General features: G+C 30.4%; 4 protein-coding genes across 5 annotated transcripts; 2 read left to right on the forward strand and 2 right to left on the reverse strand.

Annotated features, from left to right (window-relative positions):
• Positions 1–9,894: 9,894 nt before the first annotated feature.
• LOC137835468 (ethylene-responsive transcription factor ERF053) lies at positions 9,895–11,992 on the reverse strand. The gene has a single exon (XM_068643992.1). It carries the CDS (start codon positions 11,579–11,581, stop codon positions 10,358–10,360), a length of 1,224 nt encoding a protein of 407 aa, XP_068500093.1. The 5' UTR covers positions 11,582–11,992; the 3' UTR covers positions 9,895–10,357.
• Positions 11,993–24,305: 12,313 nt separating this feature from the next.
• On the forward strand, positions 24,306–25,052 carry LOC137834335 (uncharacterized). Its single transcript, XM_068642393.1, has one exon. It carries the CDS (start codon positions 24,306–24,308, stop codon positions 25,050–25,052), a length of 747 nt encoding a protein of 248 aa, XP_068498494.1.
• An 8,165-nt stretch (positions 25,053–33,217) lies between these two features.
• On the reverse strand, positions 33,218–37,254 carry LOC137835469 (uncharacterized). Of its 2 annotated transcripts, XM_068643994.1 has the most exons (7): positions 36,637–37,254; positions 36,324–36,373; positions 36,083–36,215; positions 35,369–35,472; positions 35,099–35,270; positions 34,882–35,016; positions 33,218–34,789 (listed from the first exon to the last, which is right to left on the reverse strand). In XM_068643994.1, exons 2-7 carry the CDS (start codon positions 36,362–36,364, stop codon positions 33,371–33,373), a joined length of 2,004 nt encoding a protein of 667 aa, XP_068500095.1. In that variant the 5' UTR covers positions 36,365–36,373; positions 36,637–37,254; the 3' UTR covers positions 33,218–33,370. The 2 variants fall into 2 exon arrangements, with proteins under 2 accessions (XP_068500095.1, XP_068500094.1); XM_068643993.1 differs by lacking the exon at positions 36,637–37,254 and having other exon boundaries at positions 36,324–36,602.
• Positions 37,255–64,703: 27,449 nt separating this feature from the next.
• On the forward strand, positions 64,704–65,514 carry LOC137834496 (protein EPIDERMAL PATTERNING FACTOR 2). Its single transcript, XM_068642529.1, has 2 exons — positions 64,704–64,877; positions 65,037–65,514. The coding sequence occupies exons 1-2, from the start codon at positions 64,778–64,780 to the stop codon at positions 65,300–65,302; spliced, it is 366 nt and encodes a 121-aa protein (XP_068498630.1). The 5' UTR covers positions 64,704–64,777; the 3' UTR covers positions 65,303–65,514.
• Positions 65,515–72,089: the final 6,575 nt, after the last annotated feature.

The following is a 72,089-nucleotide window of genomic DNA, read 5'->3' on the forward strand; positions in this document are numbered from 1 at the left end:
ATAACTCTAACCACTTTAAGTTAGAGTTATTGTAATAGCATTAGGGTTAGGATTAAGATTATGATTAGGGTTATGTGAAGAATGCTAATAGGGATAAGATGTACTTTAATCCTTATAATTATATCTATACACAACTAATACCACTACTAATAATAAAAAGAAGTAAACACATAATAATAAAAAATGTAAAAAATAAACATATAATAATAAAAAATATAAAAACAGTAAACATAACAAACACATAATAACAAAAGAATATAAATATAATTGTAAAAATTAAAAAACAGTAAATACATAAAATAAAAAATTAAACAGTAAAGACATAATAATAAAAAATATAAAAACATTAAACAAATAATAAAATATATAAAAGCAGTAAACACATAATATAAAAGAATATAAATACATTTCTAAAAATTAAAAAAACTGTAAACACATAATAAAAAAATGTAAATAAATTTCTAAAAATTAAAAAAAGTAAACACATAATTAAAAAGTAAAAAAATGAAAATATATTTATAAAAATTAGAAACAACTATCACATAAAAAATTAAACAAAAACTATAAACTTAAGAAAAAAATTTAAATACAATTACTAAAATTAAAAACACAAAAAAAATTAAACAATTTCTTGTTTTTAAAAAAATTAAAAAACAATAAACACATAATAACAATATATATATATATACCGTCTCGTCTTCGGACGTTGACCAAAGTCAAAGTCAAAGTCAAAGTCAAACATATGGTGGGACCCATCCAGGGAGCCCAGGGAGGAAAGTCAACAGGTTGACCGCTTAAGGCGTCGCCAAGATGAGGCGTCGCCCGGTTGAGGCGTCGCCAGGTTAAGGCGTCGCCAGGTTAAGGCGTCGATGGTGTCGACCCCCGATACCCACGGGTAGGAAAGACCGTGGAGGGGGCGACACCCCGAGGGGCCCGGTACCTCAGAACAGTAGGAGAAAGGTGGCTCTAAGGCCATGGTTTTAGTACAGTAGGGGTAACCTGACTCGTGAAGTACCCATGCCACCTCTGGGAGACCCCTGGGACAGATACGACCCATGAGAGGGCCACGCCCAGGGGCGAACCATGTGCGTGGTACGAGAGGAAGGTAGATACACTCCCAAGGCGAGAGTGACTAAAGGCTGGTGCGCACGAGTTGGCACCCAGAAAGTCACCCCTTGCGCCAGATGCACTTCGAGGAAGGAGGACTTACACGATGAAATATCCCTAAGTTGGGTTACGGCGTTGTAAGGCCCTCCACGTAGAATAGCGATCAAGTCAGAAGAACACATGGCAGTAAGTACTGAAACATCAAGGTGTATAAGTTTCCCTGAAAGTTTGCTAAGGTACATTTTTATTCGGTTTACGTTTTGAACGGTTTAAAGCACTTTAAACGCTTTAAATGCTTTGAACGTTTTTAAACGCTTTAAATGCGCTTTAAGACGCTTTCAATGCTTTGGACATTTGAAAGGGGCTTAGATGTTTAAGACAAGGCACCAGACTCAGTTTTACATACACACACTCTAGTTGCTTGGGAGCGCACCCACTATACGCATAGGCAATTAGAGAGAAATTAGTTACTCAATCATTCAACCACCTTCAGAGCATCCGTTCACGGTGCTCCGATATGGAGGTGTGTTCTTTGATGTTTCTCGCTAGCTGACTTGATCGTCGGAGTGCAAACGGCCGCGAGGGTACTCACGGTGGCACAGGGAGGAGATTTGGAACAAAGACGAAGGAATCCTTGATATGCGGGTCTTAGCTACGCACGAAGCACAATCTGGTCAACCGGCGGGAACAAAAAAAAAAAATAAAAAATATATATATATATATATATATATATAAAGAAATAGTAAATATATAAAATAAAACAAAAAGAAAGTGTAGATCCATTTATAAAAATTAAATACAGTAAACACATAATAAAAAACAAATAAAAGTCTAAATATATTTATAAAAATTGAAAACAGTACATACGTAAAAAAATAAACAACAGAGTAAAAATCTAAAAAAATGCAAATACAATTATTAAGATTAAAAACAGTAAACATATAAAAAAATTAAACAGTATCTTGTTAATAAAAAAAATAAAAAACAATAAAGACATAATATATATATATATATTTATAAAATTAAAAACAATAAAAATAAAAAACTAAGCAGTAAACACAAAATAATAAAAAATATAAAAACAGTAAAAAAAATAAGAAGAAGAAAATATAAATAAATTTTTAAAATTTAAAAGCAATAAAAAAATAAAAATAAATAAATACATTTATAAAAATTAAAAATGATAAATACATAAAAAATAAACAAAACAGTAAATACCTAAAAAAAAATTGTAAACAAAAATTATTAAAATTAAAAATAATAAACACCTAAAAAAACACATAACATAAAAAGACGTAATAATAAAAAAAATTAAAATAATTAAACACCTAATAATATAAAAAAATAAAAACAGTAAATTCATAAAATAAAAAACTACAAAGTAAACATAATAATAAAAATTGTACCGACCAGTCCTCGTTGACCACTAGTGATGTTGGGGCCACGTAAGCGGGGTACCACAACCGGCGTGGATCAGTATCTCGCGAGACACGTGCGCTAAGGAACCAAAAGAGTGGTCAGACATCAGTCACCGACGTGCCACTAGGCAGTGTGGAGAGGTCGGACATCGGGACTCGAACAACAGAGCTAGGCCATGAGAGGTGGATCCCAAACCACACACCAGTTATCAGTAAGGGAGAAGCCTAGGTCACGAGAGTCCATGCGTGTGGAGTGGATGACGCGATTAGGCGTAACACAAGTATAGGGCCACTGGAAAGGATACGACCTGTGAGGGTCACGTCCAGCGGTGAGCTGCATGCATGGCACGTGAACAGCTAGGACGCTCCCAAAATGGCCGACCACAGGTGCACAAGGAGGCATCCAGGTGGTCATCCTGTCAGAGGTTGCACTCCAGTTAGGGAACCCCACGCGCTAGGTTATCCTAAGAGTGGGTAACTGTGGCGCTGGAGCTCACCCCCGCAAGAAACCCATTTTGGGTAATGGAAACAGTGGAAACCCTAGTTTCAGTCTATATAAAGGGAAGTCACAAACTTAGCAAGGTACGCTATTCATTTGTGCCGCTTAACACACACAGTTACAGTCTTATGTTAAACAATTTTGGTGTTTCCTAGTCCTAAGATTGACTTGAGCGTCAGAGTGCAAACGACCTCTAGGACGCCCTTTGTCTTTGTGTTTTCAGGAGGAAAAGCACGTGCAAGCACCACAGGGATCTGGACGTGAGAGTGACGTAGACGCGCGAAGATGTTTTAGGTCAACCGACATGAACAAAAACTGTAAAATCAATAAACACATAATAATAAAGAAAAATAAATACCTTCAGAAAAATCAAAAACCATAACCACATAATAATGAAAAATAACTACATTCATAACAATCTGCAAACAAAAACTGTAAACAAGAAAATAAACTAAACAATAAACACATACAAAACAATATAAATATATTTATTAAAAATAATAACAGTAAATATATAGAAAATAAATGTGAATATATTTTTAAAAATTAAAAACAGTAACAGCACATCATAAAAAAAAACTGTAAATATATTTAGAAAAAAAAATTAAAAACTTACTTGAAGGTGAAGAGCACAAGAAGAAGCATTGCAAAGAAGAAGAAGAAGCAATGTGATGAAGAGAATGTGGAAAAAAAAAAAAAAATACATAACAGAATCCAACATTTTTCTCACACAAGGGAAAATCGATTCTCCTTCTACCTTCAAAAGCCACAGAATCGATTCTCCCAAATTACTTCTATAGAAAATCGATTCTGCATCTTTTGGAAAAAATGTAAAATCGATTATGCACCATCCAACCATATGGAAAATCGATTCTACAGCATATACAAAGATAGGAAAATCGATTCTACAGCATGCACAGAGATAAGAAAATCGATTCTACAACATCTACAATGATAGAAAAATCGATTTTGGAAAAAGATGAAGACAAACCAGTGCGCAAACCAGTGAGTTTTTTCTTGCTCAAACCAATTCTCTCTTGTTTTCTTGTTCTGGGCACAACACAACAATCAAACCTAATCTCATTTATAGCAAACACAACTTCAGTTTCACATTCACGGGTCTACCATTTTGGTCAAGATTCTTCTGCAAGGTAGCACTAGAGAGTCTAATGAAAAGAAAAGTCATTGGCTCAGAACTGCACCACAGGAAACTCATTCACATGTGCACAAAGGATAGGAAAGTAAAATGAAATGTGAATGGTTTTTGTCACGTGGAATCCTCTTAAATCTTCTCACTTTTGTGAGGAGGAGAAAAACTTCCCACTCTGCTCTCTCATCCGTGCCCACGCTTTCAAATAAACCGATCCAAACATGAATTCCACCCGTTCACCCCTCCCTCCTCTTGGTCATACCCGAAAACAAACCGTGCCTTAAGGTCATAAATTTCCATTTTGAATTTCGCCAACTAACCAACTGCAATAGTATCCTTGTTAGTTAGTGTTTATTTTCATAATCTGGCGTCAAATCCTTATATATTATAATATATTATAATTGTATATAACAAAAGTATATTATATATAAAATAGTTTTTTAATTATTGTATGTGTAGTAGTTAACTTAATTGCATGATGGTAAAATGGTTCCATGGGTTCCAAACTTGAGTTGGTGTCTTTAACTTATGAGTTCGTTTTAGTCCGTTTTACCTGTCTCGTTAAACTAATATTTTTTAACATTAAAATTAAAATAAAAATTATTTTAAAAAATTATTATTTTTTGCATTATATTGTCTCTAGGATGCAAATATATAATATAGTATTATAATTTCAATAATTAACACTTATAAATTAATTTTTAATTATTATTTATAATAAAGTAATTTAATAAGATAATAATTATTTTTATTTATTTGATTATAAATATTAATTAATCAATTAAAAACTTAGAAAATATTTATATAATTAAATATATAAAAATTTTAAAATTACAAAATTTTAAGAGAAATTTAAAAAACAAAATTAAAAAAGTTAGTAGGTTGACATGTTAGCTCATCAACTTATTCTTTAGTGGACCGAGTCAATATTTCTAGTTCACTTTGTTATGGTGGGTTAACCCACCACATTTTTTACGTTAATAGTCCTTTGAATAAAAAAAAATGGTTAGACTAATCTTGTTTACCACCTCCTACTTGATTAGTTATTAAAAAGGAACATAACTCATCTAATAGGTCAATTATAAGACTTATTAAAAAGCATGAATTAACTACTCATCAATAGTATTTGAAATCAAGTTAAAGAATAAATAAGATCCTCTAAGAATCCGTGGTAAATTAATAAATTGACCAAACTTAATAGGAAATTGAGTAATTTCTAGTCAATGGGGATGTCCAATACACATCCTTCTTGACGAGACTTGTCCACTCATACATTGAATTATATATTTATGGGTGATCCGATAGTAGGTAACCTGATAAAAGTAACAAACTCTTATTAGGATAGAGTCGGAATTGGACTTAAGTCTAGTTCAACTTTACAAAACCAACTTATAAGATAATGTTTAGATCCATTATGAAATATTTTTATATCTAGATGTGAAATTTTCAAAAAAAATCCAATCAAATGCATATAGTCACTCAACTTTAAATACTCGACTTAGAAGATCTAAACAATTATTTTTAAATTCCAAAGAACCATTCCTCTTTGTACTTATCTTCACTTTTAATTAACCTTCTTCAAAGATATCTATAATAGCATCTATTCAAAGATATCTATAATAGCATCTATTATTTTGAGTGTTTAGAAATGACTATGTCAATAGTTTAATGAAATCTTTAATATTTTTTTTTATATAATAAGCAATTCAACATAAATGCGCTTGAAAAAACTCGTAAGGTATTATGCTTATATTTTGTGTGGTTTTGAGTTTGTGGTGATAAAGGACCATGTAAGCTTCATTCTTGGTAGATATAGATGTAATTGCTAGTTAGCATTGAACATGACGTTGCTTGTTACTTGAAGTTTGGGTTATGATGAGGATAAGGTATTATTAATGTAGAATCCAAACAAAAATAGGTGATGGATACAGTTCAAAAAGTGGGAAGCAATTATGATTTTTCCTATATGTTTGTAGGGAAGGCAACTTGGAGAAAAAACAAGGAAATTTGAACCTTACCTCTCAACTTGCTCAAGTTGTTTTCTTTGCTTTTTACCTACTCACTTTTGCATTGCACTTCATCAAACAATTGGTTGATTTGAATTCTTTGTGTGATCAAAACAGGCTTATACAACTATAATGTATGCAACAATGATTTAATTAGCTCATGGAAACACTACAAATAACTAACCTTATCTCACTTTTTATAAGTTATTTTGAGCATGGATGAGGTTTTGCAAACTTCATCTACTTTTGATATCCTTACAAACTATGCAGCAGCAATAGATGATGTAACATCTCAAATTGCTACAAAAAAAAAACATATGAAACTAGATAGATACAAAAGATACTTTAACTATACATGAGGGGAAGTTTATCTAATATAATGCCAACATCATTTTCAAGAGTACCTTCCTTAGAACCCTACCTAATATGTCTTTGTTAAACTCTTTGTCAATAGAATTTGGATCTGCCTATAGGCTAACTCATTCTTCCATTTTATTGGTTTTTATAGTTTTTTTAACTTTTATAAAAAAATGTAAATTATACAAAAACTCATAGTTGTTGATCAGTGATAGAATATTTGTATATTATATAAAGATTTATATTCAAACGATTCTCTTTATCATAGCTCTATAAAAAAATTATACAACATTTCTTCAGATTAAACATCCCTCTTCACATATAATACCTACTTCATTTTGTTTTCTATGTTAATCTTTACTTTCAGATTCCTCTCCATAATTTGTTGCTGCTATGTATAGCACACCAAAATTTGGTAAACACCTGTATAAAATCCAAATTGAAAATCATCACACCATATAATGGACTAATATGCATGTAAGAAATCTCAAATTACATCGGATAACATTTACTAAATATTATATTATTTAATATTTTTTAAATTTTATTACATAAATAAATATACACTAAATTTTATATTAATGTGTTCTGATATGGATAATAGTCTTACATCGTTTAAAAGTTGAGGTCAAGAACAATTTAAGTATACATTCATAACATTTTAATACGTCTTTTAAGGATAAAACTATGATAGAGCTCTATACTCTAAAGCGGACATTAATATTTTGTTATTGACTCTAATAATGTTATTTCAATAGACCAACGATCGGAATAATATCTCAAATGTGACGATTGATGTTGATGATATTATCTCAATGACTTGAGATATAAAATTTATTTTTATTAAAAAATAAATTAAAAGCTAGTGACAGTTGTGTATATAAAAAATTGAATTTCAACCTAACTTATTTTTAAAAAATAGATTTATAAAATAAAAAATATTCTTATAAATTTACCTATCTTTAATCCATATAAAATTTTCAAGAATAGATACGAAACAAAATGTTATACTAGGTAAAATTTTATTTTTTTCGAAAGGTTTTGTTAGTTATATAATTTATTTTCAAGGGGCAAATGTTGATGAAAGTTCCCTTCCATCAGAAGAGCATTAAAAGATTAGGTTTGGTTTAGATGAGGATGAACAGTAACCTTAATTAACTATGGCTACGTCACTAGCATAGCTTCCTGCTCCAAGATATTTTGTTTATCGTTTAGTATCATTACCTTGTACATGAAGATGATCGTGATTATGGTGTATAATTAACCACATGATTTGGATTAAAATCATTATTAATCAATGTTAAAGCTCATCGTTATCGTGCCGTCGCAAGTAAGAAATATGATGATCTCATGGGCCGGTGATTGGGCCCACTTCTGCTAACCATACTTAATTATCCTTTGAAAATAAAATATTAGTTGCAATAATTAACGTGGAAAGTCTGCGTTTACTTTTGTCCTCTTTTGCATCTTGTTTGTTCCAAGATACAAGAGACAATTTTGGATTCTATAGTTGGTGGGATTCACAGTCCATACAATTAAAGACCATTTTTTCTTTTATTAAAAACTTTTTATAATTAGGGGAAATATATCAAGAGAAGGAAACAAATATTATAAATACAAAATATTAAAAAGTGACATATAAAAAGAAAAATATTAAATAAATAAATAAGGTAGTGTATCTATAGTAAATATTAATATTCTTAAATTAGTTTGTAACATTGATGTCTTTTAACAATATTTTTTTTCGCTTTATTTCTTTTAAAATATTGGACTTATAATATCTAGTTCTTGTTCTATAAGAGAGCGCATGCTCAATGATGAACGAGTTTGATATTTTCAGACTTTGTAGTTAATCATTCGTATTATTATATTTACCCAAAAAAGTTATTTAAATTTTCTACGAAACTTCTTAGTTGTTTTTATAGCAGATGGAGTGAGAAGAAGAAAACGATGGGACTTAAATTCATATTTGCTAGAATACAATATGTTATTTAAGAAAATTTTACTATATATTAATGAGAATTTCAAAATTTTAATTAGAAAAAAAAAGAGAAAAGGGGTTAATTTTACTATATATTAATGAGATATTTTATTTTAGAATTACAATTTTATGTGCGGTGTCTAAATTTATCTCACTCGAGAAGGAAAAAATACGCGAAAATATAAGATAAAAATATCAAAAAAATTAAATAAAAGTGTTTAGTGTAAAAAACTAAAAATAGTATGAGTCTTATATTTGTTTTTTTTTCTCTTGTTACTTCATCAAACACGTCCCTTTTAAATTGCATCTTTTTTTTTTCTTTATCTTATTTTATATTCTAGATAACTATAACTGCCCAGATTGATATTAAAATATAGATTAAATTATTAATTTGATCTTTAAAATATCTTATGTTTTGATAATTTAGCTCTTAAAAAAACGTCCTATTTATTTTATTATTTATTCAATGTGTAAAATGCTCTCTAATATATAGTTAAGTCCTGTTGGACTACTTTATTATCAAAATATACTTTTTACGAGAAAAAAATATTTCATTATTAAGCTATAATATTTAGGATTAAGTATGGCTAAATTAACCTTACTTCACGCATTTAGTCTTTATTTAAATTAGATGACAGAAAACGAGAAAGTAAAAAAAAAAGAAATAAAGAAAAAGAAAATAGAAATGAAAGAAAAAACTATTTAAATTAAATAAAAATAGTGAAAAATAATAATAAAATAGTTAAATTTATTTTTTATTAGGAATTTAATTTAATTTTTAATTATAAAAATAGAAAATATAAACATTAATAAAATATCTACTGCATATTTAATTATATAAAAAAATATTTCATTATGCAGAAAAATACCACATAATTGATTGCAGGTGTTTCTCTTATATGGAAAACGTAACTCCTCTCTTTTTCTCTTAAATCAATCACACTTTTCATATCTTTGAAAATAAATAAATAATCACATCTTACTCTTTTCTGCAACTTTCTCTACCTATCTATTAAGGAAGAAGTTGTTAATTCACTGAATTCCTGCTATATCATAACAAACAAGTTGCCAATTTACCAAAAATCAAATAAATGTGCTTATTAGAAAATCATTAGACGGTCAAAGTTATGGGAACAAGAAATCCTAGTGTTTGCCCCCAGAAGGTGGTGTGCCCTTGCTTCATAGATTGATTGATGTTAGTCAACATTATCTGCTTTCATTATTAGGGTAGGGACCCAGGTCTCTTCATACTTCCAACTTCCATCACAAGCCAACTGCATATTTAAGATCTTCATCTTTTTCTTCTTACTTTCTCTTTTTACATCTCTTAAAATTAACCATATCCAAAAAATAATATTGATACATACACACTGCAATACTGCAAAATGGTGCTGGATATTTAATATAACAAGAAAAAAGTGCATAGCATGATGGCATACAAACTACAAATGAAGTAATAATAGTATAAATCCATCCTTGGAGCTGAAAAACATAGCTCATAACGGATGGAACAACCGAGAAGGAAATCACAAAACCGTCTCCTTCTCTCGTGAATACCAACTACCTTTGCTACATTCAATACTAAATAATTATAGTGCAGAAAGAGTGAAGTAAAAACCTTAAAAGAAGGTTGAAAAACAGAACACAGTGAGGATGCTGAAAGGCCCGGAAATACAATGAGCCTTAGTACAGCAGAGATATCCTGAGAATGAATATTGTATTGGTTCACAGGTTGTGGTAAAAATATCAGCAACCAGTGAGAAGAAGTAAGTGAGAAATCATCAAAGTGTCCTATGCTGTATAATGGATAACTTGGAGAAGAAAATTAAGTTGAATCAATCAATCCTGATCCTTCCATAAGTAACCTGGTCCCATGTTATGTTCATGTCTCTGAGCATCATTGATCTCCTGCTGATTGGAATTTGAAAAAGGAACGTGAGATTGGTAAAGAAGATTATTGGTGGAATCCAAATCATCCCACACAGGGCTACCAGGTCCCCAAGCTGCAGGAATAGCATTGAACCATGCAGACATTTCTCCCCAAACAAGCTCCTGAGAAACCCCTTCACCTCCTTCTGCAGCAGCAGCATGAACCTCATCAGTGGCGTCACTCGATCCAATTCCCGAGTCATTCTCATTAGACTCTTCTCTTGGCATGTCACGACCTACAGGAACAGGTTCAAGTTCAGGCTGGTTTTGAGCAGGTGAAGAAGGTTCTTCTTCAACTTGTTTGTTTTTGTCCTTGTTGAGGAACAGTTCGGGGAAATTGAGCCTGGCATTTTCTCCTCGGAGTTTGAAGGCTTCGCGGTCGTAGGCCATGGCGGCGTCCTCCGCCGTGTCGAATGTACCTAGCCAGAGACGCGTTCTGTTTCGAGGAAGACGAATTTCAGCGACCCATTTTCCCCAATGGCGTTGCCTCACTCCTCTGTAGAGCTTGGTGGCGTTTAGGGGCTGCGTTGGAGGCCTAAACAACGGCCTTCCATCTGGCCCCAAGTGGGTTAACATTCCTCTGGGACTTAGATGCAGAGCGTCGCTCCAATACTGAAGAAGTTGCTGCGGATGCTGTTGATGATGGTGGTAGTGTGGAAGAGAAGAATCTCTGGCCATGATTGGTGGAAAGGGAAGGTTTTGTTGTTGGGAATCGAATGATATCATCTGTTGTTGCTGGTTTTGGAAAGAGGGGTGAGGGAAAGGTGAATTTGTGGCGCCGAATTGGTGAGGGAATTGCATTGGGTGTTGGGAACCGTTGAAGGCGAAAGGGAACACGATTCTCGAAGAGGATGAAGGAGGGGTAGAGAGAGGAGAAGGTTGAAAAGGGGCAGAAGAAGAAGAAGAGGAGGAAGATTGGTTTGTGTTATGGCGATCGGGGCTGCGGATTTTCTTCAGAGGTCTATTGTGTGAAATGGAAGTATCATCAAAAACTGGCTTCCATTGACGCCTCTGAGTGGTTGAACCCATGCCCTTTCCCTTTTCAACCTCCCAATCTTTGCCTTCACTTCCCTTCTGGGAACAATTGTTAGTTTCATCTCCCATATCGAATTTCCCAGTGTTCGCTGCAGCCATGAGTGTTTATAAATACACAACACTGCTCGCTCTCTCAAAACTAAAGCTTGTTTTGAGGAAGTTAATACGAGATGGGCGCTGTCAGAAAAGAAAGATTCGAATCAGACTGATCAAAGTTCAGGTGTTAGAAAAGAAAGACCGAGTTTCAGAATCTGGGTTTGTTCTGTTCTAACACTGATAAAATAAAAAACAGAATCGGATGCGAAAGTTATTTCCTTTAGAGCTACCCATATGCAATCTGGAGTGTGTAAAGAACAAAATCAAAGAAGAGAGAGCGAGCAGGGATGAACGGTGTGTAGATGAGTTTTTTATGTGGCAATTTGGGAGATGAGAAAGAGAAAGTGGGATGTTGAAAGCAGGGGAGATTGTGTTGTGAGGGAAAAAAGAGTGTTGGGAGAGAGGTTTATATGAGAGGCAGAAAGAGGTTTAAATTGAACTTTTATTTTAAGAAAAAATGATAGTAGATGGGTTGGCTAGAGTGGAGCCCACACGCTTGTGTCTTTGCTTCAACACCAATCTCTTTCTTTAGTTTCATTCTCGACCACCTTCGGTCACCTTTCACTCACGCACTCTAAGATTAATGTATGTAAGTTCAGCTTTCCACATGTTGCAACAAACCACCTTCGAACCCAAACAGTTACATAACTGTGCTGTTGTCCATGTGTTCGGATTCGATTGGTGGGATCATCATTGCTGAGATATTTCTTCTATACAAATTCCATTCCTAATCTACTTTTATTATATCTATTTTTTCACTACAAAGATGAAAAATAAAATAAATTTGTGAGACAAGATTCATGACTTGATTAAAAAAGCTCTTGCAGATTGTTCTGTTGTGAAGGTGATGATGATTCATGCACTTAGAGGAAAAAGATAAAAAAGCTAAAAGATATTTTGGGCAGGAGATATTTATGCTTTCAAATAAAGTATACTATGTGCTGAAGTATTTTTCAATTTCAGCAGCCCAAGGCTCGTCTAGCACACCAACAAAAAACTTATTCTGGACTCATGGTTTGTTCCAAGACCAAATATAGAATAACTAATAGCTCTTACCCAATTCTATTAAACTAATTCATGCCTTGTTTTAAAATAGAATAATATATTATCACACTACCAATTTTTTTTTTATAAAAAGCTTTCATGTTAGGCATCACTATGCTACTTGACATCTCAACTAGGCTGACACCTCAAGTAACAACAATCATTTGTCATCACATGAAAAAATATTACTAAAAAAAAATACAAAAATATGGGGGACTAGACAAAAACTCATATGTTAACAAAAACGATACATAGTAGACTATACCTATTAATAAAGAATTCTAAGAACAGACTACATGGAAGTCTATTATACTAATGAAAGGATTCTCTATGAATAAATCATAAATTAGCCAACTTATCAGCACACGCATTCCCTTCACGAAAAATATGAATAATCCTAAACTTGATTTTTCCACAGTAATTAAGACAAGTATTCAATCAATTACGAAGCATCCAAGGAGCATTTGTCCTAGCAGTAAACGCAGCACAAACCAAGACAAAGTCACATTCCAGCCAAACATTAGTAAGACCCAACTTTTGAGTTTCCTCCAAAGCACAAACCAGTTTTTCATATCTCACTTTTTTTTAACCTTAAGCGTTGAGATAATATCATTATAGTTAATCACCATCACTAATATATTGTTTGTTTTAAAACTTGAAAATATCTCAATCAAATTTTACTATAAATCATTAGAATTTCATTTTGAGACGACTGATTTTAAATTCGTTGAGATAACATTATTAGAATCATCACAAACTTAGAACTCCTCGAACTTCGATTCGTAAAATCTCCATTCAATTTTTTCACAAAATGATTATAATGTTCCGACCTCCTTAAATCTATTGAGATATTATTCTTAGGATCATCACATCTGAAATAGTGTTCATTTTGAATCTTAGAACTTCATCACAATTTTATTCCTAAAAATCATCTCAAAAAATTAAGAGAAAAATATATATTTACATGTTTCTTTTGCTTCAACTTCTAAAAGTGTCAGGATAATAGTAAGTTATATCAAGAGATGAGTTCGTAAGTTATCTCAAGGGATGTGTTGCAATGACAGTCTCTTCTTATATAGTGTTTAGCACGTGAAAGTGGGGTGTTAGAAATTTCATTTAGCTTGGTTTTTATATATATATATATATATATATATATATATATAATATTTTGTTTGTCGAAAAATTGGGTCGGATAAAGGTCTAAATTATTTTTATTAGGTCGGATTGTGCTTGATTACTTTGGAACATGTGCAGGCAGTGGTCAGTTTTGTGTTGTGCCTTTTAACAAAAATGATCAACCATGAACTTTTGTTACACTCATTGAAGCCTGTGATCGAGGTTGCTCTAACCTTGAACAACCGTGGGCGGTTATACATCATAGTGTTATGTTTCTAATGTGAAACAAAAATATTATTTACGTGCTCCATTCATCTTTGTAAAGAACAAAAAGTAAACATCTTCTTTTTCTCATAAATCAAAACTATGTAGATGACAATGCAAGAAAAGAAATATTATACATATACGAAAAGCTTGCTAGATTTTGAAACTAGTTCCTTTTTAAAGTTTAATTAAGTCACAGATTCAGCTTGCTTCAACTATGTTTATTACCATTAATTATCTCCATCCATTTTTGTCCCTTTTTTCTAATTATATTTGTTTTTTACAAATTTAAAGTATTGTTCATTAGTTTTTTTTCTACCCCCACTCATATTTAACAATTATGACTGCAGTAACTTCTCACAAGAACTAAAATAAATATTTTAATCCAAATACAATAATAATTTGTATTTATTAAATACTCTTTAATGTGTATATTAATCTTAAACATTAGTAGATGTAAAAAGCGATAATTTACTAATGGAATTGGTACGATGATGGAAATTATCGTAACGATTCTTTTGACCTGTGACGAATTTCTTAATTTGTAAAAAATATTTCACATATTTTTAAAACAATTGTTTTTAATTTGTACATAAATTAATTTTAATTTATATAGATTTTTTTTTATATTTTAGAATAATGCATAGTAATACTTAATCATTATGCTAACCAAATTGTTAATATTAAAAATGCTTAAAATGGATTGCACAATTATACAATTTAAATTTGGAATGAGGTAGATTTAACATTCAAACTTTTCTTTCATCAAACTTTATTGAATAGATACAAACCTCAAAGGATACCAAGAACATGGTGAGTAATGCATATTTGTATTTTAGTTAAACATAAATGAATTTTTTTCAAAAACAACAATGTTATTATTTTTTTAAAAATATTAAGTTATGTGAAATGTCGGTCCGATAATTTCATAAATCCAATAATTTTTTATTATAATAAACTTTAAATAATTCTAATACTATATTGAAAAGTTAATTTTAAACTACATTCAATTTTACAAAAACTAACTTATAAAATATTATAATTTTTTTATAACTTATTTATTAATGTTATATATTTATCTCTAACATCTTCAACCTAAAATGATTTTAGTTATTTTTTAAAAAAAATGGAGATACATTTTATGTGAAGGGAAATACAAATATGGTCATAGTTATTACGTGAAATTCTTATAGGTAAAACTCCTCACCATCACCGTTATTGGAAATCTCTCCACAACGAGAATGCTCATGAACTCCTCTTAATTTCACTACATTTTTTATATTGTAAAGTATATGGGTTCACTCTAAACATGTTCAGACAATCTTCAAAAAGAAATTAAGAATGTGTGTACTGAGAAGGTAAGAAAAAGGAGAAAGCAAAACCTATATTTAACTCTTTATTCTTATCCTTCATTGCCATTAGAAATTTTCACATTTTTGTACAATTTTTAATGTGATTTTTCTATAAAATGCACAAGAAATGAGTTCTTTTACAAAATATTTATAAAAAAATATCATAAAATATGAAGAATTTTAATGATCAACCTGTTTTACTAACATTTTTTATTATTACTCTGGTAATAACATCACAAAGTTAAGCTATTAAAGAGTAATACTAATTTAAAATCCTTAAACTATTGAGTGTGAAGTCATGACCAATTAAATTAGGCTAATTATACATCATGTTTTAGTAAGTGAGCTTAATTATTATGTTTCATTTATAATTTCTATTTTAGAGATTTTTGTATTTGTAATAAAATTTTAACAAATAAAATGAAAACCTAATTAATTACCCGAATCACGTTAAATCTTATGTTGTTTATTTTTTACAGTTGATTCGTGATTATGTGTGTTGTTTATGTGTGTTGTTTGTGCGTACAATTTTTTCTATCATAAACTATCATGTACTATCATGTTTTAAAACCAAAATTGGTTTAGAAGCAATTGGTACTAACCCGCGTGCGTTTTGTGTGAAAAAGAATTGAATTAAAGTGAGGTGTTCTTGACATGCAGCTATAGGGTGAGATGAATATGTTGCATAAATTTAGTGAAGAGAGTAACGTTGCGTTGCATGTGGGTAAAGAAAACCAAAGGTGAGTGAAGCAGAGGAAATTTGTGTGAGGTACAGGATCCACGTATTGCTCCCCTCACTTTCACTTTCACTTTCGGTGGAACATTGCAAAGGATTCAAACATTGAAACCACTCCTTCATATGCTTGTCGTTACAAAGTCAACACCATAACATTATTTTTTTTCATAGGTCGGTGAGATCGGCACGTGTCGGTGGTCCATTATAATCTTCCATCATTTTGTTCTCCTACTATAATACTATTTCTCACCTGTTTTCATTCTTTTAATATTATTATTACTATTATTATTCTTTTTCTTTTCGCTCAATCTCATATCACACCAAAATATCAAACCCAACACCTTTTCCTAACATACATCACAAACGATGAGATGAATATTTTAATAATGTTTTATTTATTTAGCTTCTAACATTGTTTTATTTATTAGAATAATGTTTTATTAAGGTCAAACTAATCAGTTGCTTCTTAAATTATTTCAGAATAATTAAAAATAAATTTATGAGTACCCGTCATTAGCCAACCGAACTCAATTTAAAACAAAAACTTCAAAGCTTACATTTCTTCTAAAATAAATTTCATTAACAGTTAAGCAATTTAGGTATCCAACTTTGGAAGCAAATGTGTTGCATTAGCTACATGATTTCATTATTTTCAACTAAAATGTTGAAATAGATTTGACTTTATCTCAAATCTTCCATTGTTTTCTACACAGATTCATAATTTCATATATACAAAAGTTCAATCACATAACTGCTAGTTTTTTTTTCAGATTTAAATGAAAACTAAGGAAATTTTGAAAAGGCAACGTATCAGAGATTCCAATATATGAAACAAAGGTTGATGGAAATATCAACATCATGCAGCAATATAAGAAAATTTCTTTGGATTTTAACACGTGGCTCCATTTCCTGTGGGATGAATTCAAGAAAATATCTATGTGGAAACATGAAAGATGCCTTTTCCATCCTTTTTTATATCAGTACCACTGAAGGAATAATGAGAACATTTTTTGGGGTCTTCTTCTTTGACCAGTAACACAGAATAATTCAAAATTCACCCACTTCTCTGTCTTGGTACGATGAATGTTTTGAGAATTTAGGCACTTTTGTTTTTATATGTTTAACACTCGCAAATGGGAAATGTGAAGTGTCTTCTCATACATTATACTCATACATTATATATCAAATATTATAGTTACTCAAAATTTTGAATTTGTAATATATTATCAGTATATATACTTTTAAAATATATTGTAAAAATAAATAACTTAACAGTTTTAATTTTAATCATATGGATTCCACCTGAACAAAATCTACTTAAAGATATTGTTCGCATCTTCATTAAAATAAAATATAATGATTAACGGATTAAAAATGTTTATTGATAAACTTTAATTGAAATACATAAAGGAAGACTGATTTATTGCTTTTCAACAATAATTTTGTTTGTTGTTTAAAACTTTAAATATGAATTAGTTAGGTAGCCAAAGCAAGACTACAACTTATTTCGATATATAATTAATAAGTTTCAGAAGCTTCCAAAATATGAGACACGTGTGATATGGGTTTAATTCAACAAACAATCATAAATAAATAAAAATATGAAAAAAATAAAATACTTTTTCTGTTAATTAATTTATAAATAAAAATTCATTTAAACTTTTTAAATTCTTATTTATATATATAAGTTAATTTTATTTTATGAAGAAATTTCTTTATTTTTTTTCTTTATCAACTTTTCTAAATACTCTCTCCTTCATATCTTATTTAATATATATATATATATATATATATATATATATATATATATATATATTTTTTTTTCCATATTATGAATCATTTATGGTAAGAAGTTTTTGGGACTCCAGTATAATTGAAAATTTTACATTGACTAAAAATAAAAAATATTTCATAACATATAAAATATATAAATTTTATGGATCAATTTTATAAGATTGAGTTAAATTTAAAATTTATTTTTTAATATAGTATCAGAAATCTATCCTAATAAAAATATATTCTAACTTATATTATGTAACTTGTTATTCATAAATAATATGTGATAAGAACACCAAGTTTGTGTATGTTAGATTAAAAATATCTTTTATATATTGTTAGTTATCATGTTATAAATATCTGGGTAAAGATGGAATATTATAATGAGTTTCTATAAGGGTAGCTGGAGAAACAGCAGAGTGGACTTTTGTTTGAGGTATTGGAAGTTGCATCCTACTTCGTTGAAGCATTTGAATGTTGGAGAAAGTCATCGCCACTAGTGCCATTACATACAATACCAAAATCATGTTGAAGCCAAGTCAACTCGTTTATGGATTGGAAGTGCTCCAAACATGGCGCATATAGAAAATATAAAAATAAATGAAAAAATAATATTAAGTTTAGTTGATTATGTTATATAATTAAAAAGTACAATATTCTACATTAATTTATCACAAATATTTAAAAGTATCCATCTACTTCACATTTCGGCGCCTTTCTTTTTGCTATGTTATTGTTTATCATGTAATATAAGTATTGAATGGCTGGCACTAACAGACAGAAACACATAGAAAATGGGCCATTTTGGAGCACCATTCTTCTCTCTATAAAATTATAGTCAGGACCTTGCCATTGACAAATTAAAGATTATCTCATTTTGACTAATGCAACTCCAGCATGGGTGGAGGTTGAAGGGAATGGATAATATTAATAAACTAATTTCTCTCATTAATTACTTATAATGAGTAAAGCAAGGGAGTGATCTAAAACTTGGCTATTGCAACTAGGTGTTCATTTCTCAATGGCATATAAGATATATATTTATTATTAAAAATAATGTGGATTAGAAATAAAAATTGTTCCTGATATGGAGATTGACCTAAAGAACTATTGAAGGTTTTGTTTTCTTTCTTCCTTCAGACAGGTTGATGAGGCTTCGTTGTGATCCTTCTGGTCTTCACACTACTCCTTCGACTTTCAGTCTCGGGTGAATGTCAAATGGGGGAGGTACCTGCAGGAAGCACTCTGACGCTCAAGTCAGTAAAGAGGGTATTCGACACTCTAGTGTGTACAATAATAATGACGTACCTTTCTTCTTAGAATGTGCGCTATTTATATTATTTTAATGGGCTTACCTTATTGGACCCAATTAGTTGAATGAATCACACTTATGGTTGTATTACTTAATTCTTAATGGTAGTTTAGCTTCACTTACTTTGGTTTGAGCGTTAATGGTTAAATGTGTTAGTCGGCCAAACCGTCCGTGGGTCTCGGTCAGCTCGGTCAGAGAGACTGAGTCTCGGTCATCTCGATCTCGTCCCATATCAGTACAAAAATATTTCATTATATATATAAGTGAGTATAATTCGATTTTATAAAATTAAATTATGTTTAAAATTTTATTTTTAATATAATGTGAAAATCATTTAAAGTCTATTATTATAAGAGTTGAGATAAATTTAAAATCTATTTTCTAATAATTATTTTGAATAACTAACATTAGTGTAAAATACTATTACTACAAAATACTATTAATTGACTATTATAATTTTGGAAGTTTGTCTATGTTGAGATGATAACCAATATAATTGGATGAAGCATAGCATATACGTGCGTGTATATCAAAAGCATTGACACAATAATCATTGCTGCCCCATTAATTTAGGTATAATAGTCCCAATATCTATTGCTTTCCACTCTCAAGGGATATATTGGCACTCATAATTAGACACCCTCTAATGGTGGTCCACTGAATAATTACAAGGATTTTAAATAGAAAGATTAGTAATTTTAATACAAAAATAAAATAAAAAAAGTTCAATTTTTCGTTAGGTTAGAATATATAATACTATAATCATATATGGATAAGTAAAGGTACAATTCCTCTGGTCTACTCAATGATTTCATATTCGAATCCTATATAAAACTACATAAATACTTGAAAGAACTTTGCACCCACTCTGTCTTTATCCAGTTCTAACATGATTACCTCAAGTAGAGATACCTATGATTTATATACAAAAAATATTTTAATTGTAGTAAAACTTATTCTTAAATAGTGAAATCAACTTCAATACTTAATGGAAAAGCTTCCTATCCAAAAAATACTACTAAATAGTACAATGATTCGTTCTTCAAGTCAACATTTTCATAAGTTTTCTTATTTGTTGACAAAATATAATTAGCACCATAAATGTCAAGGCTATAAAATATGTCATCTTAAGACTATAAGATATGTTCGGGACATTAGAAGCTAATACAAGAAATGCTGTACTATAATAATAAAACAACACTAAAAAACGTACACCAAAAAGCAAAGAAAAAGATCACATAATATCAATCACACAGCCTAACACTCCCTGTTACCCAAAAAAAAAGAAAAAGTGATACAATTCTAGTTTGTATAGTTATGAGTATTTTGGGGTGTAAAATTTGGTGAGATTGGGTGGCTAAAATGAGTGAAAGAAATTGTGAAGTATTGGTGTATGGAGAATGATAATGAAGTTTAAGAGAGGTTATGTCAACTCCTAATAGGTTTCATCTCTCTCACTCTCATGTATTTTGATTAGCATTGATTAACATGTTAATATTAAGTTCTTTGATTGAAATTGATGTCCGTATAAAATTCATTTATATCAATCTCTCGCATATAAAATTAGTAAAAATGTTTCTTAAATATTGATCTCTCGCATTCTTATAAAAACAACTTAGAGTCTCGTTCAGACGTTAATAACAGTTAACATTTCAAGTCTATTTCTAGCACCCAAATATGTTAAGAATTATTGTTTAGGTCAGAACCCTAAAAATACCTTTTAGTCAAATTTAAGATTCTAGATCCAAGAGTGAGAAACATAACAATAATACCAATAATCAACCAAGAACAAAATATTATATCATATTTAAATATCACCTCAATACATAAGAGCTCGAACAGATTACTCCCAATCCCAAAGGAATGATAGAATTAGCCACACATACTTCTAGCACCTTCCAATCTCCCAATTGGTTACAAATCACTCAATGGTGTTTTCCTCTCAATTTGACATACTAGGGTTGAGTATCTAGCCCCTTATTTAACCTAATTTTCTAGGGTTATGTGACTTCCTGCATCGCACTGATGAACTTCTTGATAAAACATAAAAATAGCCCAATTTGTCTAACGCATTCTCGCTTGAGCGAGGAATTCCTGATAAGTGCCAATGTGTAGTTTTTATGATTGAGAAAATTGAACACTTTGGAATTTAATTGTTTTTTTATGTTAGAAAATTACCCAAATCTGAGAATTATTGAATCCGATTATATATTTTGAATCAAGAAACAAATGAAGAAATTTAATCCCAATTTTTGTGTAAATTGAAGATGAATATGAAACATTGAAAGAAAGAAAGCAAAAACTTAATTGGATCACAAGAAGATTTAGTTCAAGCTAAAATTGTCCAAATTTGATTAAAGGTGCAGTACTAATCTAGCTCAAGCTAGATATGCTAGCTCAAGCTAGAATTGCTAGCTCAAGCTCAAAAGTACCGAAAGATCTAGCTTAAGCTAAATTGGCACGCTTGAGTTAAAGTTCATTATATAAATTTTGAAACACAAATAAAAAGGAGGCGGTGGAAAAAAGAAGTGATTTTTAGAGAGAAGTTAGTGAGAGAAAGAGAAGAAAACCCCTGTTCTTAATAGAAGAACTTGGTCATATCAGCCCTTCTTATGCAATCTAGATCAAGAATGAAGATTGCAGGAGCTGTCATGAGTGGCCAAGTGTTTTCTAACTTGGGATTGAATGTAATCTACTTTGATCAAATGTATTCTTGGTGATATATATATATATATATATATATATATATATATAATATTCTGTTTTCTACTTGTTCTTGGTATTTTTGTTTCATACTTATTGCTTGATTCTATCTGATCAATGGAGTCTTGATTTTGATCCTTAAATTTAACTGGAAAGTACCTTTAAGGATCTGAAATAGACGAAAATACTTGATAACTTGTAATGTTAGGAATATATTTCAGGTTATTAATTACATCATAATTCTGTTCATAAAGCTGGATGATTTGTTAGATATATGAGGAATCAATATTTGAGAAATTATCTTATGAATTTCATCCGTGAGGAATCAAGGTGAATGACTTTAAATTAAACATCAAGAATAAGTAGTTTTGAGTATTATGTATTGTATTATTCCAAAATACAAAGGATTGAAATAGACTTAATTCAATCCCAAGTATCTTTATCTATATTTGATAAGTTAGTTTTGTTATGTCTTGAAGCAAATTTTAAACCTTTGAGTTACTTCTTGTGAAATCTTTAATTTGGTTATGAAAAAGTTCTCAAAATTATTTTCTACACTTGATGAGTTTTATAACGGAACTTCTTAATTAGAATTGTTTCATGTGGGTTCGACATTAATACTTTAAAGAGTACTATATTACAGTTGATTTGGTACATTTGCCAAGAAAAATCAACAAGTTTTTGGCGTCATTGTCGGAGAACAATTTCTTTTAAGAATTTCTGAAGTATAACTTATTGAGTATTGTGAATAGTTTATTTTCTTTGTGAATAGACACTTGTTTAGATCTTATTCTTTTATCTTGTGTTAATCCTTCTTGAGTTGTCTTAAATATATGCTATTAAGAGGACAAGTTCCTGAAGATCAATTGGAATTTGACCCAGAAATTGAGAAGACAGCCAGAAGAAATCAAAGCAAGAAGAGAAAAGAAAAGAAGAAGCAAGGACAAACAAAATGAGAATCTTTTAACACTCTCAACTCACACAATCGGATAGAGTTCCAAATGGTTGATAATAGACAAAATCCACCTAGAAGGACATTGGGAGACTATGTTATGCAACAAGGACCAAGGCAGCATAGCCATACCTTCTGCCACCAAATCATTAGAAATGAAGCCATCTTTTCTTAGCTTAATCAGTACTCATCAATTCACTGGAATGGATCATGAAGACCCTTATACTCATCTATCCACATTCTATGAGTTGGTTGGTACTATGGGCTTTGAGGAAAATGATATTGAATCTGTTTATTTGCGTCTATTTCCTTTCTCACTTGCAGGCAAAACAAAATTATGGTTAAAGTCACATCCAAACCAGAGTCTAAGTAGAATGATGTAGAAGAGAAATTCCTACATAGATTCTTCCCACTCTCTCGATATATCAAGGCTAAGTCTGATATCTCCACATTCAGGCAAAGGTCAGATGAACCTTTTTGTGAAGCTTGGGAACGTTTTAAAGTGATGTTAATTTGAGGATATTGCTCAGTTGAACATATTCCACAATGGTTTAAGGCCTGATAATAAAATGATCTTGGATGCTGCAGCAGGAGGTACAATGATGAGTGTTGATGCATAACAAGCTACAATAATCATTGATGCCTTAGCCTCAACAGATTACCAAGCTCAACATGATAAATATACAGTGCAAAAGAAAGGGGTGTTGGATCTTAGTACTTCAGGTGCAATTTTAGCACAAAACAAGATTTTGACTTAGCAAATTGAGGCATTAACCAAGCAAATGTCAAAACTGCCTCAACAATTACATGCAGTAAATTCTCTTTCAATTCAGAATCAAGCTTTGAAGTGTGATTTTTGTGGGGGAGATCATCTTAATGGCCAGTGCTCTTACCAAAATTCATCAGAGGAAGAGGTTCAATATATGAATAATCAAGGAAGGCAAGGTGTCTTTGCATATAATTATCCAAATAACATGACTCAAGGATGGAGGAATAATTGAAATCAAGGATTTGGGTGGAAGCAAGAGGCTGGATCATCTAATTGACAAGTTCCTTATCAGCAGCAACCACATTATCCTTCTATTCATGAGAGAACATCCAAATTGGAGGATACTTTTGAGAAGTTCAAGCAAGCCTCTCTATCCAATCAGAGAAATACTGAAGCATCAATAAGGAATTTAGAGACACAGGTGGGGCAGTTGGCTAAACAGTTAGCTGATAATCAAGGAAGTCAATTTTCAGCCAGTACACAAACCAATCCCAAGGAGCATTGCAAGTTTATCACTACCAGAAGTGAAAAATTTATATGAAAAGGAATTGGAAATAATTTAATTGTTGAGGAGGAGGTTTTAAAAGAAAGAGAGATTGAAAAGGAACAAATTGAGTGTGAGGGAGGAGAATGAAGGAATAAGGAAGATGTTGTAGATATTGGAGAGAAAAAAGAAAAAAAGAAAAAAGTTAAAAAACAAGAGATGAATGTTTCTATAAAAGATGTACCTTATCCACATGCTTATACAAAGAAATGCAAGGAAAGACAATTTGCAAGATTTATGGATATTCTCAAAAGATTGCAAATTAACATTCCTTTTACTGAAGCTTTAAAGAAGATGCCTGCATATGCTAAATTCATGAAGGAATTATTGACAAAGAAAAGAAAATTCAATGACCAGGAGATATTTGAATTAGAAGCTGGATGCAGTGCTATAATTCAAAAATCATTACCACAGAAATCTAGAGATCCTGAAAGTTTCACTTTGCCATTTACCATAGGAAATCTCACTGTTGGAAAGGCATTATTAGATCTTGGAGCTAGTATTAATTTGATGTCTTTATCAATGTTGAAGAAAATTAGAGATGTAGAAGTGAAACCAACAAGAATGACTTTGCAGTTGGCTGATAGATCAATCAAATATCCACATGGAACAGTTGAAGATCTGTTGGTAAAGGTAGATAAATTTCTATTCCCAGTAGATTTTGTTGTAATGGATATTGAAGAAGATGCCGAAGTACCTTTGATATTGGGAAGACCATTCATGAAAACTGCCAAAGTTATAATTGATGTAGACAAAGGAAGATTGAAGGTTTGTGCTCAAGATGAAGAAGTAAACTTTAATGTTTTTGAAGCAATGAAATATTCAAATGATCATAAAGAGTGTTTCAGAGTGGATATGATTGCTGCTGAACCTTTAATGACGTTAATCACGTGTCAAGCTATATGACGTTAAATGAGCGCTTGCTGGGAGGCAACCCAGTGTTTTATTTTGAAGTGTGTCTTTAATTTTTATTTTTATTTAGTAGTATGTTTTAATATTTGATGTCCTTAAAACTAGTTAATATTTGATGTCCTTTAAATTTGGAAATTGAGTAATGGTCATGTTGGATTGAAATGAATGGATGAAAGAAAGCTTAAAAAGGTTTGAACCTATTGGCAAAGACAAAATAAAAAATTTCAAGAAAATTTCATTGTAGGGTAATTTTAGCTTAAGCTAGCTTCTTATAGCCTAAGCTAGATAAGCAGAAAAATAAAGAAATTTTTGTTCTGCAATTCTCGCCTGAGCTAAAATGAGCTAGCCTAAGCTAGAAAATCCTGTTACTCTTCACCAAACTTTAGCTTGAGCTAAAATGAGCTAGCTTGAGCTAAACAAATTTGTTGCTCTCTGCCAAACTTTAGCTTGAGCTAAACAAATTTGTTGCTCTCTGCCAAACTTTAGCCTGAGCTAGAAAGATCTAGCCTAAGCTAGTGGGATTTTTTCTAAAAAAAAAACTGCAGTATTTTAAAATCACATTTGAAAACCCTGCACCCTAACTCATTATTAGTCAAACGTTCTCTGTTTCAAAAATTCGAAGTGGCTGACGTTTGGAGTTGGGAATAGAGTTAAATATGCACCATAAATGAGAGCTGAACCATCTGGAGCATCAACAAATGAAGATCCAAACCAAGTTCAGAATGATGATGTTGGCACAGAGCGGAACAAAGTCATAAGAGGAGATTGATACTTTTCATGCACAATGAACAAAAAACTGGTTTTATCTTTTTGTTTAACTTTACTTTCAGTACTAATTTAATTTAAGTAGTTTAATTTAGTAAGTTGACTTTAGCAGTTTAGTTTAATATTTCTTACTTTATCTTTTGTTGATGGCAAGCTTAAGTTAGTATAGTGGCTGATGTTTGCATATTTTGTGAAATCTTGTATATAGATATATGATGGTATAATTTTTTGGAAAATGAAATCAAACCATAGTTCTAAATTAGAACAACCAAATGGATTGATCAGGGAATTAATTTGAAAAAGAATTTGTGGTTGGAACCATCACTCAAATTGAGAAAGGATAGTAATGTGTAAAAGTTGGAACAAGGTAAATAGTTGAAAGCAATGACTGAGAACAATTGAGGAATTGAAATTAGCCAACCAAGTGAGAGTGTGAAACCTTTAAATAGTTTGAGAGACTTTCACTAGTGAAGAGTTAATTGAGGTTTCCTAATTTTCTAGTCAATTTACATCACAAAATCAAATATGGAGATGATTGAGGCATGTTTAATAGAGTTGGATGTGAGAAAACTTAGGGCCAAACAGCTAACCTTTGCAATATATAATGAAATGTGTAGAAAAATAACCCTTTTTGAGCTTAAATTTGTTTTATTGCACCCTAGCTTTTGATATACAGATATTGTCCTACCCTGTGGTATGCTAACAAAAGGAGAGCATAGGTGCAATTCAAATTTCTATAATTAGAAGAATTGAGTTTGGTGTGGCTGCTGGGATCTTGAGAATGAAAAAAAAAAGAAAAGAAAGAAAAAGAAAAGGGGCATTACAAGAATAAAAAGGGAAGTAATGTGGATGAATCTTATGGAAGGGATAATGAATAACACAATTAGAAATTGAATTGCAAATATGCTAATCTTCTGTTAAGTGTGTATTTTGTTATCCTAGAAAAACCAAATTTTCTTTGTAACCCAACCTCATTACAATCTGAAAAAGACCTCAAGATCTATGTTGGTAAAAGTGTTTGTAATCAACTAGAAATGAAGGACAACCTTAAATTAGCTTGGAAACCAGTGAAAAGAGAGGGAAAATACTCACCAGTGAGGAATGAAGAGAGAAATTCCTTAGTTTGATTCTCAGTAAAGAGTAACAATTGTTTACCTTGGAAATTGAATACATTCTTATCCTGTCTTGGTTTGAATTGATAGGAAACACAATCATTTTTTGTTGAATTATCTTGTGCTCTTTTCATGAAGTTTTTCTGATATTGAACTATAGATTTGATTTCTAAGGACTTTTTGGGAGGAATGAACTCTTATTTTTTTTTGGGATTCAATTACTCTGCTTGAGGACAAACAAGATTTTAGGTTGGGAGAAAATTGATAAGTGTCAATGTGTAGTTTTTATGATTGAGAAAATTAAACACTTTGAAACTTAATTGTTGTTTTATGTTAGAAAATTACCCAAATCTGAGAATTATTGAATCCGATTATATATTTTGAATCAAGAAACAAATGAAGAAATTTAATCCCAATTTTTGTGTAAATTGAAGATGAATATGAAACATTGAAAGAAAGAAAGCAAAAACTTAATTGGATCACAAGAAGATTTAGCTCAAGCTAAAATTGTCCAAATTTGATTAAAGGTGCAGTACTAATCTAGCTCAATCTAGATATGCTAGCTCAAGCTAGAATTGCTAGCTCAAGCTAAAAAAGTACCGAAAGATCTAGCTTAAGCTAAATTGGCTCGCTTGAGCTAAAGTTCATTATATAAATTTTGAAACACAAATAAAAAGGAGGCGGTGGAAAAAAGAAGTGATTTTTAGAGAGAAGTTAGTGAGAGAAAGAGAAGAAAACCTCTGTTCTTAAGAGAATAACTTGCTCATATCAGTCCTTCTTATGCAATCCAGATCAAGAATGAAGATTGCAGGAGCTGTCATGAGTGGCTAAGTGTTTTCTAACTTGGGATTGGATGTAATCTACTTTGATCAAATGTATTCTTGGTTATATATATATATATATATATATATAATACTCTATTTTCTACTTGTTCTTGGTATTTTCGTTTCATGCTTATTGTTTGATTCTATCTGATCAATGGAGTCTTGATTTTGATCCTTAAATTTAAGTGGAAAGTACCTTTAAGGATCTGAAATAGACGAAAATACTTGATAACTTGTAAAGTTAGGAATAGATTTCAGGTTATTAATTGCATCATAATTCTGTTCATAAAGCTGGATGATTTGTTAGATATATGAGGAATCAGTATTTGAGAAATTATCTTATGAATTTCTTCCGTGAGGAATCAAGGTGAATGACTTTAAATTAAGCATCAAGAATAAGTAGTTTTGAGTATTATGTATTGTATTATTCCAAAATACAAATGATTGAAATAGACTTAATTCAATCCCAAGTATCTTTATCTATATTTGATAAGTTAGTTTTGTTATGTCTTGAAGCAAATTTTAAACCTTTGAGTTACTTGTGAAATCTTTAATTTGGTTATGAAAAAGTTCTCAAAATGATTTTCTACACGTGATGAGTTTTATAACAGAACTTCTTAATTAAAATTGTTCCATGTGGGTTCGACATTAGTACTTTAAAGAATACTATATTACAGTTGATTCGATACACTTGCCGAGAAAAATCAAGAATTCCTGCTTGAGCGAGAAAGGTGTTGATTTCCAAAAACGTCACTAGAGCTTATTCTCACTTGAGCAAGATAATCTGCTACTGAGTTTAACTTTTTTGCTTTTTTTGTGCGTTTTGGGTCTTCCACCTTTCTTTTTTTAGCTTATATTATTCCTCTTTAGTCCAAATCTCCATTATTCCCTATAAACCTGAAATTAACACTAAATTTGGGAATAAAATGCTCTTATTTAATTAAATATCATAAAAAAATGTAAAAATGTATAAATTCATAAATTAGGGGTTATTTTATATTTATTTTAGCAATCCATTAATACTCACAAGTGCCTTTATTTTAATATGAAAATAGAAAGAGGAAGGGTGCTAAAGGATCTTCTTGCCTTAGGCCATTTTTTGGATTAAATTCAGTAGTTGGACTACCATTTACCAACACCGAAATAGAAGAAGATTCAAGGAAATTCTTTATCCATTCAATCCACTTTACGCAGAACCCCATTCTTCCTAGCATATAAAACAATAACTCCCACCTAACAGAATCATAAGCCTTCTCATAGTCCACCTTAAAAAACACACACTCTTTCTTTTTCCTCTTGACTTCCTCAAGGGTCTCATTAGCTACCAACACATTGTTCAACAACCTCCTTCCTTCAAGAAAAGCAAACTGCCTATAATCAATAACTTTATCTAAAACCCTTTTCAACCTTAAGAAGAGAATTTTAGCCACAATTTTACATTAAAGATCAATCTAAATTCATTTAGATGTTGTGGATTTACAACCTTTATAACTTATATAATAAAAAAAAGCACTAATTCCATTCGGCCACCTACCACCCTCAACAAAGTTTTGTGCCACTCTCAAAATATCTCCCTTTTACATACTAAATACTACTTAATTTTTGCTTGAAACTTTGTCCACCTAAGTAAAAGTAACAACCTCATATTAAAATATCCAATAGAATTAAATAATTGTTTCTTTTATTCTAAATTTGATCAATAATTTAGTTATTGTCACATTTAATGAGTAGTCATTTTTCTTTCCTGTCATTTAAATACAGTTAAATTAGGTCCTAATATGTGTTATATATACATGACATTACATATATATTCTTTTTATCATTTACCTTTTGCTACTTTTATTTTATTCATTTTATAGTTTATAATGTACAATAATTTTAAATTATTTTCCAATTTTTCCTTAAAGTTGTTATACTAAATTTTATAGATTGAAATTATAAAAATTAAACATTTTGATTTTCTCACACATTTCATATTGTTTATCGCTATAATAGATAAACAGTGAAATTATATTTTTCAATCAAAAAATAGTATTAGAATTATACTAAAAATACATAAATATACATAGTAAATAATAAAGCTTTAATATGTTAAACACTACTCTTTTAAGTCATGAAAAGTTAGACTCTTTATTCACTTTCAAAAAGTAGTTCTAATTTAATTTTGAATTTAGAAAAAAAAAATTATTCAATGTGATTGAAATGTATACCAACTTAACTTTTAAAAAATAAAGTACCTTGAAATTTAGAGAATCAAAATAGTACATTAAAGAATAATTCTTAAATATGCCCTCTTTTAAGAATATATAATTCATAAAATAAATTTCACTAAAAATGGTTCAAATTTATAACAAAGAGTTAATTTTACTAAATAAAATAGAATTTCTTAGTTTATAAAAAAATTAGATACCTGGAGGGAATTAATTTCGTGAGTGAGGTTAAAGTTTCACTAAAAAATTCATTAAATAAAAACTAATCTTAAATACAAAAAATAATTAATTAGTATATTAATTAAATTAAATATTATTTTATAAACTATAAATTATTTGTATTTAAATTAATTTATCTTATTAATAAAAAATTATAAACTAATTTTTAAATTTGAATATAATATTAGTTATCAAAGTTTTAACTACTAATTATTTAGAATACAAAGTAGTTAATAGCTAAAAGTTTGATAGTTAATGTTAGATATTGTACCGTCCAAGCCTAGATCGAACATATACCGATCAAACTCAAGTTGTATGTGTTTCAACTCAACACATAACAAAGTAAAGTAAAGAATAGAATTCTCAAAGTACCTGCAATTATTTTCTAAACAAAGACCTCCAGAAATTAACCAAGATATCAGGAATTCTTATTAAAAAAACACCCACAAAATTGTCACAATGTAATAACATTAATTTGAACAAATATATTTTGTTAATCAATCTTATTTATTAACACACAATTAATATAATTCCTCGTTATTTGATTTTAGGGCACAATATTCCAATTACTTTAAATACACTGATTTTAACATATAATATCTCTGATCATATATATTCTGTAATATCTCAATTTCATTAATACATTTATTTAATCATAAATACTCTTATTATATTAATATTATACTATGATTTTATTATATTATGCTCGGATTTTGTGATATGATACCATCATACTAAAACCAATATCATTGATGCCCATGAAGTCTTATAAAATGTCCACTACTCTTAAGGAGTAAAATCAACTCATATTTGATAATATACTCACTTTATGCACAAAATTTTATGTTTTTATTGACTTGAACGTAAGAATATTCTTTGCAGGTGGAGTCCCCTCATTCCTTTGGAGTCAACTCACGAAGCTTGCAAAGAGGTGATCCAGTGACTATTTTAAAATTCAATCAACCATATTTCGGCAAGAATAGATACTAATTTATAAATTAGATTATAAATTTCTATTAATAATAGAAACTACTTATATACAAATAATTATTTAGTTTATAAAATAATATCTAATTTAATCCTAATTAATAATTTTTTATTTTTATAATTAATTTTGATGTAATGATTTTTTTTAGTATTTTGTATTAATCTCAAATCAATATCAAGATTATCTCTGATTTCTTTTATAAGAAATAAAAATATATTTTATTTATCCAAGAGCTTGATTCAAAGTACCATCAATTTCTGAAAACAACCAGATAATATTTATCGCAAGTTGTTTACATATTTAAAAAGTTTATAGTACCAGCCTCTCCAAAATATTTAATGGTGTCTTCGATAAAATGTTAATTATAACTTATTGTTGTGTTAAAACAAATTTAAGCATGTTCCATTTATTAAGTTGCGGAATGAGTTAAATAAAAATATTAAAAGAATGTGATACAAATATGTATAACATGTGTAACACGACAAAGAAAAAAACAACTCATTAAATTAAATAAAAACTATTTACAAAAAAGACCATGATAACTAAGTTAAGACAAATTTTTCATTTACCTCCGTATTTATTCTTCTGGTTCATAGTTTCGAGAATACCAAAATTATCTCTATATTTTATTGACATTTTTTCTTTCAAATTTCAGATTTGAACACTTTCTGAATTACAAAATTCGAAGTTAATATTTGCGATCTTTTGTATTTTAAATTACACCATAAAATATAAATTTTTTAAAATACAAAATTTGTATTTTGTATTGTGTGTTAAAATGTAAATTTTCTTAAAAACTAACCAAGAAAAGTAATTTTGGTATTTTTTTAAAATATGGAGGTTCAAAAAGAAAATCCTGGAGGTGCAGGAAGAATTTGCCCCAAGTTAAGAGTTTGTATTTTCAGTTGTACACACTGTTCCCTGTCGGTGACTTAACTGAACCAGTATGCCCAATCACGTTTGGCAGTTTGGCAATTTCTTCATGCACCATGTCAATTACAACATGCACCCAATCCACTGTCGGAAATGACAAAAATATTTTTCATAAATGACAAAAATATTTTTCATAAATGACGAAAATAACCTTATACAAAAGGAGGGTGTAAATAAAAATCACTTCCAGAACCTTTTATCCGAAAATATTTTGGATTTTGATATTCGGTACACATTTTTGAATTCCAAAATTTTTTATTCGGAATACATTTTTAATTTTGTGTTTCGGATTTTTTTTTCAGAATATACTTTTTTATTTTTGAATTTTATTTATTATTTCGGATTTTCAAATCCAGAATAAGGATAGTTTTGGAATTTTGTAAAAACTGATAGGGTGCAGGTCAAAATTGATATGGTGCAGGAAGAAATTGCCATCACTTTTCTATGCTATTTTTTTGTGCATTTGGGCCTTTTTGGCACTTCTTCAAAGAAAAAAAGGAAACTATACTGAAAGTGGACTTTAAACTAAATTAATTGTCTAAATTCCGTTTTGTTTTATTGATGATTGAGTTGATCAATCCCATTTTCACTTGAGGTCAATTAGAGAAACCCAAAACTTGTTAGTTTGATTAAATTGTTTTGGATTTAAAGAACTTAAACTCACCATATATTAGTAGTTTTTAGAATATAACTCCAATCTTTTTAGGGTTAATATAATTTAAATCTAATTAAAAATATGCTTTTTATTTGTTTCATATGTTAAATAAATTTTAAATTATTATCATCAATTCATCATGATCACATTAGCTTAATTAGAAAGTTAGTAATATAAATTCAGCAAAATAAAAGTATATTATTTAGTTTAAACTTTAAGTGTATTAAATAATCTCTATATAGATTATCAGTTCATAAACTAAACTAGTTGAAACATACACCAGTTTTATTGGTGCAGTTGAGGGAATTGTCATAGTAAACGGCTAGTGAAATTATTGACGACTCATTAAAACTTTAGTTTCTAACAGTTACAAAGAGGACAAAAAGAATATGATTTTCTACTTGTATTGCTTGATTAGATTCATTAACCAAGCTCAATAAACAAATTAATGAATTAAAACTCAAACAAAATTGATTGCCAACCTTCACATATTTCTTACAGCTAGTAAACATTAACCATTGTGATTTTACATGGATGAACGCCAAAGAATATTTGGTGATATCTTAAAAACAATCTCAGAAAGCTATTTGAATGGTGATTCAAAGTTTAATAGGTAGCAGTGTACAAATGTTGTGCATATACCTCCTCTACTTGTTTTGGTCTACAGTTCATGTTTTCCAGGCGCTCTCTCTTGAGAGCAGTGAACTTAGCAGCTATTTCATCGCAGTCTGGCAACTTAGGATGAACATGGTTAGGATTTTGAGAAGGACATGAATATGTCCTTAACATCCAGTCTTTGTTGTTTTTTTGCGTCTCTTGGGGCATGGCCATGGCCCTTGAATATGTAGCTTCTGTTTCTATTATTGTTGAGGAACAACTGGTCCTTGGATTGGAAACTTCGGGACCAGTTTGGAAATCTGAGTAGTTGAATGGACGATATTCAGCTGCACTACAATAACTTCTCCTATTTGGCCTCTGAGGGATGGTAACCAATTCATTTCTTTGGTTCAATTCATCACCCCAAAAGGGTTGGCAATGGCAACACTCATCATGCAGAACTCCTGGTTGAACATGTATGCCTCTTGTCCCTCTCTTTTGCTTCAGTGATTGAGGTTCCAAATAGTCTCTATCATTATAAAGGCAAAAGTAACAAGGCTGGTTCAAGCTGCAGCCACTCATTTTAAAGTTGAAAAGTTGTCTCCTTGTGCCATCTTGGCATTGACATGACTGTAAAACCTTCCCCTCTTCTGAGAAACCGTGTAGCATCAGTCTCTTCTGGCCATCATAACTTGATGGGAGAATTTCTACTAGTGAAGGCTTATGGTGCTTTCTTTGGTGATGAGTACTATGCTTATGAGCTGAGGTACTTTTGCATGGTTTGTGATAATATATCATGTATCCAATATCCATAGCACCTAGGTTTTCCCCGGAGGATGATCTCCTTCTTGATCTTTTCTTATGTTTCCTTTTGCTCTTTCCAGAGGTTTTTGTGCTTGAGTTCTCACTCTCTGATCCGTCATGACCCATATCACTATCATCGAAACCAAATTGATTTTTTTCTACTCTGGATACACCAGAAGAACTGAACTTCAACAGCAGTTGGTCCTGACTGACACAATCTTTTGCTTCAGAAAACTCCTTAATGTCATCCACATATTCTACCATTTCTCGAGGACAGGGAGGGAAAGTTACTCTTAGTGGAGAAGATGTTAAATCCATTCTTTCCCCCTTGGTTTGCAAATCAAAATTTATTGAAGAAAGTAGCTCAGGATAGTCTATCTGTTCTACTTTCTTTTCCAAAGGATAACTCGGGATATATGGGGGATATTGCTGAACAGCACACACCATCGCAGAAGTATTGGCAAAGCTAGCATCTGGTAGAGAAGAATCACTTGGTTCGGAAATGAATGAATTGGCACATGTTACATCTCTTTTCATCTCTGAAAGGTAGACTTTAGATCCTGAAACTGAATCAATTATGCGGGCATCACTTTCCACTAGTTGATACCCTTTATCTTCTTTCAGCTGTACAAAAGCATTCAACATAATTTGGTATTAGTAGATGATGACAAGATTATAAACTCGTTAATACATTCAAGGTGGTAAAAAATATTGACCTGCTCTTGTTGCCAATTGGGGTAGTATTTTATAGTTAATAAATCTTGTTGGAGGCAGTTATCTCTGGCTACTTCATCCACCATTCTGTACTTAATTTCATCCGGCACAGACTTTACTGACAGCTTCTCTTTCAACTGTGATTCCAAAATTCCATGAATATGTATTCATCACTACTAAATATGGAATATCTAAACTTTACTGAAAAAAACATCATACTTGTTTGTTCACAAGATTCCCTGGAAATAGCTCCACAGCTCTAGTTGCAAATCTCTCACCATAACGCTGTTCAAAGAGCTTCCTGATGACACCAAGCTCAGGAAGTTCCCCACATCTTGCTGAAGCAAATATAAGACTAGAAACTGCTTCATTAATGTCATTTGGACAGTCCCTGATGTTTGGAAAGTAGGACCATCAGAAAAAAAAATGTGAAGGAGATGAGGGGCTGGAAAATGAATTTGATTTAGATAGGTACAAAGCAGTTAGTACTTTTGCTTCCGAATGTAGGAGAGTTGGGTAAGGATAAATTCACAGAAGCGATCTAACAATTCATACGCAGCTGCTAGGCTTTCATCTCCTATAAGCTGCTCAACCTGAAGTTTGGAGAAAATTTTTAGTTAAGATTTGGGAATGCAGAATGGGATGCTTATAAAATATATACTTTATTAATAGAGATTAGAGAAAGAAAATAATAAAACACTTGTGAGTTAAGTCACAAAATTATAATAAAACACTTCTGAGATATTATAATTGCGTCACATTCCTGTATTTGCAAGCTAGAAAGACCAGAGTTTCTTAATTTCTAAATTTTGTTACAGAATACAAAACTAAGATTCTGATCTTAAAATAACTACTGTCGTTAAACAAACTTGGATTTTTTCCTCGTCAAGGGCTTCATCAAGAAGAATTATAGAGGCTCAAGTGCTAAACATGTACACACGAGAGACATATACTATCAGTTATTAGACTTACTAGGAGAATTTACAAAACTAATAGAAGACAGAGTAGCATATTAAGCTAACAGTAACAAAACCTACAATAAAACCCAGCAACAACTTTATTTTATGGAAAACCATCTTCCAACACTCATACATAATGCAAAGAAAAGAAGAAAACTTTTCTTATATTAATGACAAAAAATGATATTAAGGAAGAGAGTTATTGAGGCAGTGATCAAGAAATGAACAGGTAGCATTAACAAACCCGGTTAAATGCAGTTTCTTCATGGCCACGTTGTATTAGCTCGGCCAAGTCCTTTCGCAGTTGCCTGGCTATTGCAAGCCTCTTGTTCTTGAGTAGGCTCAGCCGGTACCGGGCTCTTTTGATCGTCCTCTTGCTGCAAACCACCAAAGCCAAAACAAAAACAAGGGTTACATAAACTTGAACTCATGCATGTATGATCGTGTCAAGCAACATAAACTCAAGTTTTGATCAGTTTAGTTACCATTTGGAAGCTTTGGACCAACCGAACAATATGTCAAACATATCTACTTTCTGAATTCATTAGAAATATGAAAAAAGAAAACAAGCTTTAGTATATAGAAAGCAGTTTTGCAAACCAAAGAGAAAAAAAAGTTATTAGAAGTGACGAAAAAGCAACTGCAGGAGGACAGTTACAGTTGAGGCTGAGTTTTGTTGAGATAATTTAGATGAGAGTGGTTTGAAAAAAGAGAAAGTGACAAATTAGTGGGACTTAATTTGAAAGAAGAAGAAGGAGACAGTTGTGGTCTCTTTGAAAAATAACTGCTCCACTCTACCTCTGTTTTTCAGATTTTGGACACGTCAATCAATTTCCTTTTGCAAAACACCACGTACCTGCGAAAAAAATAGCAGAACAGGTTCGTTAAATTCTACAAGTTCATTTCAACCTACAAAATGCTCATTAAGTTTATATTTAATCATTTGTGAGATATATCTAATTATTAGTATTATAAGTACATATAGACATATTCATTACCTCTTAAAAACACAATTAAGTTAATTACAATTAATTAAACATTAGTGCTACAAATATTAAATTGAAGATTGACATTTCACTTATTATGAGCCAAGAACAACTCTTGATATAGTTAATGACAAGATTAATACTATAGGGGATAATTAAAGCGGAAAAGTTGAGTGCATTGATGAAAAACACGTTCCTATCAGAAAAGAAAGAAGCATGCGCATCAAACACACTGGTGTGGCTCAGGTAAATGAAGGAATTATATGATTGAAGTGACCGTAACAAGAACGCGCTGACACTGACACTGACACATGTAATTGTGATCAGTGAATAAATTCAAAGAAAAGAAACAAAACACAGCGTTTCAAGAAACTAATCTAATCTATCTATGCCATGGCGTGGCCGTTAGTTGTTAGCGTTTTTGTTAAGCAAAAACCGATAACCAATTCGACCCACCTCCTTGTACTACGTAATTCTAGGACGTTCACCAACTCATGTTTTTTTGTTACCCTTTCAGAGAAACTTGCACATTTTAAAAATAAAAAATATATATAGATTAATACACATATTTCATTATTTTGGTGTCATTCTTAAATGCAAAAATGTGAAAACTTACAATTATGAGTACACAATGTGTTTATATTTTTTAGGAGGCAGCATCTTATGATTCACGTATGATGTTCTTGCACTTTAGGTGGTTGTTGTTTACTTGTTTTGCGTGTACGAATCGTATGCTGTTCTTCTGTGTTGTATTGTTCTGTTTTTATCTTCGTTTACAGTGTAGGGACTCGACAATTGGATAAGGAATAAAATTATTAGGTTCTAACTTTATGGGTATAATATTATTTCTTTTAGTCAAATGTGAGAGTCTATTTTTTTTTGTTCAGATCTTGATTACAATCGTGTTACTAAGGGATGAATTTGTAATTTTAGTATAGGGTTTAGTTATAGTTTAAACTATCAAGATTCCTAAAGAATTCATACAGCTTCCTCTGATGCAGTTATAATGTAAGAAAAATAAAAAGTTCATCTCATAGTTGCAGTTATAATGTAAGAACAAGAAAAAGAGAAATGTTAAGACATTTCAATAGAAAATGTCCTTACTTGATAGCAGCGCGACTCTCACAAACTCAAGAAAAAAGAGGAGGTTTGAGGTTGATGATGTCCAAAGAGAAATCTACGTGAAAAAAATATTCAATGCTATAAGAGAAAGTATGAGAAGTTTATTTATAGATTTAGAGTCTCAGCTAAAATTTTCAAAAATATTTAAAATATCATTGATTATTAAATATTTTTATTAAATCAGTTATTACTATATAAATGTTTAAGTTTATTTGATTAGATTGCATGTAATATAAATGTTTAAGTTTATCTGATTAGATTGCAACTAACTTATTTTATTAGATTACATGTAATTTAATTGGATTTTATATTATTATAAATATATAAGTGAGTAGGAAAATTAAGTAAATAATATATGTGATTGATTTTATTTATGGATATTTGGCCTCATCTAGATATTCAAAATATATTTAAAATAAATATCTATCATTAAATCTATTTTGACTGTGTAAATATTACAGTTATAAGGTTGACGAGTTCCGAGGAAGAAATTAAAAATACATAAGTTAATATAAAATTCAGTTAATATTCGTATGGAATTCTTGAAACTAATATATATTTAGAGATTTTTTAGTGTTAGGTGACATATTTAAAAAAATTAACATAATTAAAAAATACTATTAATTATTAAATATATTATTCAATCAATTATTATTATATAAATATTAAATTAATATGGTTTAATTGAAGTTTTATATTTATATATATATATATATATATATATATATATATATATATATATGTTAGATATATACAGAATAGGTATAGAAAATGTTGCTGTTTAGGATTTAAAAAAGATATCACTCTCTAATTGTGAAATCCGTCTTTGCTTTGTTGATGAGAGGGATAATGGAAGTGATTTTTCAATCCTCACACGAATGAAAAGATTTATATTGATTCTACGTAGGATTATCTTATTTAACCCAAATATTACAGGTATTTTATTATAATTATAATATACAAAATTAAATATTAAATATATTTATTTAACAATTTAAAAAATATTAAATTATGCTATTAATAACAACAAATAATTATAAATAACAAAAATAATAAAATAAAATTATAATATCAACAACATATATAGTTATATAAAATAACAAATATATATAATAATAAATATTATTTTTATAATTTAAATATATTTAATAAATTTATTTGAATTTAACACAAAAATATTTTTTATTATATTTTTTAATTTTTATTAAAAAAAATACAAGTAATTATAGATATTATATATTAAAAAAATTATTTAATTCAAATCTAAAAAAATATATATATCATAATTCATTATTAAAATATTTTTTAATAATAAAAATAAATTTGTAAACTTACATTTTACATCTTTAAAATAATTTTTAAATTCTCTCTCAACTATCACATCACTTACAAATTTCAATAAATCATTCTTACAAATTCACTATATCATCTCTCAATCCAAACAATCTCAGATAACATTTTTCCTAATCCTTATAAATCCATTCCTTTCCCGACATAATATGTTGCAGCTCATGTAAATGTAGTGTTGAAATTAATATTAATACTTGTTAATTACCAGTGTGCTAATTTAATACAACCAGCATGTTCAAAGTGATTAAATCAATTTGCTTAGACACTGAGCAATGAGCTTGGAAATATGACACAAAGGTTTAACTTTGCAGTCTGCATGCTTCTCATCATATTTAATCTGTGATGAGAGTCTGCTGCTATGGAAACAGAACAAACTAAATTAACAATTACCTAAGGAGTTCCTACTTACCTTTTCAAACCTGTTGAAGTTAAGTTTTGTTCTGTCTTTCGGTGTCCAACGGATTACGTGTTAGAAACCATTTTCTCATCTTTGTTTACACCACACCATCCCTTTTTCCTCCAAGTGCTCCCTCTATGTTAATTATAGTAGAACCCCCTTTCACTATGAATGGATTGTTTCTATGTAAGGTTTTAAATTATGGCAATGATCATTGATATTATGCGGAATTGCAGACAAATATAGCAGAAACTTCAAAAACCTTGACTTTGTGAATAATATCACGATTCCAAACCATTTTTCAAAACCTTGTTTTTATGATCTAACATGTACTTCTCTTTCATCATAGAAAATGTATTGTTGTAGATTGGGTGATTGTTGACATTTTTGGTCGATCTTGGTGACACAGTGGTAACAACACACTTGCAAGTTAGCCATTCCCGGATTCAGTCACCTTAGAAAACTTACGAAAAAGAAAACAAAATCACATGAAAATTATTGAATAGAATATTAGATCGCAAGAAAATTTTTATGTACAATAAACTAAACTAAATTCTAGGCAATATAAGTTAGCAATTTTTTCTCTTCTGTTTGACTATCTATCTTCTTTCTTTTTGAAACTGGTCTCCCTACATATATACCTCAAATAACATGGCATTTGTGATTACTCATGCTTTAAAGGTCTCTCCAAAGCTCTCATCATCAAAGCTTCATTCATACTTTGATTCAGAGTAAAACTTTATAAAATGTAACTACTTCTGTTATAAACGTGTCCCATCAAGAACATGTAGCCAAATTCTACAACAAATCCCAATCGCCATAATCAAAGCCAAGTAAACCACACCAACCCAAATTCCACTTAAAAGAGCCACTAATGTACACAAAGCTTCCAAGCCCAACCATTCAGAACTCTATTCCATAGGTGAAATCTTTTTCCAAAATACTAGGCTTTTTGTTGGGTTCCAACTTGTCAATAAGCACGGAACAATTTACATTGACCACAACTTTCTTGAGATGAACAAAATCTTTAATCACAAACCTTATGGGAAGCTTCACTATTATTAACAAAGGAATTTTCCCTAAATCCTGGTCTTCCATAAAGCGATTTTGCAGTTGAGCACCGAATTCGGTTTCTCCCTTCAACTCCACTTTGATATTTGTTATGTTCTTACCTGGCTGCAAGAAAGGAGGTATCTGCCCTGAGCAAAGTTGAGACCCTGAGTACATTATCCTAACTCTATTTTCCAAATAGTCCATCCCAATCTCTTCATTCGGATTCTCTGCCTTCACAACAACCACAACATCACTGTATAACTTATCATCCTTTCTAATATCAAAAGACTTTATTTCAATCTGTTCAAGGTCGTAGGTAGGAACTATAGGCTTAAGAAGATAATATAAAGCCAAACCAATTCCCACCAAGATTATAATTATTATCAAAATTATACAAATGCAGCAACGGCAGCAACTACAGCAGCAACAGAACATGCAACTAAAGCACCCGCATATACCAGAGCCACCATGGTGATGGCGACGGTGAGGTTTATAGCCATAAGGACGAGGAGGAGGCGGTGCATACTCTTGTTTCTGTACCGGGACATACACATTAGGGACATACACGTTAGGGGAATGTGCTTCTGATGTCATGATAAATGGTGGTGATTATTGATGAACCCTTTGAGATTGTAGGCACAGCACATTGAAGGGCATGAGTAGAGAAATTTTCCTTTCTCCTCTTCCTGTGTTGGACAAGATTGGACTGCAATTCTCTGTTTTTTGGTGTAGGGAACCTTCCATTGGTTAAGAATTTTGTTACGCGTGAATGGACACGGTTCTCTAGACAGGTTTAGAGGCTCAAACTGGTTTCCTCAGTTTTTTGTTTTCTCCTCCTCTTCTTCATCCTATATTTAGACACTGGTTAATTAAGGTTGCATTTTGTTGCTGATCTTAAATTATGATTAACTGGGATGCCGACTAAATTTTGAACATTTCATTCAATTTATTTATTTATTTGTTCAACTTCATATACTTTTAATAATCTCACGAAATGATAATAAGGGGTTGATGAACTCAATGATATGTTTCTACAGACTGAGTTAAAAAAACGAATCCTCACCACATACTAAAAAAACAAGTTTTTTCTAGGAATTACAGAAACCAACTTTGTTGATATGCTTTCTATATGATATCTTTCAGGAAAAGACTCCTAGAAATCAAAGAACACTAATCTAGTGAGGAAGTTCTTGGAAGTTGAAGCATGGTTCACTTGTTAATGTTAGGTTAAAGATCAATCATGTGCAATGATCTCACAAACATACCAATTACAAAATATAAAGCATCATACTCTATACAGAACAAATGGTATACTAGCATGATACCCTTTTTCCATTATCAACCATACACAGAGCTGCGGTAAAAAAAGAGAAGAAGTGATTGCAAGAGAAGAGCAGGGAAGCAAGAAACTTGGCTCATTCTAAACACAGAAAAGAAGGCTTAAAGTCTTCACAAGTCGGTGGAGAGAGAGGACTTGGATCTGAAAGAAGCTGCTGTGGTTTGAACAAGCTTCAAAACAGAGGCTACAAAAGTCTTGAAGTTGAGAGCAACCTTGTTGAGCTTAGGCGATTTGGGCTCTGAGAAAGAATCTAGCTGATAGGTTGAGAGGAAGATTTTCCTCTGCTTGGCTCTTCGGCGTCTGTAGCTGATGGACTTGAGAATGTGGTCCCTACCAATGGTGGGTTCAGCTCCAAGAGCTTCATATCTGTATCTGCGGCTGCGGGAAAGGGTGGTGGTGCGAACAAAGGTTGTCATGGCTGTGCAGAACACAAGGTTTCTCAGCCTCAATCTCAGACAGTCGTCACAGCTGCTACAGAACACAAACTTTTGATTCGTGTTAATGATCGAGAATGATCATGGTTGGGTGTCTCCTTTTATTGTTCTGTCCCTACCCTTATGAGTGTTGGGTATAGGCTTCAATGAAAGGTAGTTTACCATCATTTCCTGTTCTTTTTTCCTATCTCTGCCACCTTCATTTTAGATTTCTAATTTCTAGTTTAAAATTCTAAAAACCTTATTCATTCAATTTTATGGATTTTTTTTTTACAAATTAGAAGTGAAAAAAAAAATAGAATTTTTTATTTTTTTTCTTATATTTTATTGAAAAATGTTTGTCTAAGCGAACCCTGATATTTAAAAGTAATTGTTTAAGTACATATCTTATATTTTACATTTATGATAAATAATTTAAATTTTGATATGGGATTATGTATAAATATTGAAATTAAACAGAAAAGTTTAACTTAAAAATAGAGATAAAATATATATATATATATTAAGGATAAACAGGGCAATAAAACAAAGTATAATTTTTTTTTTCTTTGGATGAATTTGGTTTTACCCTATTTTTATTTTGTTTTATTTTTTATGTGATGACATATGTGTTGTGTAACATGAATTTTAACAAAGAAAAAACAAGTATGATATGTAGTTTGAAATAATTTATCTATAACCATATATAATGAGATATATAAAGAGGATTTATGATTTCTTATGATTTTACTATTTAAGTAATTATTTTAAAATTTTAAATAATTCTTTCCAATAAAAAAAATCACATACACAATAAAAAAAATTACATATAAAAAAATTAAAAAGGAAATTATTTTTATAATAATTTTTAATAAAAATATTTATGTAATTTAATAATATATTTTTATAATTTTTTTATCAAAAGAAAAAAATGTAATTATTTATCTTTTAAAAAAATAATTTATCTATTTACTTAATAAAATAAATAATTGAATAATTATTTATTTTAAAATAATTAAATAATTTTTCTTTTTAGAAATGATGTTACATATATATTTAATTATTGTTATAATTTAATAAATTAATTAATTGACTATGAACACAACTTTTTTATTTAGTTTCATATTTAATTTTCTTTTTACTATTATAAGATTATAATATTATTATATTTTAAATTAGTTTTTCCATTTATATGTATATAGTAATTTCTGTAAAAATATTTATAAATTTATGTGATATATTAATTCAATAAAATTATAATTATTATAAATCTATAATATAATATGTATAGTAAAGAAAATACAATAAACTTTTAAAAATATTTTAAAAAAATACGACATCGTGTGTGTCCGGTAGTAAATAATAATGTGAGTGAAAACTCACTCTTCAAATTATATATATATTTTAGTTTATATAACATATTTAATAGTTTAAGTATTTAAAAATACTTTTAATGCTGATTAATTGGCTCAATTTCCTATCTAGCACCATTTACATCTTTATTTCCCTATCTAGCATCTTTTTGTTTTTATTTCTCTATCTAGCATCCTTTTGTTTTTATTTCCCTATCTAGCACTCTTTTATTTTTTATTTCGCTATCTAGCACCATTTTAAAAATAAATAAATAATAAATTATTATTTTTTTATAATTTTAATTTTGAATGCATTAAAAAATAAATATTTTTAATGTTTAAAATAATTAGAAATATAATTAATGAATAAATAAATGAGTTTTTACAAAATAAAAATAAAAAAGTAATAAATTAAAAATGTTTAGTTTAAAATTATTATTTTTAAAAATGAAGAAAATAAAAAATTAAACTCTACAACAACGTAAAAGTTGAATCTATAAACATAAATTAGTATTTATTTTTATTATTATTGATTATGTAATTATGTTAATTTCAAGTAAAAAATACAGAACATATTTATAAAAAAAAAACAAAGTCAATTAGTATTAATTAATAGTGGACACATAAATAATATTGAAGTGTTTACCTAAATGCAAAATTCTAAAAAAAACTAATACAAACATTACACTTAATGCTTAAAAATGAGAAGAAAAAAATGCAAAAATAAATAAGTCTAGAAAATAAAAACAATAACAATAAAATAAAAACAAAAACCATAAATAAATAAAGATTGACAGAAAAAATAATAATAACTAAAAACATAAAAGGTATAAAATAAAGGAAAAACAAAATAAGATAAAGATAAAAGATATAAAAAAAATCAAATAAATCAAAACAAGATAAATATAAGAGATATAAGACGATACTAAATAAGTATATGTTGATCATAAAAAGGAAAATAAATGAGAGATGATCATTCATTTAATATGTTCTTCAATGGTACATTAAATAATTTGTGCAAAATGAAACATAATTAATGACGAAAAGTAGACGGTCTAGTAATGTTGGGACACATTCTTTTTTTTGTGTCCTGGTGTTTGACAATATTATTATCTTTTTATTCATTAATTATATTTCTAACTATTTTAAATACTAAAAATATTTTTTTTAATGCATTCAAAATTAAAATTATAAAAAAAATTACTGGATTGTGCAATTCTCGTCATTAATTATGTTTCATTTTGCACAAACTATTTAATGTACCACTGAAGAAAATATCAAATGAATGATCATCTTTTATTTATTTTCCTTTTTATGATCAACATATACTTATTTAATATCGCCTTATATCTCTTATCTTTATCTTGTTTGAATTTTTTTTTATATCTTTTATCTTTATCTTATTTTGTTTTGCCTTTATTTTATATATTTTATGTTTTTAGTTGTTATTTTTTTTCTGTCATTCTTTATTTATATTTATTTTTTGTTTTTATTTTATTGTTGCCGTTTTTATTTTCTATACTTATTTAGTTTTGCATTTTTTTGGTCTCATTTTTAAGCATTAAGTGTAGCATTTGCATTAGCTTTTTTTAAGAATTTTGCATTTAGGGTAGACACTTCAATATTATTTATGTGTTCACTATTAATTAATACTAATTGACTTTAGTTTTTTTATAATTATGTCATGTATTTTTTACTTGAAATTAACATGATTATATCATCAATAATAATAAAAATAAATGTTAATTTATGTTTATAGATTCAACTTTTATGTTGTTGTATAGTTTAATTTTTTATTTTTTTCATTTTTAAAAAAAAATAATTTTAAACTAAACATTTTTAATTTATTACTTTTTTTTTTATTTTGTAAAAACTCATTTATTTATTCATTAATTATATTTCTAATTATTTTAAACATTAAAAATATTTATTTTTTAATGCATTCAAAATTAAAATTATAAAAAAAATAAAAAATTATTTATTTATTTATTTATTTTTAAAATGGTGCTAGATAGGGAAATAAAAAATAAAAGAGTGTTAGATAGGGAAATAAAAACAAAAGGGTGCTAGATAGGAAAATAAAGATGTAAATGGTGCTAGATAGGGAATTGAGCCTGATTAATTTGGTCGGGTTAGGTTTAATTTAAGTGGGTTTTTTTTCTATATTTTCCTCATTTTTCTAAAGACCCAAAGCTTAACTAATTTTATTGTTGTAAACTTCTAAATTAATTAAAAAAATTCAAAATCAATCGAACTGAAAAATAGCATATTTATGAAGTTTTGTATAATTTTCTGTTTATTTGTGAAAGTTGAATCTAACTGAATTTAACATCGTAGTACATACTTTTATTAATTTTACTTAAAGAATAATAGTATGTTGAAGAACACAACCTCTAGATGAAGAGGTAATAGATTATTCAAAGACTTGAACCAAATTCCTACAATAGACTATATGTAAGGTTTTCAAATTAGGCTTCTTCTTCCTGCACCCCCACGTTTTCCTTCCTGCATCCCCACAATTTTAAATATTCCAACATTAACCTTGACCTATAATTTCAAAAGGGACTACCGGATATCAGGATCCGGTAATATATTCCGGATTCATGAATCCGGAATTGATTAAATTGTGTTTTTCAGATGATGGGTGTTCTGAAAGGTAAAAGGTCATAAATTGTTGTTTTTCGGAGTGCTGAATCCGGAAGCCTAAATTGCATTATGGATTGGTGGATCCGGAATTGTTTTTTTGTGTTATGGATTACTGAATCCGGAATGCATCACTTGCATTATGGATTATAAATCCGAAATTATTTTTTTGTGTTATGGATTTCTGAATCCGGAATGGTCTTTTTGAATTATGGATTGTTGGATCCAAAATAATGTTTTTGACTTATGGATTCATGGATCCGAAATGCAATGATTTTGTTTAATTTTTTTTTATTTGCAGAAGCATGGACAGTATTGATGAATTTGAACAAGAATTATATGATGGGGTTGATGATGATATTGAGAAGTCATTATCCATGTTCTTCATGTTTTTTCATCTTTATTAACATGTCTTCTTCTAACAGAGGTTGTGGGACTTAGACGATCACCTTGTGAACCTCCTCCCATAGTCTTCACCGTTACTGTTCAATTACACCATTCAAGTTAAACCAAATTACAAACTAATGAATAAGATGTTGAACCAATACAAACAAAAAACAACAAATATAAAATTCTATTGAAACCAAAAGAGAGAAAAAAAAGCATTGTATCATTTCTACTAAACAAATATAAATAAACTATAGACAAAAAAAAATATTAAAAGAAGAAAAAAAGAAGCTCATTGCAAATCATATTTGAAGATAGAAAAAATCTTTTGATGAAGTTTTATACGTTGAAGAAATGATGACCATAAAAACACAAATCTAGATCCACAAATTCGGAACCTTCCCGGATCCACAAATTCAGAACCTTCCCGGATCCACAAATTCAGAATTTTCCTGGAACCACAAATCCAGGATTTTACCGAAAGCAAAAATTCGAGATTTTATCGTATTTTGTGATCCAAAATTCTATCGGATTCTATAATTTGGAATGGAAGAAAACACTTATTGATGGAGATCAAGCTCAAGAGGACATGGAGGCCAATCAACAAGATCAAGACGAGGTGGAGGCACAATTAGAAGACGCCCATGGAGGTCAAAGTCAACCTCAAAGGATTACAAGAAGCATGTTCAAAGCTTTGGGAGCTAGAAGACATTTATTTTCTCTTTTTGTAATTTCTTTAGTTGAAGGTGCTTAGAGGGAAACTTTAGAAACCTCTTTTGTTTTAGCACCTTGTAGGCTTTAGTTAGGAGTTTTAGGGGGGGTGTATTAGTAGATAGGTGTAGAAGTAGAATAGGAGGTGCCAAAGTGAAGGAAAGGGTCACACCTTCCTCATGCATAGAATAGGCGCCGGTTCTAGAATGATTTGGGAGGGAATTTTGAAATTGTTTAGCTTGCATTTTCAGCACCTTAGGCTATAAATAGAGGTGCTCTCTTTGTAAAATTCAGATTAGAATTAATCTAAGAAAACTCTACTCAAATTTTGAGTGAACTTTGGAGAGCTTTTGGAGCCTTCTTCTCTAGTCTTATTTTGATGGATCATTGGAGTCCTCAAGTGGCGGCATCACTCTCATCTAGGAGCATTTCACACTTCTAGTGGCGAGATCATCCAACATTCTTCCATCTTCATGAGCACTCTCTTCTCCTTCCTTTCTTCTCTTTCAATTGCTCTTGTGGTCTTGTGTTCTTGAGTATTTTGGTTCGGTTTTTCTGTTTTTCCAGCACCTATTGTTTCTGTTCTTGCCTTTTTATTTTCAATTATGTTCGGTTCATTTGTGTGCTTAATCATTTCTGTTCGGTTCCTTTTAATTTCACCTCTTTTGTTCGGTTCAATTTGACTAAAATTGGTTCATCCAATGAGTTTGGGATTTGGTACTAGTTTTTGGTGAGTTCTTGTCTTAGAACAATGATCCAACTCTACGAAAAGTGCCTCTATAATGTCCAACTCAAGGTGATTCCTAAGAAGGTCAAGAACCTTTCTCTATATGGCTAGTGGAATCACATCATGTGGTATCATGAGTCTTAGGTTCTTCTTGTTTAATTGTTGAGTTGTGTGCACTTTAATTTCAAGAGCTCTTTAATTTTCTTGCAATTTAAGTTTCTGTTTTAGAATTTTAATTGAGTATTCTTGCTGTTTTTCTTTTACACCAAGTGCTTGTGAAAAGGTTTATGGCACTCATAATTCTTATGAGTATGGTTGCTCTTTTGGAATGACATTATCCTTCCTAGAGTTTACCTTAAGCTTCCTTTCACTTGTTGTTAAAATTTGTGATGTGTCTTTTAATTTTGTAATCATGTCAAGTTTTGTCTTAGTCATGTTATTCCATATTTGTCATTACTTCTAGTAGTACTTTTATTGTTTTGATTGTTTCTTGCTTTGGTGTCATATAATTTTTTCTGAATTGATATTGATCCTTTGTGCATTTTCTTTTTAGAATTGAGTTCATACTTGTATTCTAGACCTATACAAGTTCCAATACATCATTTTCTATTATGTCTTTGCTAGTTCATCATCCTGTTTTTTATTCCTATTAGGATTCCTCTGTTTCTGAAAAAAAGTGCTTACTGTTTTTCCTTATTGCAATTGATTTACTTACTGGAAAATTCTGAAATTCTGGATTTGAGATATTCAAAGTGTTAGAAAAGAATAGAAAAAAGAATCATTCAAAAATACGAAGTACACAAAAAATGATAAATAAAATAAAAAAAGTGTACATTTCTGCCGAAAAAAATACGGTAATCTGGCAGCGATTTTGAAAAATTTATTTCTCTCAATTGGCTTACTGTTTTTAATTGATTCCAGTGCCATTATTGAGTTAACATCTTGAAGTTTCTGTGGTTTAAATTTCATAATCCAGTTCGCTCTACATCATTCCAGTTAAATCAGTGAATATCAAACACAGTTTGCATTAAAAAAAAATTTTCCAGTAGCTAAATTTTTTGTTTTCTTCATCTACTCTAGTGCTTTTCCTTAAGTATTCTTTTGTGTGCCTACTTTTCTCATTGAGTTCTTTATTTTCTTGATTGTCTTTCATTCCTACTCTTTGAGTTTGTCTTACATATAGTATTCCTTTTGCAATTACCTTTCCTTGCTTATACCTTTTCTTGTTTGTCTTTATTGTTTCTTTGGTTTTGTGGTGGTTGCTCTTGAGATTGGTGTGCTTGCTTTGACATATTTCATTTGAGGATTCCAAGGCCTCAAGATCAGATTGGTGCAAGAACATTATTTCTTTGAGAGCGATCTCTTTTTTCAGCCTCATTTCACTTCGGCAGTTTCATTGCCAAGCTCACTGTTTTTGCTAATTTTTTAACTTGTTTGCTGTTTTGTGTGTTTGCTGTTTTTAATTACAAATGGCTGGATTTTCAAGTGATGCATCCTACAAGCAGAATTCTCCTTCCAAAGCTTCAATTCTTGGTGAATTACATGAAGCTCAAAGAACAATTAGACGGTTGGAGGAGAAAATGCAAAAGATGGAGGTCCAACAAGCTAAACCATCTCCTTCTATCCATGATGGACATCATTCTCATAGACCATCTTCAAGAGCTTCTTCAAATGATGTTGGCCGTGAAGATGAGCATAGGAGAAGGAGACCTCCACCCCAAGTCCATGGACAAAGACATCATCACCAAGGGGAAATAATTCACTACGGCAATGGCTTCTATCATGATGCAAAGTCCAAGCTTCCTTCGGTCAAGTTACCTTGTTTTAATGGTTCTAGTGATCCAAATGTATATTTAGATTGGGAGGCTAAGTGTGAACAAATTTTTGAGATCCATGAGATCCAAGATGAGCATAAGCTCAAGCTAGCCACCCTAGAGTTTAGTGATTATGCCATGAAATGGTGGCATGGAATTGTAAAGGACATTATCTATCACAAGGGTCCTCCCGTGGACTCTTGGAACTCTTTAAAGGATCATATGCGCGCTAGGTTTGTGCCCCCACATTTTAGGAAAGACCTTATGTTGAGACTCCAACGGTTTCAACAAGGCACGCTAAATGTGGATGAATATTATAAGGAGCTTGAGACGCTTGTGCTTAAAATTGAATTAGAAGAAAGTGAAGAAGCCATGGTTGCTAGGTTTGTAAGTGGTCTTAGGAAGGATATTCAAGACATTGTTGAGTTACAAGAGTATTCATCATTGGGCTCTTTAGTTCATCTTGCAATAAAGGTGGAAGCCCAACTTGCTAAGAAAAACTCTTTTAAAAATGCTTCCAATGATGGATACTACTCCAAGTCTTGGAGAAACAAAACTTCTTTTTCTAAACATCCTTCCAAAGATTCTTCTTTCAAACCCAAGGAATCTAAGCCATCTACATCTAGACCTAAGTCTCCCACTAAAACATCTAATACTAAATGCTTTAAATGTATGGGTTATGGTCATATTGCTGCAAATTGTCCTTCCAAACGAAGTATGTACATGCATGAGGGCATTGTAGTTAGTGAGCATGATTCGGATTCTCCAAAGCATTCATTACATTCTCATGCATCTAGTGAGGAAGAGAGCGAATGTCCACTTGAAGGGGACTTGTTAGTTGTGAGAAGACTTCTTGGACAAGTTTCACAACCTTTTGATGAAAGTCAAAGGGAAAATATTTTCCATACAAGATGTCTTATTCAAAACAACATTTGTTCCTTGATAGTGGATGGGGGTAGTTGTGCAAATGTGGCTAGTACAAGAGTAGTAGATAAGCTTGGATTGCCTACTATCTCTCATACAAAGCCCTACAAATTACAATGGCTTAGTGAAGTAGGAGAAATAATTGTTAATAAACAAGTCCTCATCCATTTCTCCATTGGAAAATACAAAGATGAGGTATTATGTGATGTTGTGCCCATGGAAGCCACTCATGTTCTTTTGGGAAGGCCTTGGCAATTTGATAGAAAAGTTTTACATGATGGCTTTACCAACAAACTATCTTTTGAATTCCATGGTCACAGGGTTACTTTAAAATCTCTCTCTCCAAGAGAAGTCCATGAGGACCAAGTTATTATGAAGAAAAAGAGGGAGAGTGAAAAAGATAAAAAAGATAAGAGTTCTAAGCCTACACTCCTTGTGTCTAGGCGTGACATTGAAAGGGAAATAGTGGCTCATCATCCTCTTTTCTTAGCCATCCCTAGAACTCTTAGAGTTGAATCACTTGTTGATAGTCCTCATTGCTTGGAAAATTTGGTAGAAGAGTTCCAAGATGTGTTTCAAGATCCTCTAAATGGACTTCCACCTTTGAGAGGGATTGAACACCAAATTGATTTGATACCGGGCTCTTCTTTACCAAATCGTCCAGCATATAGGACCAATCCAAGTGAAACCAAGGAAATTCGCCAACAAGTTGAGGCTTTGCTTGAGAAAGGGTGGGTGCAAGATAGCATGAGTCCTTGTGCTATGCCTATCATCTTAGTGCCAAAAAAGGATGGCACATGGCGAATGTGTTCGGATTGTAGGGCCATAAATAACATAACCATTAAGTATAGGCATCCCATACCTAGACTAGATGATTTGTTGGATGAATTACATGGTTCTAAAATCTTTTCAAAGATTGATCTTAAAAGCGGCTACAATCAAATCCGTATCAAACCGGGTGATGAATGGAAGACGGCTTTTAAGACCAACTTTGGTTTATATGAGTGGTTAGTTATGCCTTTTGGTTTAACTAATGCACCAAGTACCTTCATGCGCCTCATGCATCATGTTCTTAGACCTTTCATTGGTAAGTTTGTTGTGGTTTACTTTGATGACATTCTCATTTATAGCTTATTTTTGAATGACCATAGGTTGCATGTCAGGCAAGTTTTGGAAACCCTTAGGAAGGAACATTTGTATGCTAACCTTGCTAAATGTATGTTTGCTCTTGATCATATAGAATTCCTAGGGTTTGTTGTGAGTTGTAAAGGGGTCCATGTGGACAAAACAAAGGTGGTGGCCATTCAAAATTGGCCTACACCGAAATCTTTGAATGAGGTCCGAAGTTTTCATGGGCTTGCTTCTTTCTATAGAAGATTTGTCCCAAACTTTGGTACCATTGCCGCACCACTCAATGACATAGTGAAAAAGGATGTGGTCTTTCATTGGGGAGAAGCACAACAAAATGCTTTTAATACTTTAAAAGAAAAATTGACTAATGCTCCCATCTTGGCCCTTCCTAATTTCACTAAAACATTTGAGATTGAGTGTGATGCTTCAAGTATAGGTATTGGGGCTGTTCTCCTTCAAGAGGGCCACCCTATAGCCTATTTTAGTGAGAAATTGAAGGAAAGTCATCTCAACTATTCCACCTATGATAAGGAATTATATGCACTTGTTAGGGCTTTGTTTACTTGGCAACACTATCTTTTTCCCAAAGAGTTTGTGATACATAGTGATCATGAATCTCTTAAATATTTGAAAAGCCAAAACAAACTTAACAAGAGGCATGCTAAGTGGGTGGAATTCATTGAGCAATTTCCTTATGTGATCAAACACAAGCAAGGAAAAATAAATATTGTGGCGGATGCTCTTTCTAGAAGATACACCTTGCTAAATCTTTTAACCTCTCAATATCTTGGTTTCGATCACATTAAGGAACTCTATCATGATGACCTTGATTTTTCTCTCATCTATCAAGAGTGTCTTAAGGGAGGACACAAAGATTTTTTTATTCAAGATGGCTTTCTTTTTAAAGGAAAACGTCTTTGTGTTCCCCAATGCTCTATTAGATTATCTCTTGTTAGAGAAGCTCATGAGGGGGGTTTAATGGGACATTTTGGGGTTGCTAAAACTTTGGATGTGCTGCATGAACATTTCTTTTGGCCTCATATGCATAAACATGTTCATAGTTTGTGTGATAAATGCATAGCTTGCCGCAAAGCTAAGTCTAAAATGCATCCCCATGGTCTTTATACTCCTCTTCCTATCCATTCAATGCCTTGGGTAGATATATCTATGGATTTCATCTTAGGCTTACCCAAGACATCAAAGGGAAAGGACTCCATTTTTGTGGTAGTGGATCGTTTTTCAAAGATGGCTCACTTTATTCCTTGCCACAAAGTGGATGATGCATGCCACATTGCAAACCTCTTCTTCCAAGAAGTGGTTCGCTTGCATGGGATTCCTAGGTCTATAGTGTCCGATAAAGATCCTAAATTCTTGAGTCACTTTTGGAAGACCTTGTGGGGCAAGCTTGGAACTAAGCTTTTATTTTCTACCACTTGCCACCCACAAACTGATGGTCAAACCGAGGTGGTGAATAGAACTTTGGGACAACTGTTGAGATGCTTTATTTCGGGGAATCCTAGAGTGTGGGAGAATTTACTACCCCATGTTGAGTTTGCATATAACCGAGTAGTAGATTCTACCACCTCCCATTCTCTTTTTGAGGTGGTCTATGGGTTTAATCCCCTAACACCTCTTGATCTTCTTCCTATTCCCCTTCTTGGAGATGTCTTGTGCAAAGATGGGGATGAAAAGGCTTCTTTTGTGAAAACTTTGCATAAAGACATCAAGAAGAGAATTGAGAAGAAGGTTGGCAAGTATGCTGAACTTGCCAATAAAAGGAGAAAAGCATTGTTGTTTGATGAGGGCGATTGGGTTTGGCTTCACTTGAGGAAGGATCGTTTTCCTACTCAAAGGAAGTCCAAACTAATGCCTCGAGGGGATGGACCTTTCCAAGTCCTCAAGAGGATTAATGAGAATGCTTATGAGTTAGATATGCCTGATACATTCTTAGGTAGTCATACTTTTAATGTCAGCGATCTAACTCCTTTTTCTGTAGGTCTCCAGAATTCGTGGTCGAATTCTCTCCAACTCGGGGAGTATGATGGAGATCAAGCTCAAGAGGACATGGAGGCCAATCAACAAGATCAAGACGAGGTGGAGGCACAATTAGAAGACGCCCATGGAGGTCAAAGTCAACCTCAAAGGATTACAAGAAGCATGTTCAAAGCTTTGGGAGCTAGAAGACATTTATTTTCTCTTTTTGTAATTTCTTTAGTTGAAGGTGCTTAGAGGGAAACTTTAGAAACCTCTTTTGTTTTAGCACCTTGTAGGCTTTAGTTAGGAGTTTTAGGGGGGTGTATTAGTAGATAGGTGTAGAAGTAGAATAGGAGGTGCCAAAGTGAAGGAAAGGGTCACACCTTCCTCATGCATAGAATAGGCGCCGGTTCTAGAATGATTTGGGAGGGAATTTTGAAATTGTTTAGCTTGCATTTTCAGCACCTTAGGCTATAAATAGAGGTGCTCTCTTTGTAAAATTCAGATTGGAATTAATCTAAGAAAACTCTACTCAAATTTTGAGTGAACTTTGGAGAGCTTTTGGAGCCTTCTTCTCTAGTCTTATCTTGATGGATCATTGGAGTCCTCAAGTGGCGGCATCACTCTCATCTAGGAGCATTTCACACTTCTAGTGGCGAGATCATCCAACATTCTTCCATCTTCATGAGCACTCTCTTCTCCTTCCTTTCTTCTCTTTCAATTGCTCTTGTGGTCTTGTGTTCTTGAGTATTTTGGTTCGGTTTTTCTGTTTTTCCAGCACCTATTGTTTCTGTTCTTGCCTTTTTATTTTCAATTCTGTTCGGTTCATTTGTGTGCTTAATCATTTCTGTTCGGTTCCTTTTAATTTCACCTCTTTTGTTCGGTTCAATTTGACTAAAATTGGTTCATCCAATGAGTTTGGGATTTGGTACTAGTTTTTGGTGAGTTCTTGTCTTAGAACAATGATCCAACTCTAAGAAAAGTGCCTTTATAATGTCCAACTCAAGGTGATTCCTAAGAAGGTCAAGAACCTTTCTCTATATGGCTAGTGGAATCACATCACTTATGGAAACAAAAATCCATAAAAAAAACGGATGTGCAGATCCAAAAGCAAAGAAATTTACTTACCTTTGTCAAGAGCACTCTAAATCACCAACAAAAAATGTGAGATTGAAGGAGAAGGATTTGGAGGTGTCGCACTGCTGCTATAACATGAAAGCGTGCTGCTGCTGGAACATGAAAGACACGGCTGCGCAAGAGAGCATCCTTGCCTGCACCTCTTTAGGGTTTTTTTAGGTTAAGGATATTTCTGGAATTTTAAAAACAAATAAGGGTGATTTAGTCTTTTCATAAGAGTATGGGGTGCAGGAAGAATAATGTGGGAGTGCAGGAAGAAACTGCCTTCAAATTAATCTAAATTAGCTTATCAATTTTTTAAAACCACAAAAAGAAATGTATTTATTTTCTAAACCAAACGAAATTCATTTCAGGCGATTTTTCGTGCATAAAACCTTCAATTAAAACATATAGTCCATAATTGATTATGATAATGCCTCATCACTTATTTGTTTCATATTTGAATAATCGATAACAATTATCATAAATATGTATAAATATACTAAAAAAATTATTAAATAAAAAATAATTATAGAGATAAAAAAATATTAGTTTTTATATTTATTAAATTAGATACTATTTTAAAAAATAAAAAAATTATTGATATCTAAATTAATTTCTATTAGTGATAGATAATTTCTAAATTGACATCTACTTAACTATCAAAGTTTTAGTTATCAACTTTATAATCTATAAAATTGGCAATTTAAATGATGGTAGCTAATTAGATACTTCTTTAAAAACTATTTTTTTTTAAAAGCTTTCATGTTAGGCATCACTATGTAACTTGATATCTCATCCAGGCTGACACCTCAAGTAACAACAATCATCTGTCATCACATGAAAAATGTATTATTACTAAAAAAAAGAAAAAGAAAAGAAAATACAAAAATATGGGGGGACTAGACCAAAATCTATATGTTAACAAAAACGATACATAGGTAGACTATACCTATTCATAAAGAATTCTAAGAACAGACTAATGGAAGCCTATTATACCAATGAAATGATTCTCTATGAATAAATTATAAATTAGTCAACTTATCAGCACACGCATTTTCTTCACGAAAAATACGAGTAACCCTAAATCTAATTTTCTCATAGTAATTAAGACAAGTATTTCATCGATTATGAAGCATCCACGAAAGATTAGTCATAACAGTAAACGTAGCACAAACCAAGGCAAAATCACATTTAAGCCAGACATTAATAAGCCCCATATTTTGAGCTTCCTTCATAGCATGTATAACTTCATAAAACTCAGCAATCATAGCAGTTTAAACTTCAAGAAACGCAGAAAAAACACCCATAAATCCTTCCATACTCCCACGAAAAATACCTCCACAAGTAGCAAGACTAGGATACCCCTTAGCAGTCTCATCAATGTTAATTTTAACCCAACCTGGTGAAGGAAACTCCCATCTAACAGGAAGAGGACGAAGAGCTTTACCACTACGAGTATTAATACCAAAAAATTTAATCACGTTGAAATCCAACATATCATTCTTCATTGAAGCTTTAGACGAATTTCTCACTAGACAAGTTAAATCTTTAATTACCGAAATAACCCTAGAAACCTCAATCTTATCCTAAAATCTAGCATAATTTCTCATACGCCATATCATCCAAATAGAAAAAGTTATCACAACAAACTTAATCAATTTAACCAAAGGACTACCATCACTCTTAATAAAAGAAAGAAGATCATCCTTATTAGAGTAATGAGAAGTAAGAAAAATTTGTCGAATCCAACTCCAAATATGCAATGCATTATAACATTCAAAAAAATAAATGTTGAATATATTGCTCATGTTTTTCACAAAGCGTACACATAGAACATATATGCAAACCTTTATTCTGAATATGTTGATCGGTAGGAAAATGCCCATGAAAAACTTTATAGAGTACTAGAGTTTTGGAAGGCGGAATAAATGAAGACCAAATGAATTTACCCCAACCACAGGGAACTCCCGGTTCCAAGAAAAAAAGTCTTAGCCGATTTAAGAGTGAAACGACTAGACTCATCTAGAATCCAATTAGGAATATCATGTTCCTCCCTAACCATGATATGATTAAAAAAAATGAGGCATCTACGGTAAAAATAATGGAATATTCCAATCACAACCTGTTCAAAACTGAGAGACTGTATCCAGAATGCTAGCATCATTAGATAACCTTGCAATATTTGCTAAAGAAGTAGTAGAACACCACTTATCATTCCAGAAATTAATAAAAAAAACTTGTACCAACAGTCCAAGAAGTATAATCAAGTATAGTGGAATAAAATTGCTTAAGTCCAGGCCAAAGAGATGAAGATCTATAAATCATTCTAAAGTTGTATTTTGATTTAAGAACCATGACTTTTAAGAGCAAAGACCAATGTTTGTTGCTATAAGCAAAGTTCCAAGCAAACTTAAGAAGATACACATTATTTTCATGATGAGGATTAATAATTTTCAAACATTCATCCTCAAGAGGTGAACAAATCGTTGCTCAATTAACGATAGAGATGCCTTTTTTCAGAATATCACTAGTCCAAATAAAATTCCGACACCACTACTCAAGTTGCTTAAGAAGTGAAACATGCAACTTAAAAACTATTTATCAATAATAGAAATTATCTTATATACCAATAAATTTTTTAATCTCTAAAATAGTATCTAATTTAGTCAGAATAATAACTAATTATATTTAATCTATATAATTAGTTTCTATTTAATGATTTTCTAGTATTATTTATTATTAGTATATGATTTTCGAAAAACTGTATTTTATATTTTTAAATCCAAATTTATTATTGACATAAAGATTATTCTAACATGGTAATAACATATTTTTCATATAAAATAAATATCATCTTGCATTCATCGAGCTAATTTGATATTTTTTTTTTCTATTACTCCTCTTTTAAATTTTAGCTATAAGTGCATAAATTATAATTTATGAAGAAGAAAAATTATTGAATCTCTCAGATAATTTAGAGTTTTAATTTTTGATTATTTGACATTAAGAATACTAGTGCTTTCGCTTGACACATACAAATATAAATATGGTATCATATCCATCTCATGAATCGATTTTTTAATATTGAGTTAGGTTTAAAGTCTACTTTCAATATGGTATTAGAGTCATTTAAAGTATATTCTAACGAGAGTTTGTTGAACTTGTCAGATTACCCGTTATCGGATCGCTATCAGATACCCATAAATATATAATCTTACGCACGAGATGTGAGAGGGTGTTGGAAATCTACATTGACTAGAGATATTGACATTCCATAGTATATAAGTGATTACAAATCTCATATTATAAACCTATTTTGTAATTAAATTAAACTTAAGTTCACTTTCTAATTCATTTAATTTCACTACTCCACACCATGACAAAATATACCGCTTTTCATTTGTAATTTCCACTAAAAACAAAAGAATTCATTTACGAATCAATTGAAAAAGCATAGAGAGAATTTATTTTAAAAAAAACGCAAGTAGTAATTAATATCATAGGTCTTCAAATTATACTCTCTCTTTGGGATTCACTTCAAATGTTTAAACATGTTATCAATTATTTCCTCTAAGTGATTATGGTTTCAAAAGAAAGAATGATTGTTTTCGTAAATGCTTAGTTTTGATTTAAACTCAAACATTGATAGTTTTGTTGAAGGACTTAAAAGGTTAGAAGAACATTAAATCATCTAATATTTATATAATTTATAAAAATATTTTTATTAAGAGTCTTGTTCAATATTCAACACGTTGTTGTTTAAAAAGATTTAATTTCATATGAGATTAATGTAAAAAATAATTAAATAATTTTATTTAATTTCATTTAAAATTGAATCATTTGCATAAACGACAATAATATCTTATGTGTATAGAGGCTGAGATTAAAAACACTAGGTATAACATACTATTAAAACTTATATGGTTTAGTCTCAAACAACCTAAATATGTTGGACGACCCTAACACTGTCTAAACAAGATTAAGTTTTGAAAGAATGAAATATTAAATAAAATATCTTTTAGTAACTAAATATACGGGTATTTGCTAACTTAATTAAAGTGCTAATATATCTTAATATAATATGACATTTTATAAACAAAGAACATCAAACCCTCTAATATTTGTTATAAATATATTTTCATCAACAATTTTTATTTAATATCCAAAGTACTTATATTTTTTTTATATAAAAATTTTCATGTTATAATATCCAAAGTACTTATATTTTTTTTATATAAAAATTTTCATGTTATAATATCCAAAGTACAACTTATATTTAAAAAATTTCATGTGAAATTAATAATAAAATGAAATGAATACATTTACTTGATTTTATGTAAAATTGAATCATATAAAAAATATCACACGTATAAAAAGAAATAAACTATTTATTTCATGAGATTAGGTTCTCTGTTTATCTATTTCTTTTATTAATATGAATAACAAATATAAACCATTTAGACATAAAAAAAAATATAATAACAAGAAAAAAATCAAAAAGTTATTTAGAGCCCTTTATATTTACTCTAACACTCTAATAATTAAATATTTCCTTTAATATTTTAATATTTAACATAGATACGTTCTTGAAACCTATAAAACACAATGTACATCCATACAAAAACAAATCATTCTTACAATGCAGTAAAAGCCTTCATGAAAATCTTCCAATCAATAGTATGATACATGAAAATCTTCCAAGCAATAATGTGATAACCTTCTACCTCTTTTTGCTTTTGAGAGTTCATAGAGCTACATCCTTTAATTGATGAGGTTAGAATTTCAATCAAAATTATTTTAAAAAAAATCATTAAATAGAAATCAATTTTGGAGACAAAAATTAATTAATTATTACCTTCATTACAAGAAAATCATGAAATAGAAACCAATTTTAGAGACCAAAATAATTAGTTGTTATAGTGACTAAATTAGAGATCATTTTAGGGACTAAATAAATTTTTGGTTTCTAAATTAGTTTCTATTATTGTTAAATGATTTCTAAATTGGTATCTAATTAGCAACTAAGGTTTTTTATATCAAATTTAGAATCTAAATAATTGGTAGTTAAAATCTTAGTAGCTAATTAGATACTAATTTAGAAACTATTTCACAATAATAAAAACTAATTTAGAAATCAATTTTTTTTTTAGTTTCTAAAATGGTCTCTAATTTAGTTACTATTGTAACTCATTATTTTGGTCTCTAAATATTGGTTTCTATTTGATGATTTTCTTGTAGTGATTGAATAAATTAGATATTATTTTAAAGACTAAAAAAATTATTGATATCTAAATTAGTTAGTTTCTATTATTGATAAATAGTTTCTAAATTGATATCTAATTAGCTACTAAAGTTTTAGCTACTAATTTTAGAATCTAAATAAATGGTAGCTAATTAGATATCAACTTACAAACTATTTATCAATAATAGAAATTAATTTAGATATCAATAATTTTTTAATCTCTAAAATAATATATAATTTAGTTAATATAACAACTAATTATTTTTTCCCTAAAATAAGTTTGTATTTAATAATTTTATTTTAGTGAGTGATTAATTGTACATAGTCTACAAGAGTTATTTGTGTAGTTTTTTTATAAAACATTTTTTTAATTAAAGTTATGAGTGACAACTAAAGAATATTTATGAAAGTCAAAAGCGACTTAAGCAACTTAGTATTAATGAATAATTTTTTTACCCTATAAATATTAAGAGTGTTTATCAAAAGTGACATTGTATACACTACAAGACACTTATGAAATAGAAAACAATTTTTAGAGACCAAAATAATTAGTTGCAATAGTAACTAAATCAGAGACTATTTTAGAAACTAAATAATTGGTAGTTAAAACCTTGGTTGCTAATTAGATACCAATTTAGAAACTATTTAACAATAATAAAAACTAATTTATAAACCAATTTCTTTTAGTTTCTAAAATGGTCTCTACTTTAGTTACTATAGCAACTAATTATTTTGGTTTCTAAAAATTGATTTTTATTTCATTATTTTCTTGTAGTGATACTTGTGTAAAATAGTAGTGATGTGGAATAATATTGTTTTTATTTGATTTTTTTGTTATAGTGAAATTTGTTCAAGATTTTCTTGAAAGAGTGTTAATCATAGCCCAATAATTGAGTTAAACTAATATAAAAATAAGTTCTTATTCTTTTATTATTTTGTGGATTGCAAATCCTATTAAATCATTATACTCAAGTTTTGAAAACTAATTTTGTAAAAAATATTTTAAACATATCGACAATATTTGATATCTATTTTTCAAAGCATCAACACAAATTTTGTAAATTTGATTCAACCCTCCTTTTAAAGTTAATTTTATTTCAAACATTTCCATTTCAAGTATTAAATTCTTGAACATGACTCATTGTCACCAATTTCTTCGTTTCTTGGATATTAGACATCACTAAATAGATCAATTTTAATACCATAAGCTGAGATTAGATTTTTCACGACTTTCTTTGAAAAAATGTTGAATTCTTGTTGGTTCATAAAGGGTTTCATTTTTTAACAATAGTCATTTGCACCTTCAGAACTTGTTGTAACTTTTCATTCTTTTATCAAAGTTGCCCATATGCCTTCAAAGCGTACTAGTGTGTTGTCCACATAACTACTCTAATTGACCTATATTTTTAAGAAATTACTTTCAAACTTTTGTAATACATGATCATGAATATCTTAAGCAAGTAACATGGTATCATATAATGCATAACTCCTACCTTAAGCAATAAATAAAGTATCTCACACAAGTAACCATTAAGTATTAAGAAAATGCATCATTGTCCTAAATAATATTCATCCAAATTCCTATGTGTTAGGACTACATTATACATGCTATCGAGGAAGCTCAAAAGATGGAGTTTATTAATGTCTGGCTTGAATGTGATTCTGCCTTGGTTTGTGTTGCGTTTACTGTTAGAACTAATCTTCAGTGTATGCTTCGTAATTGATGAAATACTTGTCTTAATTACTATGGGAAAATTAGGTTTAGCGTTACTCATATTTTTAGTGAAAGGAATGTGTGTGCTGATAAGTTGACTAATTTAAGATTTATTCATAGAGGTGTAATAGACTTTCATCTAGTATGTTCTTAGACTTCTTTATTAATATGTATAATCTACTTATGTATCGTTTTTGTTAACATACGAGTTTTGGTCTAGTCCCCCCATATTTTTATTTTTCATTTCTTTTTTTAATAATACTTTTTTCATGTGATGACAGATAATTGTTCTTACTTGAGATGTCAGTCTATCTGAGATGTCAAGTTGCATAGTAATGCTTAACATTTAAGTTTTTATAAAATATATAATAATAGTGTGACCTCAAACAATACTTAATAATAAAATTAAGTTATAAGTTACACTAATAGAAAATCATTACATAAAAACCATTAATAGAAAATCATTACATACAAACCAATTTTAGATATTTAAAATTATTAGTCGCTATATTGACTATTAGATATTTTTTTAGAGACTTAAAAAATATAAGTATCTAAATTAATATATATTATTGATAAATATTTTTTAAATTGGTATCTAATTAGCTATCAAGATTTTAATTGTTAATTATTTATATTCTAAAGTTGATAATTAAAATCTTGTTAGCTAATTAGATACCAATTTAAAAATTATTTATCAATAATAAGAACTAATTTAGATATCAATAATTTTTGTAATAAATAATATCTAATTTAGTTAATATATCAACTAATTTTCTTTTCTTTCTAAAACTGATTTCTATTTAATAATTTTTTTGGTGCTAACCTTTACTATAAATGCATTAAACATTACGCTTCCAATTTCAAAATCTCAGACAATACTATGATTAAACTAAAGTTCTCTAAACCTTGGTTAAATTAAAATTATAGATGAGTAGATCCAAAATACATCAAAATACTAAATTCGCAATCATACAAACATCTTCAAATCTCATCAAATTATTACTTTTTAAGCTTTTAAATTCATTTATACCACTAATATTTGGATAAGGCCTAAACTTCAGCATTTAACATTTCATGTACAAAAAATTACATTCTAACTATTTAAAAAATCACTACAAACTACAAGAAATAAAAGTAAAAGGGGCACTAAATGATACTTATAGTAAGTTTACTGTCCATTAGAAATTGACTTATCCGAAGGTTGCTAATGAATTAGTGGACTATGAAGGACACAACTATTTTTTTTTATGATTTTATTGTCCGTTTAAAACCTTTTTGTCCACACTATAATTAATATTTAATTTTGTGTCTCAATTGTGTAGGATTTGGGGACACTAATAATGTCCCTTACTTGACCCTCACTTTTTTTACAGCTAATTACAACTTTTCTTGTAGTGAATAAATGAGTATATGATTAAAACATTATAGGAGAACAAATAATCACACATTATGTATAATAACGAGAGTAAAATATAATTAAAATTTAAAAATAATATTTAATAGTAATTTTATTTTACTAATTTAATTTTTTTTTCACATCAAAATCATTAAATAGAAACTAATTTAAAAAAAATAATTAGTTGTTATATTAACTAAATTATATACTATTTTATAAACTAAAAAATTATTAGTATCTATTATTAATAAAAAATTATAAATTATTTTTTCAAGTGATATCTAATTAGTTATCAAGCTTTTAGTTACCTATTAGTTTAGATTTTAAAGTTGATAGTTAATTAGATACCAATTTAAAAACTAATTATAAACTTTTATTAACAATAAAAATTAATTTAGATACAAGTAATTTTTTATTCAATAAAATAAGTATTTAATTTAATTAATATAATAATTAATTAATTTTTATCTTTAAAATTAATTTTTATTTAATAATTTTTTAATAATGGTAATATCTTAATTGTGCAAGTATAGATTACCATTCACAATTTCTAAGAGAATATCGATATGAACATATATAACTATTGTAGTTCTAAAGTCATGTTTCAATATCTCTCAAAAATTAATTGTGAAAGTATATTTTGGTTTGTTTGAAGGGTCTAAATCCATGAATGGTTGCGAAGAGATGTATTGATGGCAGTCACATCAGAGCTTAGGGTAGTAAATTTATTAGCAGAACTCGAAGGCACATGAACATTAATATCAAATGGTAAAACGCAGTAATAGCAAGCAAATAGAAGTAAAAAGTTGAGGCTGCATTTATGCTACCCAACAACACCTCTGCCTATGTGGCAGCCCTTCCACATACTACTCACGTAGAACAACCACTTTTAACTCTTGTGTTTTTAATTCTTATTGCTTCTCCTTTCCTTCATCAAACACCAAAACCTCGAGCAATCCTGTGACTAAGTGTGCGCATGCAACATCTTCTTGCATTTTCACCCTCTTTCATGTGACCTCTTCTTGCACAATCCTGTGAATCGCTTCAATTCCTTACACCCTCTTTTATTCCTTAATTATATATACAAATGCACCTTCAAACACATCACAACATCTCAGAAAATTCGCCCCAAAACAACAAGAATGAGGAGGACTTCTCTCTATGCTGCTGCCTTTTTCATTCTCTTTTTACTCTGTGTTCCTGTAATCATCTCAGCCAGACACATAAACCTGTCACCTTCACGTAAGTCTCAAATTCTTAATTTCATGCCACATTATGGATCACAGGTTTAACACTTGTAATCAGTTCTAAGCAATTCTACATATTATGCAACAACAATCAATGATGAAATGAGTGTGGTTGCATTTTAATCTAATGTTGCATGATTTTGATGTTAAATAGGAGATGGTGGAGAAGAGAATAGAAAAGATGGAATAAGAATGAGCAAAGTGAGGAGAGAAAGGTTGCACTGGGAAGGAAGAATGGGAAGAAAAGACACACTGGAAATAGCAGGGTCGAGATTGCCGGATTGCTCTCACGCGTGTGGATCTTGTTCGCCATGCAGGTTGGTGATGGTGAGCTTCGTTTGTGCATCGCTTGCAGAGGCTGAGTCTTGTCCAATGGCTTACAAGTGCATGTGCCATAACAAGTCCTACCCTGTTCCATGAATCATAATCTCCCTCTCAGATTCAATTTCTAACCCTCGTGTAACATACACTGTTGTTAGTTGTTAAGAAACCAATAATGGTTCATGTTTGAGTTTCTGAATCTCTTTTCTTTTCACTGTTCAACAAAACATAGGAATCGTGAAATCAGAATCAATGCTTGCTGTTAACACCCCAACTTCTCTACTTATAAAATCTATAATAACTTTTTAGCATTTTTTTAAATTATTCTCACAAAAGTTTTACTTTTTAGCAACTGTATTACATTGTGTTTAGTCTAGTGAAAATGTGGATACTTTCAGCTACCTAGTTAGTTAGCTATGATTCAATTATCTTATAAAAGACATAAGTTATCTGTAACTAAAAATTGATAATTTTTTTTTTAATAGTAATTGAATTAATTATCATATAAATTATTTTTGATAATATATTAAATTGATTCTAATACACCTTACCGTTTTCGAAATTGTATCATGTTTAATTAATTTAATAGCTTGTAAAAGAATATTTTATAATACAATTAATATTGTACAAATTAACTATTCCAGTGATTCGCTTTCTGACAAAAATAATAATTTATACAACAATTAATTATATTACTGTTAAGAATAATAGATTGTATCGTAATTAATTTAATTTTAATTAAAATGGTAGTTTATATCATGGTATTTTTTTTCTATTAAAAATATTTCTTTTTAAAAAAAGGTGTATAAAAATTAATTACATAATGAAAGCTTAATTTCCTTATACAGAAAGAATATTTTTTATTATTTATCTGAATTAGAGAGACGGTGGAAATATTGTTTATTATATATCTTAGAAAATTATTTAATAAAATTGGATAAAATAAGGGATTTTAATAGCAATTTGGAGGATACCAGTAGCAGGCCCTCCAAACAGCCAGTTAAGCAGAACAGGCCCATTCAACACTGAAGCCCAAAATTTAACACCAAATACGGTTTTGTTCAATCAGAATCTTGAAACAAAAATAAGAAAGTTTTGTAATACAATCCCGGCACCTCCGTAGATTCTTGCTGCACCTTCATAAATATTTTAATTCTACGACTAGGCTTCGCCAAATATTTTAATTCTAAAACTAGCCTTCGCCAAAAGGTGAAGAGTTTTTTTTTTTTTTTTTTAATTATATAATCCCTACATCTTTTAAACTCTAAAAGAAGGGGTGTCAATGAAGAAGATGAAGAAAATAGCAAAATTATAATTTTGCTTTTTTTTTATATGGAAGTGGAGGAAGAAATCACCTATAATTTGAGCCTTGTGTTATGAACTGCTCTAAACATTTTGATTGGTATGGTACTAGGAATTGTAAATCATAACCATTGATTCTTATCACGTATTAGACATGATAAGCAATGGGGAAATGGTGTAATTTCGGTGAGTTATTTTATAAATGAATGAATATTTTCATTAGTTTTGAACATAGGCAAGTTTTAACAAGACACGACTTCTACAAACTGAAATGGTGTGAAACTAAAACGAGTTTGCTTTGATAAAGATGAAATTGGTGAGGATGAAACGACTTTAGTTATATATTGAAGTTGTGTAGGATTAAGACGACTTTAATTAATATTTTAGAAAAAATTGAAAGGTAAAATCAACTTTAGTACACTAAATTATTGAAAAAGTCGTGATACGATAACACGATTTTAGTTAGAAAAAATTTATATGAAAGTCGTGGAAGGTACCAAAGATCTTGGCAAGAGGGGAATAAATTCTCTTAAGACCACCAATAGTGTCAAGCACGTGTGCATTCAAAGTGGAAAGGTGTTTATGTGAGAAAAAAAATAATGGAAATCGTTACCTGTTTCAAGACATCGATAAAAGCGTTTTCTAAGCACAATGATGAAATTTAAATCAAATTAATTAAATTATATTTAGTTACACAATTTTAATTATATTCAAATATAATTCTAATTTCAATTCAATTAGTCAAACAATATTTAATATGTTTAAAAAAATTGAAAACTTAGAATGCTTAGTAATTAAAATGGTATTATCTTCCTCATTTATAACTAACATAATAAGCAATTTTATTAAAGTTTACATATTTTTGTACATTGAATAACACTAAGAGTAAAATATCTTTGAACATGTGCTCGAGCAATTAAAGGAAATTGTACCGGTACCGGGCGAGACTGGGACCCATCTGGCTGCCCGATGCCCTGTCAATTTGTCCGAGTGACCGAGGGCCGAGACCCCTTGAAGACTTGGCCGGGAGACTGAGGGCCGGAAGACTCAACTGAGACGGCCGAAGGCCACGGATATTTGGCCGGTGGCCGATCCTCACCCTGAGAATTTGGCCGATGGCCGAGCCCCATTACAATTAACGCTCAATCAGTGAAGCTAATCCATCACCAAGAATTAGGTAATGCAACCCTAAGCGGTATCCACCTCGATAAACGGGCCCAACAAGGTAGGCCCACTAGAATAATATAAATAGCACGCATTTCAAGGAGTAAGGTATGTCATTATTACTGTTCACCTACCTGAGAGCTAACCACCCGCTTTACTGACTTGAGCGTCGGAGTGCCTTCGCAGGTACCCCCACCATCCGGTGTTTACCCGACGACCGAGTCCCGAGTGCCGAAAGATAAGCAGAAGGAAGAGAAGGATCCCAGTTCATCACCCAGCCACCTGCCCGACCGAAGGAAGGAGAAGAAGACTTCAACAGTTCTCTAGGTCCCATCTCCCTAGCAGGAACAGAAATATTAAAGTCGTTGGTATCTATCTTCCACGACTTTCATATAAATTAATATTTAAGTGAAGTAGTGTGACAATACCACAACTTCTTCAATAATTCAGAGTAGTGCACTAACGTTATTTTTATCTCTTTTCACTTAAATATTAATTAAATTCGTCTTAACCATACACAAAGCAAAATCATCACACCCTTACACGACTTCATCTTCGTCAAAGTAAAGTCGTTTCAACTTTATCCGATTTCAGTATGAAAAAATTGTGCCTTGTTGATATGACTTATCTATATTAAAAATCATTTTATTTTACCCATTTCCATAATAACTCACCAAAATTACACCTATTATCTAATTTTTTTCAACCACAAACAATGGAGCTAACGAAGAGAACATGTTTGATCAAATGAATACCAACCCTAAAACGAGTGCACAAACTAAGCATTTATTAAATTTAAAAATAAATATTAAGTGTAGGTTTAACCTACACTACAATTTTTCAAAAGTTAAGAATTAAATTAATAAATTATATTTTATTTGGATTAGTGTCCCCATAGCATACACAATGTTAAAGTACATTTATGTCAATTTAAGGGACACTGTCTTACTTAATGTGAATATTTTTGAAAAAGGCACGATCTCAATCAAAATATAAAACGAAACAAATAACATTGTGCGTGTTCTTCATCTTCAGCTCTGCGCATAGTTCTTCACCTCGGTCACTATTGTTGGAGGTGTTCGTGGTGAGGAGGTTGAGGCTTTGCCGGAGGTGAAACCCTAACGGTGTTTTCTTTGACTTCACAATGTGTTTTGTTTTTTTTTTAAGGAAATGTTGGTCGAATGTTTGTGGTGAATGTTGTAGAAATTTTTTGGTTATTTTTTATTTGAATGTTGTGGAAAATTCTGTGTTTTATTGTTCCCAACCATAAATTTTGCAGTTCTAGAGGATTCATTGTGTCCTTCACCTTCCCATAATGAATTTTTATGATTATAGTTCTTTGTATTTAAGTGGTATTATGTGATGATTATGATTGTTTGTGATGTTTATCCTTCCTTCGTGTTGTAAGTATTTCTCCAAGTGTTTCCATGCATTGCTTTCCGGTGAGAGGAACCTATACGAATGCCTAATGCCTTAGTGCTTCTCCTTTTTGGAGCTTAATCAATATTCACATAAGCCTCACAGTGGAATATAGTCTACAGTTCAGACTCTCCTTAGAACTAGAGTTTAACTATGCGTTAGTATGAAACAATTTTACGCCATCATCTTATTATTGATATATAACCTATAAATTAATTGATAAGTATGCATCTGATTTAGTTTTTCTTTTTAAATCGAGAGCTTAAAAAATTGTTTGAAGATGAATTTGACTAGTAAAATGCAAAAAGAAAATTCGGAGTGGAAGTTATTCTACACAAGAGTGATGTGCAACTAATTAAATAAATGAATGGTTAGGATGCAAATCTAAGCATCATTTTCTTAATCAGGATGCAAAAAAAATTTTACACGTAAAACTCTAACAGGCAACACAACACCTTGGCCACTAGTCTTCAAGCTACTGTGAAAATTGCAGGCTTAATTACAGTGAAATCATGACCTTCTACTTAAGCCTCGGAAGCTAGTTGAAGTGCTTCATTGGATCTTGAATGTTTCTTCACTGACTTGTTTTTCTCAGTGGATTGGCATAGTAGGAAGGTGGAGGAGTGAGAGGAGGGAAAGTGTCATGAAAGAAAGTGTATTTAGGAGTGCCAGGTTGAGACTCCCACACAAAGGGGACTGCAACAACCATTCTAAAAGAAGGTTTGGACATCGAATTTTCCTTTGAGAGAAGCTTGCTGAAGAACTTGTCATCTTGCTTGATTTGGAGCACTATCTTTGTGGGGAAGCTCAACATTGCCACTGAACATCTTTGAGTATAATTGTGTGGTGGTTTCATTGAATCTAAAATGGGTTTGATGAGGAGATAAAACAAGGATGTAGAGGTTTTGAACCTTGGTTTTGATTTAAATAATAGTATCTTATACATATAGGTGAAGTCAACACTTGAATAGATTTTAATATGCAATACATGCTATCCCATTATTGACAACAATTCATATTATATTATATTATTTATTTTATATGACCAACCTGATTTTTACCATTTTCCTTAGCTTATTCTCTTGTTTGTGATCAAACTTTTAGTCTATAAATCCTTAAACAAATGCTTCTTTGTAGCTCCAATCCCATCCTTGGTTGGCACCAATCCAAACAATGAAAGTAACACCAATTATCCTATCGTAAACAATAACCAGTGGAAAAAGCTGGATAATTGAGTTGCCTCTTTGGAATCTTTTTCATCACATTGATCAGCCCCTAGGCAGGTAAAGTAGCCTTAATACCACCAGGTCTACTGAGTGTTAGTAACCTCGCAATGGTCTCTCGAATTTACTCCTGAGAAAGAGATTTGTATTAAACCAATGTGTAGGTAATAGTTATTATTAGGGAAAAAAACTTATGTTGAAAGTTGGAAGTAAAATTTATTGTTTGTCTTTTAACTTTGATTGTCAATGAAGAATCTTGTGTGGTTTGATTGGTCTGAGTTGATCAATTTTGCATTTTATACTCTAAAACCTACCAAAATGAACTTATTACTCTTAATTGGTTATGTTTGAGGATCAAGAATGTCATTTATAACCTGTGTTTGTATGATTAACTTGTTAAAGGTATTGTAGACAACCAGAACTTATTGACATTCTTTTGTCACCATCTTCCCTCCCATCTCACTATGTCGTTTATTATTTTCATTCAGTATGTCATGCAACACTTTTGCATACTAGAATCATTCAGGTTTACATTTCTAATTCGGTTATGGTTTGCGGTGAGTTCAACTGTGGAAAAACATGAGTAAACTAGAGTGAAATTTTAGTCATTGTGGGTCTACGTGTTTGTTCTAATTTCTTAAGGTTCTACAATCCATATTGTTCTCCATGATTTGGCTTTTTGGGTTGTTCTTTGCATTTATGCGTATGAGATTTGGTTGTTGTTCTTCTGGTTTGTGATATGACTATCATTAAATTATACCAAACAATTGTGAAGCACTGTGCAACTCAAGAAAAACAGCTTGCATTTTATCACTTTTCTGAGTTTTTTTGTAAAATGAATTTTATGTGAACACAACAAAAATACTCGTCACACATAAAAGGGTATAAATTGTGATGTGGTTGAAGAACAATCATGTTCTTTGAGTATTTTGGAAAGAACTTCGATTATGTAAGAACATCTATTAGGAGATGTAAACTCTTCAAATGAATGAAGAAATAAGTCTTTAAAGCTTATCCCTTGTTTTTGCTCTCCTTTCTTCTTCAATTTCTAGTGTTCTTAGTTGGGATGAGTCATGTTTCAGGAAATAAAAGCATTTTTGTATTTTTTGATTGGTTTCATCTGTGTATGAAGAAAAATATCATTCTTGGATTGATTTCATTCGTGTAAGAAAACCAAAATGTGAAAGAGAAGCAAGCTATAGATCCATTTAACATGTTCAGGCTTGTAGATGGACATGGATATAATATAATAAATATTAGAAAGTTGTAGTTCCCCTTTCAAAATAAATTTGAAAAGCTGGTTACTTTCAGATAAACCCTCCAAAATATCATTACCAAATGGACTCAAGAAGGTTCCATCCTTCTCTTGACACGCAATTGATTTATATAATACTTGAGTAAGTTAAGTACAACACAATTTGTATTGATTACGTTTAGATTGAAGTTGTATGATTGATTACTTATTTATTTCAAGATTGTTCTTACAAGTTCACTCCAACAATAACGAAGAGACTTCAATGAGTATACATAAACATTTTCCAGAATGTTTTAACAACTATGTAAGTTTTATATAATTTGTGCTTCTAATTAATTAATTATTATAATCAATTTACATATAAGTATGTATGTGACTATTTCACAGGTTAATGATGAGAGGAATGAGGTGATTGACCCAAACATGAAGGCATTAGCTTGGGGTCCTAATTCATCTGTAACATCATGGAACATGTACTTCGTTAATGGGTACAAATTCCATACAAATACATGGAGTGAAGGCA

This window comes from Phaseolus vulgaris, chromosome 5, assembly GCF_000499845.2.
Source record: "Phaseolus vulgaris cultivar G19833 chromosome 5, P. vulgaris v2.0, whole genome shotgun sequence".
NCBI classification, from domain to species: domain Eukaryota; kingdom Viridiplantae; phylum Streptophyta; class Magnoliopsida; order Fabales; family Fabaceae; genus Phaseolus; species Phaseolus vulgaris.

Excerpts from the sequence above, each read along its gene's own strand:
- LOC137835469 (XM_068643994.1), bottom strand. The coding sequence starts at position 36,364 with ATGTTTGACATATTGTTCGGTTGGTCCAAAGCTTCCAAATG. Across the intron at positions 35,271-35,368 it reads TCCTACATTCGGAAGCAAAA|GGACTGTCCAAATGACATTA; the intron begins GTACTAACTGCT and ends TCCAAACATCAG. Across the intron at positions 34,790-34,881 it reads CCAATTGGCAACAAGAGCAG|CTGAAAGAAGATAAAGGGTA; the intron begins GTCAATATTTTT and ends GCTTTTGTACAG.
- LOC137834335 (XM_068642393.1), top strand. The coding sequence starts at position 24,306 with ATGAATGTTTCTATAAAAGATGTACCTTATCCACATGCTTATACAAAG.
- LOC137835468 (XM_068643992.1), bottom strand. The coding sequence starts at position 11,581 with ATGGCTGCAGCGAACACTGGGAAATTCGATATGGGAGATGAAACTAAC.
- LOC137834496 (XM_068642529.1), top strand. The coding sequence starts at position 64,778 with ATGAGGAGGACTTCTCTCTATGCTGCTGCCTTTTTCATTCTCTTTTTA. Across the intron at positions 64,878-65,036 it reads CATAAACCTGTCACCTTCAC|GAGATGGTGGAGAAGAGAAT; the intron begins GTAAGTCTCAAA and ends GATGTTAAATAG.